Below are 72,089 nucleotides of genomic sequence, written 5' to 3' on the forward strand. Positions count from 1 at the left end.
TTGAGTAGAGTCGTGTGTCTTTGGCGTGATTTGAAGTCGACTTCTGATGTGGGATTTAGTTCATTTTTCAAAGAAGATTTGCTGACGAATCGAAACCCCTTGACCAAATGATACGACAAAGTAAAGGCCCTAAATACAGGCTGCCAGTTAAATGCAGCAATGACACGGCTAAAGTGTGTCATTGCAGGACAAAAGAGCAGGAATTGTCTGCTGTTGCATCTTCACTCATGAGACAGGTAATAGGGGAGCTCCGTGGTGCTGAAAAGGACAGCGCCCCTGGCCATTTGCCAAGGCCTATTTCCCGTTGGAGGGATTTTTGACATGCTATAGGCACAGTTCAGTACACCCCTCACCCCTATCCTGTAATTGGTCCCAGAATCATCCACTTGATTCCCGACCACCAACCGATTGTCGGGGTGCATTGGTGTAAAATGTGGTCGTCGAGATCAGGTTCTATGGCATCTGTACCTTTTTTTGGAGCTACCTACACCAGTAGGGGAGCTTACAGATAAAGAGTGCACTAGGCTAGAGAGAAAAGTAGCATTCCGTTTTTCATTTTCTCTCTTTTGATACTTGAGAAACATAGATTCACATGACGTCCAAATCTGCAAGAGACAAAAGCAGCAGAAAATCAGCAGGTGAAGAAAAGGGTTAAGTGAATATGATTTAAGAGCAGTCAAATGAAGTAATAGTGACATAGATTGTAAGAAATGAAATGTACCATGTGAACATTGCATTGTGGCTTTAGAAGAGCATGTATTTGTAGATGAATGACAGATTAGGTTTGGTGACAAAGTAACTGTATAATTTGAGGTACTCTACATGAGCATGTGTTTGCCTATTTGATGATCTGTTGTAGTTAATGTTTGATTTTGAGCACATACTTGTTGTGACAATTGCATCAGGTTGAGGGAGAAATGGTCTGTGTGGCCATTGTGAGTGGCACTTCTGATCCAGCAGGTGGTGTTAAGATCCCTCCCTATGTGGCTTTGAATGATGAGCCAGTGTTGGCAAAATGACTTGTGGTCCAGCGGGTGGCGGTGAAATGCCTCCCTATCTATATGACTTGCCCTATTCCTTTGACATTGTTCACTTGATTGGAGATGATTCCGGTCTTCTTCATGAGCACTCCTGCATGTCTTCCTTCCTGTCTTGCCATGTGGGTTCCACGGAGGTGTGTGTTTTTGTTAGATATCACTGGGCACATTCCTAACGTGGAGGTGGTTTGCATAGCTCATGTCATGTGGATATATAAAGTATTGTATTGTAAGGTATGTTAGTCTACGGACGGTCTGACATTGCTCGTCCATATATTGATGTATTCCAATTGCATTTGGGTGTATTGTGTGGAATGTTGGAACATGGTTAGATATTACTTGTTAGACTTGACTGTGCTGTTGGAGCTAGTAACACAAGCATTTCCGACATCTGCTAAACAGGTGTATGTATATCTCTCTAGTCACCCCCAAAACCAATTCTTTCTTTGGCCGCCTCTCCTTCCAGTTCTCTGCTGCCAATGACTGGAACGAACTACAAAAATCTCTGAAACTGGAAACACTTATCTCCCTCACTAGCTTTAAGCACCAACTGTCAGAGCAGCTCACAGATTACTGCACCTGTACATAGCCCACCTATAATTTAGGCCAAACAACTACCTCTTTCCCTACTGTATTTAATGAATTTATTTATTTTGCTCCTTTGCACCCCATTATTTTTATTTCTACTTTGCACATTTCTTCCATTGCAAATGTACCATTCCGGTGTTTTACTTGCTATATTGTATTTACTTTGCCACCATGGCCTTTTTTTGCCTTTACCTCCCTTATCTCACCTCATTTGCTCACATCGTATATAGACTTGTTTATACTGTATTATTGACTGTATGTTTGTTTTACTCCATGTGTAAGTCTGTGTCGTTGTATGTGTCGAAGTGCTTTGCTTTATCTTGGCCAGGTCGCAATTGTAAATGAGAACTTGTTCTCAACTTGCCTACCTGGTTAAATAAAGGTGAAATAAAAAAAAGAATAAACAAATAAATGTGTCTATTTGATTAGGATTAGGACTTTTCCTCTATGTGTCGCACTTCCATTTCCACTTTATGTCCCCGTTAGGGAGCTGTCATTTATGCTGCAGGCTAATTACTACCAATGTCATTGTGGTCCAAGTTCAACTCCTAGCCTATAGGGTGTGGTAACAGGCCCTCTGTTATTTGTTGTTGTACTCTGCATGTGAAGTATCTGCACTGCAGCCTATAGAGGAACTAAGCCCTTGATAATAGGGGAACGTAAGCTGTTGAACACAAACTCCCAGTCCTATGATGTTGCTCTGTGAAGGAGGTTAGCTTTTCAGCATTCAATTCCTGGCAGCCTTCTTCTCCCTGGTTGATTTGTGAATGTGAGTGATTCGAGAATGTTTGGCTTGGGTATCCAAGGTGTTTGAGATTGTTGAGGACCAGTGTTCCGAGGGGCTGACTGTGACATCATAAAGCGGAATGTAGTTAGCGTGCTGTTTGAGGGATTCCAATTCAGTCCGTTGCGGCCTTCCAGGCAGTGCAGTTGTGCTTCAAGTGTGCTCTCTGTGTGATGACTTGTTGTGCCTACACGGAGTACAGCTACGAACGGACGTGGCATTTGGGGTAAGCCTAAGCCTTTTCGTAACCTTAACCTATTTCTTCTAACTTGCTATGACAAAGTGCTTTGATGACACTAGTTGCATCCCAGCTAGTTGAACGCTTGTCAGTCGTTCTCCTAAAAGGCAACCTCTGTTGCTCGATGTACTAAACCGAGGGCCGGCAGCCACTAAGTACATGTAAGAGACAATTGTGGCAACAATAAGTTGTAAGATGATACCTAGTCACATCTGAGATGTGAATCAACTGCACCGATTGGTCAATCGCCAGTATGTGCCCTTGGGCCTCATTTGTCCCCTTTGAAATGACCTGTTGAGATCATTCAATGCAACATCTGAGGCTCTCTGGCCTATAAAGGATCCACCTCATACCACTATTTCCGTAATATAAGGCTATGTTATTGTTTTTTGAAAAAAGTACCATACAATATTTGCACATCCCTATCACCTCTGTACGCATAGGAAAATGATCCCTTTATTGTGTGTGTGTTGGGTGGGTGTCTGAGGAATGTTTTACTGCATTTCAGCTTGCAGAGGTATCACCACCCGTCCCATGGCCACCTGGATCATGTCTAGGGAAGAAAAAGAAGAATGACGTTATTACATGGCCTTCAAGAGCTACATGACTGCTGAGGTGACATTACGGACCCCTTAGGATTTGTGGCATTCCTTGTGTATTTGTTTCCCGTTTGTGCCACTTCGTTTCTCCTTTGTACTTGTGACACTATTTGAGGTTTTTAACGCCTATCTCTATTAGGTGTGACTGGCAACTGCAGTGGGTTGAATCCTACTAGTTCAGTGTTTCCCAACTCCAGGCAGGGGTAGAGTAGGCATTTTTGTTGAAGCCCTGGAGAGGCACAGCTGATTGAAAGAGTTGAATCAGGCGCAACAACAACAACAACAACAAGAACAACACCAATCAATGTGAAGAGTGGGACATCACAGTTGGGCCTTGTGTTCAACATAGCTCAGTATTTGAGTGTGTTTCCCGCGCATGCAAGTAGCTTTGATTTCTTCTTCCTCCATAGTTCCCTAGAACGAACGCCCTCCCCTTTGCAGCAGAGGCCAGGCAAAAGCGCGCGCTTTCTGTGCCACTGGCTTCAATCAGGTCCACCAAACGCAGATAATAAGAGCACCGAGCACCGAAAATTACGTCATTAATTCACTTGAACTCAGCTAGTGAACACACGATGTCTGGAAGAGGTAAAGGCGGCAAGGGACTCGGAAAAGGAGGCGCCAAGCGTCACCGTAAGGTTCTCCGCGATAACATCCAGGGAATCACCAAGCCCGCCATTCGCCGTCTGGCTCGCCGTGGCGGCGTGAAGCGTATCTCCGGGCTGATCTACGAGGAGACCCGCGGTGTCCTGAAGGTGTTCCTTGAGAACGTGATCCGTGACGCCGTCACCTACACCGAGCACGCCAAGAGGAAGACCGTTACGGCCATGGACGTGGTCTACGCTCTGAAACGCCAGGGACGCACCCTGTACGGTTTCGGCGGTTAAACGCACTCTTCTCGGAACGTCAACATCCCGACTTGAACCCAAAGGCTCTTTTAAGAGCCACCCACATCCGCTTCAAAAGGGTCAAATCCATTATCGTAGGAAACCATGAGCCACTCTTGAGTGGACAGGGAGGGAGTATTCGTGACAGGAGGCTATGTTCAGTGCAGGCTTTGCGTACAGTCGTATTAAACCATGAGCCACTCTTGAGTGGACAGGGAGGGAGTATTCGTGACAGGAGGCTATGTTCAGTGCAGGCTTTGCGTACAGTCGTATTACTGAGGCACCACGGCTGGGAAATCCCCACCAAGTACCAAAAAGGGGGGCCTTATTTCTAGCCATTGTAGGACTTTTTTGGAAACACACCATTCCCCACCAGTGACAGAGCATAGGCTATGGTCTTTGTTAGGGAAGCAAGCCTCTGAGTGGAAGGCTCTTATGCGCGCTCAGCTCCACTGGGCAAATGGCAGGGGCGCCTATGAGAAAGCAGGGGTGTGTCCACGGCCGGCGAATTAGCTTAGCTTCGTCTTCATAAGAGGGAAAGGGCTCTCCACCCCCTCATTCGTTTGTGAGAAGCAGCGAGACATCAGCATCATGCCCGAGCCAGCAAAGTCCGCGCCCAAGAAGGGCTCCAAGAAAGCCGTCACCAAGACCGCAGGGAAAGGCGGCAAGAAACGCCGAAAGTCGAGGAAGGAGAGCTACGCCATTTACGTGTACAAAGTCCTGAAGCAGGTCCACCCCGATACCGGCATCTCCTCCAAGGCCATGGGAATCATGAACTCGTTCGTGAACGACATCTTCGAGCGTATCGCCGGAGAGTCGTCTCGCCTGGCCCACTACAACAAGCGTTCCACCATCACCTCCAGGGAGATCCAGACCGCAGTGCGCCTGCTGCTCCCCGGAGAGCTGGCCAAGCACGCAGTGTCCGAGGGCACCAAGGCCGTGACCAAGTACACCAGCTCCAAGTAAACAGCCCATTTGGAGTGCTGTAGTAACCCAAAGGCTCTTTTAAGAGCCACCCAACCTGTCAGTGAAAAAAGCAAATCCATATGTGTGTGTGTGGAGGACATGTCAAAAAGGGGGGAGAGGGAATAAATGATGCTGACATGAACAGGGTAGGAATGTGTGCATGGTAGTATAACACAGTGAGTGGGATTCCACTCGTGCTCCGATGACTGGAGCCTGTGTAACAGTATAACTTTAGGCCGAACCAGGGACCCTCTGCACACATCATCAACAACAGTCTCAGAGCAAGTGACGTCACCGATTGAAACTAGCCGTTTCACATCCCTTACACACACCTGTACAAGAGGGAGGAGGAGAGAGAAGAAGAGGCTCCAAATCTCTCTCTCTCTAGGCCTATATCAGGGCGGACAAGCACATGGGGCGCCAGCCTCCATAGCGCCGGCCGCACAGCCAGACACCAAGACCCACAGACACAAAGACCGGCACGAGTGAGTCACGCTGCGGAGTCAAGCGAGGAAGGACTGCGAGAAGGCCACAAGCCTATCTCTCTCTCTCTCTCTCTCTCTCTCTCTGACACGCTTTTGAAAGAGACACACAGACAGAGAGAGAGACTACCTAGCACAAGAAAACACACAGGCTCCAAATCCAACTAATAAACTCATACTAATAAAACATCACACACACACACACACACACAGTGCAAGTAAGCATGTCGTTGGACAGTGTATTATTTCGTTTGCCTCCTGGACACATGACGAATACAACGTGAAACTAGTCTCAGCCAGGCCTCACAAGTGCATGTGTTTTAAGGTCCCCAAAAGAGCTCTCCTTTAAAACACCAAGGAGCATATCAGGGGACGCCAAACCATTTGATTCCCTTGCCAGACATCTCGGCTCACTCCACAATCAATGGTGCTCGCAATCGGATGCACTTTTAGGCCATTTAGGAGACAAATAGCACAGGAAAAGCAGTGCGCACCGCTCCACCCGACAGTCGAACGGTGAGGTTTTGAGCGAGTCGCAGCAAAATGCACGGGGCTTCTGCAGCCCACATGACTTTATTCTGAACGGACACAAGTCTGCTCGCTGGGCCGTTCGCTTTTGGGCCAAAAACACGGCTCCGTCGGTGACTTTTGGCCCGATATTGGCGACCAGAAAACACAAGTGAAAGAGCATTTGGCCAGCCCGGAGAAGCCGAGCTGGGTGGCTTGAGTCTACATGGTTCTCATGTCGCGTTTAAGGCCAGCCCCCTGCACGGTGTGGAGCTTCAATAGCGCAGAGCAGCGTCTACAGCAAAGTACTCCTCCTCACAGACTACCGTAGTGTTGTAAGTGTGTGTGTTTACCGGACCGAACGACAGACATGGCAGAAGTCGCACCAGCACCCGCCGCCGCCGCGCCGGCCAAGGCACCCAAGAAGAAGGCAGCAGCCAAGCCCAAGAAAGCGGGACCCAGCGTAGGCGAGCTCATCGTCAAGGCGGTGTCCGCCTCCAAGGAGAGGAGCGGCGTGTCCCTGGCCGCGCTCAAGAAGTCTCTGGCGGCAGGCGGCTACGACGTGGAGAAGAACAACTCCCGTGTCAAGATCGCCGTCAAGAGCCTCGTCACCAAGGGCACCCTGGTCCAGACCAAGGGCACCGGTGCTTCCGGCTCCTTCAAGCTCAACAAGAAGGCCGTCGAGGCAAAGAAGCCCGCCAAGAAAGCCGCAGCCCCCAAAGCTAAGAAGGTGGCCGCCAAGAAGCCCGCCGCCGCCAAGAAGCCCAAGAAGGTAGCAGCCAAGAAGGCCGTGGCCGCAAAGAAGTCCCCCAAGAAGGCCAAGAAGCCCGCTACACCCAAAAAGGCCGCCAAGAGCCCAAAGAAGGTGAAGAAGCCCGCCGCAGCGGCCAAGAAAGCGGCCAAGAGCCCCAAGAAGGCTACCAAGGCAGCGAAGCCCAAAGCCGCCAAGCCCAAGGCGGCCAAGGCCAAGAAGGCAGCCCCCAAGAAGAAGTAAACCTATTACAAACAGTGTTCTTTCTACTCGACACATGTTGTTACCACAAAAGGCTCTTTTAAGAGCCACCCACCTCTTTCCATAAAAGCGCATGTCATTCCATTCCACCTACCTACCCGTGGTGCAAAAGAAATGAAATGAATGACTTTTACGCACCACATTTTCGAGTGGCTAAATGGCTTTACATTTGTCACTCAAGAGTGCAGCACCCTCACCAGTCAACATTGTTGTGATGTGTTAGAATTGGCATGTCACATTGATCCTGATAATAAGAAGCATACATACTATAGTGGGTTGGACAGCAGCCATTGGTATTATGAGCCACTCTCGAATTGATTGATACATGTTTCAGTGATTTGAGTAGTCACTTTGGCGCTCCCGCCAACGTGAAAAAGTCACAAAAGTCGGAGGGAAACAGAGTAGCCTAGCCCTCGTCACTCTGCTGCCTGCCTGCCTGCGGGTGGGTGGGGGCGGGCTTAGGGCTGACTGCCTGTCTGTCTGTCCCTCCCTCACTCCAATTGGATAAGGCCACACCGGTCCGGTGGCCAATCGATGGCTTTTGTGGCGAGGTATAAGTAAGGCTCTCGAGGTGGCCAGCGGCTCATTCAGACTTTCTGTGACATACTGAAGCTACCAATATGAGCGGAAGAGGCAAAACCGGAGGCAAGGCCAGGGCGAAGGCAAAGACACGTTCATCCCGTGCCGGGCTCCAGTTCCCCGTGGGCCGTGTGCACAGGCTGCTGCGTAAAGGCAACTACGCCGAGCGTGTGGGCGCTGGCGCACCAGTGTACCTGGCCGCAGTGCTCGAGTACCTGACTGCTGAGATCCTGGAGTTGGCCGGAAACGCTGCCCGTGACAACAAGAAGACTCGTATCATCCCCCGTCACCTGCAGCTGGCAGTCCGTAACGACGAGGAGCTGAACAAACTGCTTGGCGGCGTGACCATCGCTCAGGGTGGTGTTCTGCCCAACATCCAGGCAGTGCTGCTCCCCAAGAAGACTGAGAAGGCCGTCAAAGCCAAGTAAAATCGCTGGTGCGGCTGCAACTTGACTACTCAACCCCCAAAGGCTCTTTTAAGAGCCAACCACCTAGCTCAACAAAAGCGCGAAGTGTCCTTTCTATGCCTGGCCAACTATTTGGCGTGTTTGTTAGATACACACACACATATACACGGCACCGTATCAAGTGCCCACATGAGGCCTAAATGAAGGATAACAACTAGTAGGCTAGAATGAGAGCATTATTGCGCGTAAAGTGTAACGTTGCTCGCGGCCCTAACAAAAGACCCAAGCGCGCCTCGGCGAGGGTGGGGGTTGCATTTTGGGGCGGCACGGAGAGGCCGAGCCTCCCGTCCAATGGGCGGCGGAGGAGGCCTCCGCAACGGGCCAATCAGGGCGGTGCGGAGATGGTGACCAATGAGCAGACGCCGCTGCCGGCTTTATAAACTTCACATAGGCATTTTGAGGCTATACTCCGACTGTGAAAGAAGGAAGCTAGCTAGCGCCATGGCCAGAACCAAGCAAACCGCTCGCAAATCCACCGGTGGCAAAGCACCCAGGAAGCAGCTCGCCACCAAGGCTGCGCGCAAGAGCGCCCCGGCCACCGGCGGCGTGAAGAAGCCTCACCGTTACAGGCCCGGCACCGTGGCTCTTAGAGAGATCCGTCGTTACCAGAAGTCCACTGAGCTGCTGATCCGCAAACTGCCTTTCCAGCGCCTGGTGCGAGAAATTGCCCAGGACTTTAAGACCGACCTGCGCTTCCAGAGTTCCGCAGTGATGGCCCTGCAGGAGGCAAGCGAGGCTTACCTGGTCGGCCTGTTCGAGGACACCAACCTGTGCGCCATCCACGCCAAGAGGGTGACCATCATGCCCAAGGACATCCAGCTGGCCCGTCGTATTCGCGGAGAGCGCGCATAAACGATGACCTGATCTCCAAAATCCCCCAAAGGCTCTTTTAAGAGCCACCTCCATATTTCAGTCAAAAAGGCACAATTGTTCCATTTGTACACGCCCCTTTCCCACCGTGTATGTTCCCTGTTCTCGAGTCACTACAGACCGTGGTTCGATTCCAGGCTGTATCACCACCGGCCGTGATTGTAAATAAGAGTTGGTTCTTAACTGACTTGAGTCGTTTCAATAACGCTCTCTATATGTGATTAGATGTATGCCTAGAGTAGAAGAGGGGAAAAATACACTAGCAGTAATGAGTGATAGTAATGATATAGGGCAAAAAGTGTCAAAAATGGTCACTATGTAGCTAAGAACAACTGACTTTGAAAGTCCCATGTTGCAGTGCCGCTGATGAGAGGGGAAAAGTTTACCGTGGAGCACGGAGGCCATCTAGTGGTTAAACGCGGGTACTGTCAGCGTGTGAGCACGTCATAGTGGCTCCCTATTGGTATTTGATCTTCAGGCCAGCGTTTCCCAAACTCGGTCCTCGGGTCCCCAAGTGGGGCACGTTGTGTTTTTTCGATTCCAATTGCTCTTGGAATGAGTCTGTCTATTCCTTTGTGAAAATGGCCATTCAATGATTTCTGGGCCATGTGACATTCCTCGATGGCCCCAAAAATCCATGTTTTGATCCGATCATTACAACGTTAGCTGTGTGCACCCCATAATTCATGCGACTGACTAAGCTATTGAAAGTAAAATGATATATCTCTGTCCGGCGCAAGTGAAAGGTGGTCGAAAAAAATTGTTACCAACGTTGTGGTTGAAGGTACAGGAAATGTTGTAGGCCACCAAATTAGACGTGATATTATTAAGTCGCCCTTCTGTGCTTGTTTGTGTGCGTGCATAGGTAAGTTGTTTCGATATGGTGGAATAAATGGAGAAATGAAAGGAATGTATTTAGTGGGATGAATTCAGTGTGCGATTGAATATTCCAATGCCATACCCATTGATAGGCCTTTAGACTAGATCCGAGATCCCTTAAGAGAAAAGGTATCAGGACAGCAGGAATCAATAGATGTAATCGTCAAGGGCTTGCAAAACAGCTGTTACGAAGCTGCCGGGATGATTGCCCTATTAGTAGTTGACCAATTACAGAATAGCAATCACCAATGCAGGCAGGTACGTGGTGATTGCTGCATTGGCTTCGTAAATAGGCTTCATAGGAACTAAATGGCTCAGCACATGACACCTTCACAGTGCAGAATATTTGATACTATTGACTCCGGTTGAGTAGAGTCGTGTGTCTTTGGCGTGATTTGAAGTCGACTTCTGATGTGGGATTTAGTTCATTTTTCAAAGAAGATTTGCTGACGAATCGAAACCCCTTGACCAAATGATACGACAAAGTAAAGGCCCTAAATACAGGCTGCCAGTTAAATGCAGCAATGACACGGCTAAAGTGTGTCATTGCAGGACAAAAGAGCAGGAATTGTCTGCTGTTGCATCTTCACTCATGAGACAGGTAATAGGGGAGCTCCGTGGTGCTGAAAAGGACAGCGCCCCTGGCCATTTGCCAAGGCCTATTTCCCGTTGGAGGGATTTTTGACATGCTATAGGCACAGTTCAGTACACCCCTCACCCCTATCCTGTAATTGGTCCCAGAATCATCCACTTGATTCCCGACCACCAACCGATTGTCGGGGTGCATTGGTGTAAAATGTGGTCGTCGAGATCAGGTTCTATGGCATCTGTACCTTTTTTTGGAGCTACCTACACCAGTAGGGGAGCTTACAGATAAAGAGTGCACTAGGCTAGAGAGAAAAGTAGCATTCCGTTTTTCATTTTCTCTCTTTTGATACTTGAGAAACATAGATTCACATGACGTCCAAATCTGCAAGAGACAAAAGCAGCAGAAAATCAGCAGGTGAAGAAAAGGGTTAAGTGAATATGATTTAAGAGCAGTCAAATGAAGTAATAGTGACATAGATTGTAAGAAATGAAATGTACCATGTGAACATTGCATTGTGGCTTTAGAAGAGCATGTATTTGTAGATGAATGACAGATTAGGTTTGGTGACAAAGTAACTGTATAATTTGAGGTACTCTACATGAGCATGTGTTTGCCTATTTGATGATCTGTTGTAGTTAATGTTTGATTTTGAGCACATACTTGTTGTGACAATTGCATCAGGTTGAGGGAGAAATGGTCTGTGTGGCCATTGTGAGTGGCACTTCTGATCCAGCAGGTGGTGTTAAGATCCCTCCCTATGTGGCTTTGAATGATGAGCCAGTGTTGGCAAAATGACTTGTGGTCCAGCGGGTGGCGGTGAAATGCCTCCCTATCTATATGACTTGCCCTATTCCTTTGACATTGTTCACTTGATTGGAGATGATTCCGGTCTTCTTCATGAGCACTCCTGCATGTCTTCCTTCCTGTCTTGCCATGTGGGTTCCACGGAGGTGTGTGTTTTTGTTAGATATCACTGGGCACATTCCTAACGTGGAGGTGGTTTGCATAGCTCATGTCATGTGGATATATAAAGTATTGTATTGTAAGGTATGTTAGTCTACGGACGGTCTGACATTGCTCGTCCATATATTGATGTATTCCAATTGCATTTGGGTGTATTGTGTGGAATGTTGGAACATGGTTAGATATTACTTGTTAGACTTGACTGTGCTGTTGGAGCTAGTAACACAAGCATTTCCGACATCTGCTAAACAGGTGTATGTATATCTCTCTAGTCACCCCCAAAACCAATTCTTTCTTTGGCCGCCTCTCCTTCCAGTTCTCTGCTGCCAATGACTGGAACGAACTACAAAAATCTCTGAAACTGGAAACACTTATCTCCCTCACTAGCTTTAAGCACCAACTGTCAGAGCAGCTCACAGATTACTGCACCTGTACATAGCCCACCTATAATTTAGGCCAAACAACTACCTCTTTCCCTACTGTATTTAATGAATTTATTTATTTTGCTCCTTTGCACCCCATTATTTTTATTTCTACTTTGCACATTTCTTCCATTGCAAATGTACCATTCCGGTGTTTTACTTGCTATATTGTATTTACTTTGCCACCATGGCCTTTTTTTGCCTTTACCTCCCTTATCTCACCTCATTTGCTCACATCGTATATAGACTTGTTTATACTGTATTATTGACTGTATGTTTGTTTTACTCCATGTGTAAGTCTGTGTCGTTGTATGTGTCGAAGTGCTTTGCTTTATCTTGGCCAGGTCGCAATTGTAAATGAGAACTTGTTCTCAACTTGCCTACCTGGTTAAATAAAGGTGAAATAAAAAAAAGAATAAACAAATAAATGTGTCTATTTGATTAGGATTAGGACTTTTCCTCTATGTGTCGCACTTCCATTTCCACTTTATGTCCCCGTTAGGGAGCTGTCATTTATGCTGCAGGCTAATTACTACCAATGTCATTGTGGTCCAAGTTCAACTCCTAGCCTATAGGGTGTGGTAACAGGCCCTCTGTTATTTGTTGTTGTACTCTGCATGTGAAGTATCTGCACTGCAGCCTATAGAGGAACTAAGCCCTTGATAATAGGGGAACGTAAGCTGTTGAACACAAACTCCCAGTCCTATGATGTTGCTCTGTGAAGGAGGTTAGCTTTTCAGCATTCAATTCCTGGCAGCCTTCTTCTCCCTGGTTGATTTGTGAATGTGAGTGATTCGAGAATGTTTGGCTTGGGTATCCAAGGTGTTTGAGATTGTTGAGGACCAGTGTTCCGAGGGGCTGACTGTGACATCATAAAGCGGAATGTAGTTAGCGTGCTGTTTGAGGGATTCCAATTCAGTCCGTTGCGGCCTTCCAGGCAGTGCAGTTGTGCTTCAAGTGTGCTCTCTGTGTGATGACTTGTTGTGCCTACACGGAGTACAGCTACGAACGGACGTGGCATTTGGGGTAAGCCTAAGCCTTTTCGTAACCTTAACCTATTTCTTCTAACTTGCTATGACAAAGTGCTTTGATGACACTAGTTGCATCCCAGCTAGTTGAACGCTTGTCAGTCGTTCTCCTAAAAGGCAACCTCTGTTGCTCGATGTACTAAACCGAGGGCCGGCAGCCACTAAGTACATGTAAGAGACAATTGTGGCAACAATAAGTTGTAAGATGATACCTAGTCACATCTGAGATGTGAATCAACTGCACCGATTGGTCAATCGCCAGTATGTGCCCTTGGGCCTCATTTGTCCCCTTTGAAATGACCTGTTGAGATCATTCAATGCAACATCTGAGGCTCTCTGGCCTATAAAGGATCCACCTCATACCACTATTTCCGTAATATAAGGCTATGTTATTGTTTTTTGAAAAAAGTACCATACAATATTTGCACATCCCTATCACCTCTGTACGCATAGGAAAATGATCCCTTTATTGTGTGTGTGTTGGGTGGGTGTCTGAGGAATGTTTTACTGCATTTCAGCTTGCAGAGGTATCACCACCCGTCCCATGGCCACCTGGATCATGTCTAGGGAAGAAAAAGAAGAATGACGTTATTACATGGCCTTCAAGAGCTACATGACTGCTGAGGTGACATTACGGACCCCTTAGGATTTGTGGCATTCCTTGTGTATTTGTTTCCCGTTTGTGCCACTTCGTTTCTCCTTTGTACTTGTGACACTATTTGAGGTTTTTAACGCCTATCTCTATTAGGTGTGACTGGCAACTGCAGTGGGTTGAATCCTACTAGTTCAGTGTTTCCCAACTCCAGGCAGGGGTAGAGTAGGCATTTTTGTTGAAGCCCTGGAGAGGCACAGCTGATTGAAAGAGTTGAATCAGGCGCAACAACAACAACAACAACAAGAACAACACCAATCAATGTGAAGAGTGGGACATCACAGTTGGGCCTTGTGTTCAACATAGCTCAGTATTTGAGTGTGTTTCCCGCGCATGCAAGTAGCTTTGATTTCTTCTTCCTCCATAGTTCCCTAGAACGAACGCCCTCCCCTTTGCAGCAGAGGCCAGGCAAAAGCGCGCGCTTTCTGTGCCACTGGCTTCAATCAGGTCCACCAAACGCAGATAATAAGAGCACCGAGCACCGAAAATTACGTCATTAATTCACTTGAACTCAGCTAGTGAACACACGATGTCTGGAAGAGGTAAAGGCGGCAAGGGACTCGGAAAAGGAGGCGCCAAGCGTCACCGTAAGGTTCTCCGCGATAACATCCAGGGAATCACCAAGCCCGCCATTCGCCGTCTGGCTCGCCGTGGCGGCGTGAAGCGTATCTCCGGGCTGATCTACGAGGAGACCCGCGGTGTCCTGAAGGTGTTCCTTGAGAACGTGATCCGTGACGCCGTCACCTACACCGAGCACGCCAAGAGGAAGACCGTTACGGCCATGGACGTGGTCTACGCTCTGAAACGCCAGGGACGCACCCTGTACGGTTTCGGCGGTTAAACGCACTCTTCTCGGAACGTCAACATCCCGACTTGAACCCAAAGGCTCTTTTAAGAGCCACCCACATCCGCTTCAAAAGGGTCAAATCCATTATCGTAGGAAACCATGAGCCACTCTTGAGTGGACAGGGAGGGAGTATTCGTGACAGGAGGCTATGTTCAGTGCAGGCTTTGCGTACAGTCGTATTAAACCATGAGCCACTCTTGAGTGGACAGGGAGGGAGTATTCGTGACAGGAGGCTATGTTCAGTGCAGGCTTTGCGTACAGTCGTATTACTGAGGCACCACGGCTGGGAAATCCCCACCAAGTACCAAAAAGGGGGGCCTTATTTCTAGCCATTGTAGGACTTTTTTGGAAACACACCATTCCCCACCAGTGACAGAGCATAGGCTATGGTCTTTGTTAGGGAAGCAAGCCTCTGAGTGGAAGGCTCTTATGCGCGCTCAGCTCCACTGGGCAAATGGCAGGGGCGCCTATGAGAAAGCAGGGGTGTGTCCACGGCCGGCGAATTAGCTTAGCTTCGTCTTCATAAGAGGGAAAGGGCTCTCCACCCCCTCATTCGTTTGTGAGAAGCAGCGAGACATCAGCATCATGCCCGAGCCAGCAAAGTCCGCGCCCAAGAAGGGCTCCAAGAAAGCCGTCACCAAGACCGCAGGGAAAGGCGGCAAGAAACGCCGAAAGTCGAGGAAGGAGAGCTACGCCATTTACGTGTACAAAGTCCTGAAGCAGGTCCACCCCGATACCGGCATCTCCTCCAAGGCCATGGGAATCATGAACTCGTTCGTGAACGACATCTTCGAGCGTATCGCCGGAGAGTCGTCTCGCCTGGCCCACTACAACAAGCGTTCCACCATCACCTCCAGGGAGATCCAGACCGCAGTGCGCCTGCTGCTCCCCGGAGAGCTGGCCAAGCACGCAGTGTCCGAGGGCACCAAGGCCGTGACCAAGTACACCAGCTCCAAGTAAACAGCCCATTTGGAGTGCTGTAGTAACCCAAAGGCTCTTTTAAGAGCCACCCAACCTGTCAGTGAAAAAAGCAAATCCATATGTGTGTGTGTGGAGGACATGTCAAAAAGGGGGGAGAGGGAATAAATGATGCTGACATGAACAGGGTAGGAATGTGTGCATGGTAGTATAACACAGTGAGTGGGATTCCACTCGTGCTCCGATGACTGGAGCCTGTGTAACAGTATAACTTTAGGCCGAACCAGGGACCCTCTGCACACATCATCAACAACAGTCTCAGAGCAAGTGACGTCACCGATTGAAACTAGCCGTTTCACATCCCTTACACACACCTGTACAAGAGGGAGGAGGAGAGAGAAGAAGAGGCTCCAAATCTCTCTCTCTCTAGGCCTATATCAGGGCGGACAAGCACATGGGGCGCCAGCCTCCATAGCGCCGGCCGCACAGCCAGACACCAAGACCCAAAGCCACAAAGACCGGCACGAGTGAGTCACGCTGCGGAGTCAAGCGAGGAAGGACTGCGATCTCTCTCTCTCTCTCTCTCTCTCTGCCTGCTCAGAGACAAGGTGAGCTCAACTACTTTGGCCCTTCACGTCAAAGTACGTGCCGCTTTTCTAACTCCTCTATGCCTGTGACTTAACACCACTACAGGTGGAACCACTTCTGAGCAACACCGTCCACCAAAGACACCTCTACTAGACTGTATAGGCTTCTTTGCAGTGGTTTTATGTCTTTTCCTTTTTCAACACGTATGTCTCCCATGGATTAGTTCACCATTTCACTAACTCCTACCCTGTAACTCACCTCTGGAGCACCAACCCGTTTCACCTGCATTTGCTCATTATCCCTCTCTAATCATGGAATCGTTTAGGTGTGACACAACAGGTGGGTGTAATTAATTATCAGGTAGAGCTAATCGTTCTGTTGCCTCCCAATCTCTTGGGTTAACCATTTCTTACCCCTGACATATTTTCTCTTACTATTAACTTTTTGGTTTTGGGGGCATTAAAACCTAGCTTTTTTGCTATTTACACACTGAATGTTTAACTTTTCACCCATGTCCTAGCGCTTTTGCCAATGCCTGGTTAACATCTAACCCTAGATGCTGTTGTAAGTAGTACTGTCTGATTATACTACATAAAATGGCTACATCTCCCTTTGTCTGTTTGAGAATACCTTGATGCTTTGTAAAGTATTTTATTGACTCTATACTACTACTACTAAGCTACAGATCAATGCCACCAAATATTATTGAGACATCAATACCCTATTTATTTTACCTTTTCAATAATAGTTACAGCAAGAGTAGGGAGATCCCCAGGATGGAAGAGTTTACTACTCTTAGCCTGATCTGCCTTCAATCACTTGAGATAATTTCCCATGACAAATAACCACCGTATCTATACCAACTTAAATTACTTCTCACCGTCCCCATAAAACTCTCATAGAAGATTTCCCATCCTATCCTACCTGGGGAACCGAACAAATGCTTAGTAAATAGTAGGCTAACACTCCTTTACTTTCCTTTCACATTTGATGGAATACTTTTCTGTTTACACACCATCACATATACACCTTTTCTAAGCATGATTAACCTACCATTTCACATTCATTACCTCCACATGGTGAACACCTGCCAGCCTGAAACAGTTGCCTCTATTGGTTGAAAGTCTATTTCCCAATGACTCATGAGAGTAGTATTTTGGAGCTGCACATTAGTTACATATTTTCTTCAAATGTATCTGTGACATTTTAAATCATTGTCAAGTTCCAGGAACAAAACCATCATTCATGTAGGACACCACCTGAAAACCTCAATATGGCATTAATACAAACCTGAGCTGATTGAAGACAATACCAATTAGTGGGGTGAGGGGACATTTTACCCTGTCTGTGTAAATGCAGCTCTAGAGCGCAAATGCTTGAAAGCTCAGTTAAGATTTAGCCTTTACTTTTACAGTCCAGTCTGTGAAGACCTGATAGCATCCTTTTTCACCCAACTATTTACCATTTCTAATCTATTCACACAACTACACACATTGGTGTGAACACCTGCAAGTAATTTGCCTGAAAGACCTGGACGTAACTTCACATGTGCACTTCTTCATAAAATGGCTTCTCGACAACCAGCACACTTCACTGGGTAACTTTATCCCAGTATGGTAAGTTATAGGCTTTTGAAATAGCATGAGCCCAATGTGACCTTTCATGTATTTATCATTCTTATTTACTCACTACTTCATATAAGCTTGACATGGCTTGTATTCAAGTAGCCTGAACTATAACTTGTGCCTATAATGGCCTTTAAAACACAGTTGCCTAATTTATGATAGGTCATAATACTGACCATGCCAACAAGGCACTTTAACAGTCTTCAAACTGCCTAACAATTGATATGTGGCTACAAGAGGATCACAGTAGGCTTTGGTGTAGCAAGTGGAGTGTTACCCAAAAATCAGTCACATGCATGTGACTACATGAAGGATAAATTACACGTTAATGCAGTCAATATCAATCATATTGTAGTTGCAAAAGTATATTACATAAACAAATGTATACTTCAAATTAGCTTCCTCACCACTCTTGCGAAACAGTATATTACCGTTTCTTTTCTGGCTTGCTCAGGCACAATCTTTGAAACTATAGGCTATTTCTTTTTTCATCTCTACACACTAACAACCAAAACATTATACATCTCTTGCTAAAACAATCCATTCTTGCTAAACTCTTCAACCTCTTCACAAAAAAGTGTTTTTGCATCCATACAGTAAACACAAACCATCATTTGAATCAGCACACAAAGCACCACCTACGCACTGATCATATAAATTTACAAACACAGGTTTTTCCTGTGTGCAGGGCATAGCAGTTTGAAAGGAAGTTTTCTAATACATGTTGCAAACCGAAATAAACACAGGTATCAAAATGTGTAAATTATGGATGTGTATTCCAAACATAACACACTCAATACCAATAATTTCCCCAGTGTTCTAACAATCCTAAAACAACAACCGCAATAGGAAAAAAAACAAAACATTTGTGCTATCAAACAAATAAGTTACATATCTTTTCATACATCTCGCCACCTTTGTCAGTCCGACAAGAAGACTTCATCACGTCACATGCGATGTCTGGAGCGATGCATTGTGGAAAATATCACCTGAAGTGTCGTATCCAGCCCTGGCATTACACCTAATCGATATCTACACAAGCCTCCTCTATTGCCTGTAGAAGGGGCATGCGCTGGTGGGGCTGGCAATCGTACACCTTCCAACGCCATACAGAAAATATTTCTTCATTACCCATTGTAAGGGTTTAGGATTCCATGATGGTGAAGAATGCCATTTTAACTAATAGCCACACACATTATGTTGCCACCATGTTATCACGGGACATTGATGATGACATGGTGTCAGATTATGTTTTTGCCACCGCACCTTGTTTTTCTAACCTGCCTTGTCAACATATTCAACATATTGGCTCATGATGCACTGCATCTTGCTTCTAGCTCCATGACTCTCTGAAAGAGACCAGGCAAAACTATGTAGCACAGTAGACAGGGATCATTCAATATAATGTAGCACCGTACACTTCCAGATCCAGTACCAATGATAGGATAGTATAGCTTCATATCTCCGTTTTTTTACACAGTCAGAGTTTCTTTCGTAATGGACTCTGTACAGCTGCTTCATCTTAATTCAATTGCGTTTCAGTAGACGAGACAGTGCAGAGAGACTCGCTCTGTTAACATAATTACTGTTAAGGCTGCAAAAGCACAGAGTACTCTCATCATCAGTGAGAGTTTGGGTGAGCTGATGCTGTAACCCAAAATTATTTTCTGTCAACTATTTGACCTGTATCAAATACACTGACAGTCAAGCTGAAGATGACACGAGTAAAGAGAAACCAACACATACATGTACACAGAAGGCCCATAGTCCAGAGCTCACAAACTACACTCTGGACCTCAAACCAAGTTCAACTGCATTTGTTCATTGTTCCCCTCTAATCAGGGACTTATTTTGACTTGGGACACCGGGTGGGTGGAATTCATTATCCGTAGAACAGAAAACCTGCAGCCTCCAAACCTCGTAGGGTAATATTTGAATACCCCTGGTCTATAGGCTATGCGAGCACAACGCAACAGCAGGTGGACTTACGGTGCTCGGAAACCTACAATGGGAACACATCCTGAGACTACAACTCAATCTATCAGTTTGATGCCTCTATCTTAAGCTATCTTGTTGAGAGTAGAGAGGTGATTAGCTCTAAAAGGCTGTGTGGAGGGCCTTTATTTTATGGCTGACTACTATGTGTGGACTGACCATTTATGACCTGTGGGTATACAATCCTATGAGGACAAAGTCTATGAAAAGCTATTGGCAAAGGACCTTTCGCTTAGTTACTACAATATTTCCTTTGAAAATATCATTTTTAATGGATTAAAAACATTGGAATTTAATATTTTATTACATTATTGGCAAGTTCAACATGTCAATGTTGCATGCCATGTATTATCTAACCCAGTAAGCAAACCAAGCTACTGTGCTGTATCCTCTTGCTTCTATATTGCTTTGGCTCCACTGATGTGGCGCTGCTGACTCACTGTCTTCAGTCGGTTAGTTCAACTCTCCCCTAAAACACTCCTAACACTTATGTCCTCTGATAGCATGCAATCCCTACACTACCCTCTCACTACTAAGCTTCATGGCTGACAGTTTCTATAGTGTTTTGCTGCGTAGACTTGTCATATGTTAGATTAGATGAATGTATTACTGAATTAGCATTATAATGTAAATTAACACCATATCATTTCCTGTGTTTTTGCCTGCTTCATTGGTTCTGTTTGAAATGATTATTTATCTGTTCTCTACTCAGCTTGAGTCTGTCTTACTAACCCACTCTGAATGTTTGGCAAAGAAAATACTAGCTTTCCTACTGTAAACATTTGAAACAGGGCTGGGGTCAATTTCAATTGAAGGCATTTCAAAAATTTCCATTTCAAAGACATTGAAAAACTTTGGGAATAAATAGCTTCTACTTCTCGGTTTATTTAAGTCATTGAAATAGATAACATTTTATTTATTTTGAGGATTTATTATTTACAACCCAGCCTTGTACTGTATGTCATGTAACTCCTCAGCGTCCCTCACTTTCCTCAGATCATGGCTGACTTTGACATGGTTCTGAAATGCTGGGGGGAAGTAGAGGCTGACTACAACACACACACACAAAGGATTGGTTCGAACCCAGTCAGTGGATAACATTGGACTGTACTTAGCTCTGGGCCAGGGCGTTACATTTTGCCTAGACTGCAGACTGTTCTGTTGAACGTAAAGAGCAGTAAAAATAAATGTTTGGTCATTCCCGTGGTATACGGTCTGATATACCACTGCTGTCAGCCAATCAGCATTAAGGGCTAGTACCACCCAGTTTATAATCAACTTTATATCACTTCATCTCTGTTGGAATATTTGTTTTGGAATACACAAAGCATAAACACATTAGAGGGTGTTAATGTGGAGTTACAATTAACATTTTAGCATGTACTGTGAGCATGAGCTGACCAACTGGCAAGTGTCTTCACTGACATTATCAACCTCTCCCTGTCCGAGTCTGTAATGGCGGAACAACTCAACAACATTCAGTTAAATTGCAGAGAGCCAAATTCAAATTAGTTTACTATAAATATTTAACATTCATGAAAATACAAGTGTAATACATCAAAATAAAGCTTAACTTGTTGTTATTCCAGCCGCCATGTCACATTTCAAAAAGGCATTACGGCGAAAGCAAATCATGCGATTATCTGAGGACAGCGCCCCACATACCAACACATGAAAAACATATTTCAACCAGGCAGGTGCGACAAGAAAGTCAGTCCCAGTCCCAGTTACATCACAAATGGTCATTTTGTTCGATAATAAAAATCAGTTTAGCTGGCATGCATCAGTCAATATTCCATCCAGTTTCCTCCCTCAAAATGCATACCAAATGAATCCCAAACATTACTAATAAACCTTTAAAAAAACAAGTCAAACAACGTTTATCATCAAACTTTAGGTATCCTAATATGCAAATAAATGATACCGGTGTCGTGTCTTTACTATCATTAACTGAAGACTTTTAGTTTTTATTAAATATTCTCTGTAATTAGTATTACACCATTAAACTGATTAATCATGTAACTAATTAACTAGGAAGTCGGGGCACCAAGGAAAATATTCTGATTACAAAGTTATAATTTTCCTAATATAACTTTTCAGATATTTTCATATCTGATCAATAGTCTTCTGAATTAATGATTTATTTATTTTACCTCACATTAGTCTCATTCCAAACGTCGTCAATCGTTGGTTATCTGCACAAACCCAGTCTTCACTATGAGTCAGCCATACATCCATTTTCTTAAATTATTTATTAACTAACTAAACAATCACAGAAGTGCACACACAAACAAAGTAAATATGGTTGCAAGAAATGATAGGAGAATGTGCCCTAGTGGGCTAAACCGGCATGGCGGCTTGTTAAACAAAAGGGGAGTGGGGGTCAGCTGAGATAAGACAACACACAGTTGATAATTATAACCATTGAAATGCTAATCCTTTGCACATGAACGCTCACTTATTTGGGAACAATTGCAATCAATATATATATTTACGCTCAGTGTGTCATTGGGATCTCTGCTGAAAAGTTTGTTTCTTTTGTAGAATTGTCCATCTCTCTCTCTGGTTAGAATAGATAGTTCAGAGTGACATTCATTCATGTCGTTATGGATAGATGTTTAGGCGGTTGTCGTTCTTTGCGTTCAATGATACCGAATTCCTAGCTGCAGACTAGTAATTACTATCAAAGACTTGTTCTTATTCTGTCGGTATCGATAGACTAAGAGTTTAACCATGTGGTATGGTTCAAAGATTCAGCAGTCTGGTCTGCAACCTTTGTCCTCTCGTAATTGAGGGAAACATGGTCTGTTGAGAAATTCTCAAAGTTGGGGTTTTATTCGGGGGCTGCAAAAAAGGGCCTGTCCCAGGATGCCCGGCCCTAACTGGGCTCATTGGTGGTCCTCTGATTTAGTTAACCTCAAAAGGGAATTGGAGTTTCCTTCATTAAACAGTCCAAAATCACATTGCACAATTTTACAAACAGTATCATCCTCACTCATTCATCTTATACAACAATTAGATGTAAACCTCATATCTGAGCCTATTATATAAACAGCGTTATGGTAATGTGGCCGCACCGTCTTCCATGAGCCCCCCAAAATTACACCAAACGGACCAGTTTGTAGCTGGATTCTTCACCGATATTTCATACCTTCTCCAGAACATAAATGTGATTCGGACCTGAAGTTCTGTGAGGTGGAAGAAATTCCTTTGTTCTCTATGAAAATTCACTATGTCTCTATACTGTGGCCATGAGGAGATAATCTCCTCCCGGAATTTACGACCTCTCTGACCACAGCAGCCTAGTTGTAGGAGACAGAGAGAGGGGGATGGTACTCGCTGTACCCAAAGAGGGCAACTTCATGACACCGAAAATAAATAAGAAAGAACGCTCTTTCCTCCACTCGCTTGGAAACACTACAGCCAAAATGGGAGTCACCTACAAAAACTACAATTTCTGGGTAATTTAAAAAAAAAACAGCCTGAAACTCTTTCTAAAGACTGTTGACATCTAGTGGAAGCCATAGGAACTGCAATTTTTGAGAACTTGGCCTTATAATTATAGTACTAGCCATTGAAAACAGTGGTAAGGTGAAATTGTTTTTTTGAGGGGATGGTTTGTCCTCGGGGTGTTGCCTGCCACATCAGTTATGTTATACTCACAGACATAATTTTAACAGTTTTAGAAACTTTGGAATGTTTTCTATCTAAATCTACCAATTATATGCCTATCCTAGCTTCTGGGCCTGAGTGACAGGCAGTTTATTTTGGGCATGCTTTTGGGCACACCCCCTATCCCAAAGAAGTTTTAAGCAGACCACCAAAGTGCCTGTGCCCAAGAACACTAAGCTAACTTTCCTAAATGACTACTGACTTGTAGCACTCATGTCTGTAGCCATAAAGTGCTTTGAAAGGCTGGTCATGGCTCACATCAACACCATCATCCCAGAAACCCTAGACCCACTCCAATTTGCATACCGCCCCAACAGATCCACAGACGATGCAGTCTCTATTGCACTCCACACTGCCCTTTCCCACATGGACAAAAGGAACACCAATGTGAGAATGCTGTTAATTGACTACAGCTCAGCGTTCAACACCATAGTGCCTTCAAAGCTCATCACTATGCTAAGGACTCGGGGACTTAACACCTCCCTCTGCAACTGGATCCTGGACCTCCTGACAGGCCACCTCCAGGTGGTAAGGGTAGGTAACAACACACCCGCCACGCTGATCCTCAACATGGGCCCCTCGGGTGCGTGCTCAGCCCTCTCCTGTACTCCCTGTTCACTCATGACTGCACTGCCAGGCACGACTCCAACACCATCATTAAATTTGCCTATGACACAACAGTGGTAGGCCTGATCACCGACAACAACGACACAGCCTATAGGGAGGAGGTCAGAGACCTGGCCGTGTGGTGCAAGGACAACAACCTCTCCATCAACGTGATGAAGACAAAGGAGATGATTGTGGACTACAGTAAAAAGAGGACCGAGCACGCCGCCATTCTCATCGACGGGGCTGCAGTGGAGCAGGTTGAGCGCTCAAGTTCCTTGGTATCCACATCACCAACAAACTAACATGGTCGAAGCACACCGTGACAGTCGTGAATGGGGCATGACAAAACCTATTCCCCCTCAGTAGACTGAAAAGATTTGGCATGGGTCCTCAGATCCTCAAAAGGTTCTACAGCTGCACCATCGAGAGCCTTTATACCAGGCAGTGTCAGAGAAAGGCCCTACAAATTGTCAAAAACTTCAGCCACCCTAATCATAAACTGTTCTCTCTGCTACCACACGGCAAGCAGTACCGGCGCGCCAAGTCTAGGACCAAGAGGCTTCTAAGCAGCTTCTTCCCCCAAGCCAAAAAACTCATGAACATCTTGTCAAATGGCTACCCAGACTATTTGCACAAAAAACACAGCCCAAGAAGAAATGCATTATTCGGACTAGTCCGTGTCTTCTACTACAACTTTCGCTTGTTTTGTTCCGTTCTTTGATTTCACTATGTTACATTCATTATCACACACTTCACTTGCCACACTTTCGGATTCAAACACCGTTGCCGTTTCCTCCTCAAAGTCGTAAATTGTGACTGGATGAATGTGTGGTCAAAATGTATATTGTTGCTCAAATGTTTTACAGATCGTATCATAAAAGTAGCCATAAAACATACGTGGATTTTGAGACACAACATACTAGGCAGATTTTTTGTGGTCGCTTGTCCCAGAAAACCCCTAACTAGTCGCTAATGTTTATGTTTAAGATTAGATATCAGATGTAAGATTACAGCTCGTGTTCACTAGCACGCGGTAAATTGCTGTGTGCCGCTTACGCCGCCCGGGGTGGCTTGCTATTTTATTTATTTTACCTTAATTTAATCAGGTAGGCCAGTTGAGAACAAGTTCTCATTTACAACTGTGACCTGGCTAAGATAAAGCAAGGCAGTGCGACAAAAACAACAGAGTTACACATGGGAAAAACAAACGTACAGTCAATAACACAATAGAAAAATCTGTATACAGTGTGTGCAAATATAGTAAGGAGGTAAGGCTATAAATAGGCCAATAGTGGCAAAGTAATTATAATTTAGCAATTTATACTGGAGTAATATATGTACAGATGAGGATGGGCAAGTAGAAGTACCGGTGTGCAAAAGAGCAGAAAAACCAAAACAAATATGGGGATGAGGTAGGTAGTAAGTTATCCAGGCTATCCGGGCTAAAGCGTCTGGTGTCTGAGCTAAAGGTAAAGACCGCTAGCAGTGGCTAACAATAACTAAATCGCAAGTAGCTAATTAGCTGGCTAGCTGTTGATGTAGATTCCAATTATAAGGTCTAAAAAAATAGAAGATCCGTGAGGCGGGTTGCAGGAAGGAATATTTCATTTGAACATGGATTTTTTTTTTTTTAATATAATGAAATGTATACTTAAAAAATGATAGACAATATTTGTAGGTTAAAGCTGGAATCCTTAGTGGTGAAACTACCATTTCCATTTGCGATATTACAACCACAAAGAAGTTCTTGCAAAATCAATATATATACACTGCTCAAAAAATAAAGGGAACACTTCAACAACACAATGTAACTCCAAGTCAATTACACTTCTGTGAAATCAAACTGTCCACTTAGGAAGCAACACTGATTGACCATAAATGTCACATGCTGTTGTGCAAATGGAATAGGCAACAGGTGGAAATTATAGGCAATTAGCAAGACACCCCCAATAAAGGAGTGGTTCTGCAGGTGGGGACCACAGACCACTTCTCAGTTCCTATGCTTCCTGGCTGATGTTCTGGTCACTTTTGAATGCTGGCGGTGCTTTCACTCTAGTGGTAGCATGAGACGGATTCTACAACCCACACAAGTGGCTCAGGTAGTGCAGCTCATCCAGGATGGCACATCAATGCGAGCTGTGGCAAGGAGGTTTGCTGTGTCTGTCAGCGTAGTGTCCAGAGCATGGAGGCGCTACCAGGAGACAGGCCAGTACATCAGGAGATGTGGGGGAGGCCGTAGGAGGGCAACAACCCAGCAGCAGGACCGCTACCTCCGCCTTTGTGCAAGGAGGAGCAGGAGGAGCACTGCCAGAGCCCTGCAAAATGACCTCCAGCAGGCCACAAATGTGCATGTGTCTGCTCAAACGGTCAGAAACAGACTCCAGCAGGGTGGTATGAGGGCCCGACGTCCACAGGTGGGGGTTGTGCTTACCCATGGTAGCCTCCATGTGCTCACCAGAGGTAGCCTGACTGCCATTAGGTACCGAGATGAGATCCTCAGACCCCTTGCGAGACCATATGCTGGTGCGGTTGGCCCTGGGTTCCTCCTAATGCAAGACAATGCTAGACCTCATGTGGTTGGAGTGTGTCAGCAGTTCCTGCAAGAGGAAGGCATTGATGCTATGGACTGGCCCGCCCGTTCCCTAGACCTGAATCCAATTGAGCACATCTGGGACATCATGTCTTGCTCCATCCACCAACGCCACGTTGCACCACAGACTGTCCAGGAGTTGGCGGATGCTTTAGTCCAGGTCTGGGAGGAGATCCCTCAGGAGACCATCCGCCACCTCATCAGGAGCATGCCCAGGCATTGTAGGGAGGTCATACAGGCACGTGGAGGCCACACACACCACAGAGCCTCATTTTGACTTGTTTTAAGGACATTACATCAAAGTTGGATCAGCCTGTAGTGCGGTTTTCCACTTTAATTTTGAGTGTGACTAAAAATCCAGACCTCCATGGGTTGATCAATTTGATTTCCATTGATAATTTGTGTGATTTTGTTGTCAGCACATTCAACTATGAAAAGAAAAAAGTATTTAATAAGAATATTTCATTAATTCAGATCTAGGATGTGTTATTTTTAGTGTTCCCTTTATTTTTTTGAGCAGTGTATTTAGTCAGCCACCAATTGTGCAAGTTCTCCCACTTAAAAAGATGAGAGAGGTCTGTAATTTTCATCATTGGTATACTTCAACTACGACAGACAAAATGAGAAAAGAAATCCAGAAAATCACATTGTAGGATTTTTTATGAATTTATTTGCAAATTATGGTGGAAAATAAGTATTTGGTCAATAACAACATAAGTTTATCTCAATACTTTGTTATATACCCTGTGTTTGCAATGACAGAGGTCAAACGTTTACTGTAAGTCTTCGCAAGGTTTTCACACACTGTTGCTGGTATTTTGGCCCATTTCTCCATGCAGATCTCCTCTAGAGCAGTGATGTTTTGGGGCAACACGGACTTTCAACTCCCTCCAAAGATTTTCTATGGGGTTGAGATCTGGAGACTGGCTAGGCCACTCCAGGACCTTGAAATGCTTCTTACTAAGCCACTCCTTCGTTGACCGGGCCGTGTGTTTGGGATCATTGTCATGCTGAAAGACCCAGCCACGTTTCATCTTCAATGTCGTTGCTGATGGAAGGAGGTTTTCACTCAAAATCTCACAATCTCTCAATACATGGCCCCATTCATTCTTTCCTTTACACGGATCAGTCGTCCTGGTCCCTTTGTAGAAAAACAGCCCCAAAGCATAATGTTTCCACCCCCATGCTTCACAGTAGGTATGGTGTTCTTTGGATGCAACTCAGCATTCTTTGTCCTCCAAACATGACGAGTTGAGTTTTTACCAAAAAGTTATATTTTGGTTTCATCTGACCATATGACATTCTCCCAATCTTCTTCTGGATCATCCAAATGCTCTCTAGCAAACTTCAGATGGGCCTGGACATGTACTGGCTTAAGCAGGGGGACACGTCTGGCACTGCAGGATTTGAGTCCCTGGCGGCGTAGTGTGTTACTGATGGTAGGCTTTGTTACTTTGGTCCCAGCTCTCTGCAGGTCATTCACTAGGTCCCCCCGTGTGGTTCTGGGATATTTGCTCGCCGTTCTTGTGATCATTTTGACCCCACGGGGTAAGATCTTGCGTGGAGCCCCAGATCGAGGGAGATTATCAGTGGTCTTGTATGTCTTCCATTTCCTAATAATTGCTCCCACAGTTGATTTCTTCAAACCAAGCTGCTTACCTATTGCAGATTCAGTCTTCCCAGCCTGGTGCAGGTCTACAATTTTGTTTCTGGTGTCCTTTGACAGCTCTTTGGTCTTGGCCATAGTGGAGTTTGGAGTGTGACTGTTTGAGGCTGTGGACAGGTGTCTTTTATACTGATAACAAGTTCAAACAGGTGCCATTAATACAGGTAATGAGTGGAGGGCAGAGGAGCCTCTTAAAGAAGAAGTTACAGGTCTGTGAGAGCCATAAATCTTGCTTGTTTGTAGGTGACCAAAGACTTATTTTCCACCATAATTTGCAAATAAATTCATTAAAAATCCTAAAATGTGTTGAAATAGTTGAAGTGCCATATCAGTCAAAACATGCATTGCTGATGTTAGTTTTGAAGAATTGTCTTTGATTTGATCAAAAGCATTGATCAAGGCCAAAACTGGGTCTGCAAAACTTTCATTGCTCTCAACCATGTCTTACCACTCCTGGCACAGGCACTGAAACTCTGATAGGAAGTTTGCGTGCTTTGAAGCTGAAAAAAGCTGACTTTATCCAAGTTGACTACTGAGTCTTCTCACATATGGCTACAATAATTCACTAAATCATTTGCGCACGTTACCCATCATGAAAAACATTCAGTGACCAGTTTATTAGGTACACCCATCTAGTACCTGGATTCAGAACAGCCGGAATTCTTTGAGGCATGGATTCTACAAGGTGTGAAATTCAAACACTGCTCAAATGGTATTAAGGGACCTAACTAGTGCCAGGAAAACATTCCCTTCATCATTACACCATTGCCACCAACCTGTACCATTGACACCAGGCCATGGACTCATGATGCGTATGCTAAATCCTGACAGCCATCAGGATGACACAACAAGAATCGGGATTTGTTGGACCAGGCAATGTTTTTACACTCCTCAGGCCAGTGGTGGTGACCACGTGCCCTCTGGAGCAGCTTCTTGTTTTTAGCTGATACAAGTGGAACCCGGTGTGGTTGTCTGCTGCAATAGCCCATACATTTGTCAAGGACTGACAAGTTATGCGTTCCCGAGATGTCACTCTGTGCCGTTATTTGTCTGTTTTGGCCCGCCAGTTAGCTTGCACGATTCTTGCCATTCTCCTTCGACCTCTCTCATCAATAAGTTGTTTTCATCCACAGGACTACCACTGACCGGATGTCGCACCATTCTCTGTAAACCCTAGAGATTATCATGTGAGAAAAGCCCAGAGATACTGGAACTGGCGTGCCTGGCACCGCCGATCATACCACACTCAACATCGCTTAAGTCACTCGTTTTGCCCATTCTAATGTTCAATCGAACAGTAACTAAATGCCTCTATACCTGCTTTACATAGCAAGCCACGGTCACGGAACTCACTGTCTGCAGGAGCTAAATATTTTCTTGAACGGGGTAGTATACCTAATAACTGACCACTGTGTGTATATTGAGTCAAATATTAGACAGTAGCGTACACATATCATTAAAATACTGAACAATAATAAAAACCCAACAAATAACAATTTCAAATATGTTACTGTCACGACTTCTCCCGAAGTCGGTTCCTCTCCTTGTTCGGGCAGTGTTCGGAGGTAGACGTCACCGGTCTTCTAGCCATCGCCAATCCATTTTTCATTTTCCATTTGTTTTGTCTTGTTTTCCCACACACCTGGTTTTCATTCCCTCATTATGTGTTGTGTATTTAACCCTCTGTTCCCCCCATGTCTTTGTGTGGTATTGTTTGTTGTAAGTGCTTGTGCACATTGTTGTCTGGTGGGCGATGGGATTTGTACCCATTCTTTATTATTCTGGATGCCGGTGGTTATATATATATATATATATATAACTGCTCCGGTTATTACCCAGTTCTGCTCTCCTACGTCTGACTTCGCTGCCACCAGTGACGCACCCCTTACAGTTACAAATCATATAAGAAAATCAGTCAAATTAAATATATTCAAAATACCCAAATCTATGGATTTCACATGACTGGGAACACAGATATCCATCTGTTGGTCACAGATACTTTAAAACATCCCAGGCATGCTCAATGAGTGACATGTCTGGTGATGTCACGATCGTCTGAAGGAATGGACCAAGGCGCAGCATACTTAGAGTTCCACATGTTTAATAAATATGCAACTCACCAAAAACAAACAGAAGAAAATGCAACGTGATGTTCTGGGCTGGGCTGCTCACAGGCAGCTACACAAAAACAAGATCCCACAAACAACAGGTGGGAAAAGGCTTCCCAAATATGATCCCCAATCAGAGACAACTATAGACAGCTGCCTCTGATTGGGAACCATACCAGGCCAGCAAAGAAATAGAAAACATAGATTGCCCACCCTAGTCACACCCTGACCTAACCAAATAGAGAATGAAAAGGATCTCTACGGTCAGGGGGTGACAGGTGAGTATGTAGGCAATGGAAGAACTGGGACATTTTCAGCTTCCAGGAATTGTGTATAGATCATACAATTTTGTCAGCTGGTGAATGTCAAGCAAGTAACTGCCAGTCTCACGGTAAATTACCTTTTAATTAGGATAAATACACATACATAATTAGCATAAATACGTTTTAGAATCTCCTGGCTTCCACGCATAGCCTACAAGCCACTGATGCAGACCAATGGAACCTCTACATTTCCAAAAGACTAATAAATCAATGTAATGTAGCCTACCCCATCACAACAAATCCATTATCTATTTTAGATAGGTCTAAAGAAAGATGACATGAAGAAATTGTAGTCTATTTCAGAAGAACAGAATAGCATACTCTGAGTTGTTCTTATGTTAGGCCCTGCCTGATACAGCTATGCCATATGGCTGTGGACTACACTCATTTATTTAGCAGACAAGATTTGCTTAGAATTCCGTGGCATATATATATTTTATTATATTATGAAGAATACAATTGAACATAGCTCAATAAAATTGAAAGGATATTTTCTCCAAACGATTTCAAAGGAAGTGCGTACATGCGGCTATTCTGTGTAGAGGGGTTAACAAATAAACTGTTCCTCCTATTTGCTTAATTTAGTTATTTATGCTACTTTAGTTGTGATACAAACGTTGGGCTATTGTTGTTTTTGAATACCCATACTAACATACTTAATGAGACTACATACTATATACTATTAGTTAATTTTAGAATACTGTAAATGAACGGTATACTTTCAGTTGAGTATACTAGTACTTTGCATGTCCACCAGAAGTTGATGCTGTTGCTATGCGACTTCTTGCTAGCTTGTTAGCATAACAAATGAATAGCTAGACATCTTGCGACTTCATTAACAATGTATATTAAGAATGCACAATGACTATAGCACTTAGCTAAGCTAGAATGACGTGAATAATCAAGTCAATAGGTTGCATTCGTAGATTCACTCTGGCTATCTACTCCGATTTTAGAGCACTCTCATCTGATTGTGCAAGAGCGTAGAATAACCGATGAATTTACGAACGCTCAACACCCGTTGAATATGGTCGGTGTCAGTAAACATAAAAAATCCTTGCCTTTTGTGGCCAAAGTGGCAGCTTGGGCTGAATATAATAGGCTAATTATAATTCCCTTCTCCCGGCTGCCATGCTCCGGAGCACCTCTCACTCAGCATGGCTCTCTCAGATGTAGCAAATGCCCTTCAAGTGATAGGGTCCTTCTCACAGGCATTTCAGCTACGAAGTAGGCTACAAGTGAATGAAGACAGACATCGGGGACGTAACTGTGCACATATTTAAGATGTTAGAACTGTCCCACATTTAGGCTACTTTTCGTCTGCCAGCAAGATGAGTAGGCCAAACGAACAGCAAAAGCACTAGCCTATGTCAGTCTACTATCCCCCATAGTACAAAGGTTAACCTATTCCATTGGTCAACTTGTCCTTCTGTGCAAAAAAATAAATATTCCAAACATACTCTGGGACATTTGTGGGATGCAATTGATCCCAAATTAATACAACCACTTGCATCAAAAACCTTTTAAAAGCAATGAGCCTGATCATTTAGCTTAAAATGTTGATGAACTATTTGGCAATTGTTTTCCCATTATAAGCACAGCAATCAAATCTAATTTTATTTGTAACATGCGCCGAATACAAAAGGTGTAGTAGACCATACAGTGAAATGCTTACTTAATGTACAAGCCCTTAACCAACAATGCGAAACGAAAAATATATAGAAATATCACAAATAATTAAGTTACAGCAATAAAATAACAGATAGTGAGGCTATATACAGTGGGTTCCGGTACAGAGTCAATGTGTGGGGGCACCGCTTAGTCGAGGTAATTTAGGTAATATGTACATGTAGGTAGAGGTAAAATGACTATGCATGGATAATAAACAGAGAGTTGCAGCAGTGTAAAAAATGGGGGGGGGGCAATGCAAATAGTCCAGGTAGCCATTTGATTATCTGAGTCTTATGGCTTGGGTAGAAGCTGTTAAGAAGCCTTTTTGACCGAGACTTGGCGCTCCGATACCGCTTGCCGCGTGGTAGCAGAGAGAACAGTCTATGACTAGGGTGGCTGGAGTCCTTGGCAATTTTTTGGCCCTTCCTCTGACACCGCCTGGTATTGAAGTCCTGGATGGCAGGCACCTTGGCCCCAGTGACGTACTGGGCCGTAAGCACTACCCTCTGTAGCCATTTAAAGGGATATCAACCAGATTCCTTTTCCTATCGCTTCCTCAAGATGTCAACTGTCTTTAGATATAGTTTCCGGCTTTTATTTTGAAAAATGAGCGAGAAAGACAACATCGCGTCATTGTATGGCCGGGTGCCAGCAGTATTTTGCTTGGCGCAACAGAGTTTGGGCAGCCATTACCTTTCCCTCTCCTACTGAGAAAGACAGTTGCGGTTGATATATTATCGATTATATATTTTAAAAACAACATGGGGGTTGATTATAAAAACGTTTGACATGTTTCTGTGGACATTATGGATACTATTTCAAATTTGTCTGCATTGTCGTGACCGCTCTTTCCTGTGGATTTCTGAACATAACGCGCCAAACAAACGGAGGTATTTTGGATATAAAAATAATATTTATGGAACAAAGGAACATTTATTGAGTAACTGGGAGTCTCGTGAGTGAAAACATCCGAAGATCATCAAAGGTAAACGATTCATTTGATTGCTTTTTGATTTTCGTGACCAAGCTACTTGATGCTAGGTGTACATAATGTTTTGTCGAGCAATCAATAAACTTACAAACGCTTGGATTGCTTTCGCTGTAAAGCATATTTTCAAAATCTGACACGACTGGTGGATTAACAAAAGGCTAAGCTGTGTTTTGCTATATTGCACTTGTGATTTCATGAAAATAAATATTTTTTGTAATATTATTTGAATGTGGCGCTATGCAATTCAGCGGTTGTTGATGACAATTATCCCGCTAAAGGGATGGGTAAGCATCAAGAACAATATAGTTCAAGAAATGGTGCTAAGAAAATATTTACTAAATAAACTAAAGTAAAAAATTAAAAGTAACACAATGAAATTACATCACAATAATGAGGCTATATCAAATAAAACTTTATTTGTAACGTGCTCCGATTATACAACAAGTGTAGACTTAACTGTGGAATGCCTACTTACATGCCCTAACAAGAAGAGTTAAGAAAATATTTGCCAAGTAGACTAAAATAAAATGTAATAATTAAAAGTAACACAATAATAATAACAATAGCGAGGCTATATACAAGGGGGCACTGGTACCGAGTCAGTGTGTGGAGGTACAGGTTAGTTGAGTGTGGGGGAGGGGGGGGGGGTCTTTCATGTGGCACCGCCTATTAGATAGGTCCTGGATGGCAGGAAGCTTGGCCCCAGTGATTTACTGGGCCGTTCGCACTACCCTCTGTAGCGCATTACGGTCAGATGACGAGCAGTTGCCATACCATGCAGTGATACAACCGGTCAGGATGCTCTCGATGATGCAACTGTAGAACTTTTTGAGGATATGGGGACCCATGCCAAATCTTTTCAGTCTCCTGAGGGGGAAAAGGTTTTGTCGTGCCCTCTTCACGACTGTCTTGGTATGTTTGGACCATGATAGTTTGTTGGTAATGTGGACAACAAGGAACATGAAACTCTCGAGCTGCTCCACTACAGCCCCATCAATGTTAATGGGGGCCTGTTCGGCCCGCCTTTTCCTGTAGTCCACGAACAGCTCCTTTGTCATGCTCACATTGAGGGAGAGGTTGTTGTCCTGGCACCACATTGCCAGTTATCGGACCCCCTCCCTATAGGCCGTCTCATCGCTGTCGGTGACCACTGTTGTGTCGTCAGCAAACTTGATGGTGTTGGAGTCGTGTTTGGCAACGCTGTTGTGTGTGTAAAGGGAATACAGACGTGTTGTTGCCTACTCTTACCACCTGGGGGCGGCCCGTCAGGAAGTCCAGGATCCAGTTGCAGAGGGAAGTGTTTAGTCCCAGAGTCCTTAGCTTAAGTGATGAGCTTCGTGGGCACTATGGTGTTGAAAGCTGAGCTGTAGTCAATGAACAGAATTCTCACATAGATGTTCCTTTTGTCCAGGAGAGAAAGGACAGTGTGGAGTGCGATTGAGATTGTGTCACCTGTGGATCTGTTGGGGTGGTATGCGAATTGGAGTGGGTTGGGCTGCCCAACCCTCTTCCTGGAGATCTACTAGGTTTTCAGTCCAACCCTAGTTTAGCATATCTGATTAAGCTAGTTAAGGTCTTGTTGAGCAGCTACTTAGTATAAGCAGCTACTTAGTATATGTTAATTCAAATTAGGGTAGGACTGAAGCCACAGGATGGTAGATCTCCTGGAAGAGTGTTGGGCAGCCCTGGTCTAGAGTGTCCGAGAGGATGCTGTTGATGTGAGCCATGACCAGCCTTTCAAAGCACTTTATGTCTACCAACTTGAGTGCCACGGGGCAGTAATCATTTAGGCAGGTTACCTTCACTTCCTTGGGCACAGGGACTATGGTGGTCTACTTGAAAGACTTGGTCAGGGAGAGGTTGAAAATGTCAGTGAAGACCCTTGACAGTCGGTACACGCATGCTTTGAGTATACGCCCCGGTAATCCGTCTGGCCCAGCGGCTTTGTGAATGTTGACCTGTTTAAAGGTTTTGTTCGGCTACCGAGAGCATTATCACACAGTCAATAAGAACAGCTGGTGCTCTCGTGCATGCTTTGGTGTTGCTTGCCTCGACGCGAGCATAAAAGGCATTTACCTCGTCTGTAGGCTCACAGGGTGTACCGGTACCGAGTACAGGTGGTACCGGTATACAGGGTTTACCGGTACTGAGTCAGTGTGCGGGGGTACAGGTTTGTCAAGGTAGTATGTACATGTAGGTTGGGGTAAGGTGATTATGCATAGATAATAAACAGTGAGTAGCAGAAGTGTAAAATCAAAGGGGGGGGGGGGGGTCAATGTTAATAGTCCGGGTAGCCATTTGATTAATTGCTCATCAGTCTTATAGCTTGGGGGTAGAAGCTTCACCTGGAATGCTTTTCCAACAGTCCAACTCACCCCAAATCATCTCAATTGGTTTAGTGGTGGTTGTGGAGGACAGGTCATCTGATGCAGCACTCCATCGCTCTCATTATTGGTAAAATAGCCCTTACACAGCCTGGCGGTGTGTTGGGTCATTATCCTGTTGAAAAACAAATTATAGTCCCACTAAGCACAAACCAGATGTGATGGCGTATTGCTGCAGAAGGCTGTGGTAGCCATGCTGGTTAAGTGTGCCTTGAATTCTAAATAATTCATTGACAATGTCACCCGCAAAGCACCCCTACACCATCACACCTCCTCCTCCATACTTCACGGTGGGAACTACACATGCAGAGATAATCCGTTCACCTACTCTGCATCTCACAAAGACATGGCCGTTGGAACCATTAATCTAAAATTTGGACTCATCAGACCAAAGGACAGATTTCCACCGGTCTAATGTCCATTGCTCGTGTTCCAAGTCTCTTCTTATTGGTGTCCTTTTAGTAGTGGTTTCTTTTCAGCAATTCGACCATGAAGGCCTGATTCACGCAGTCTCCTCTGAACAGTTGATGTTGATGTGTCTGTTACTTGAACTCTGAAGCATTTATTTGGGTTTAATTTCTGAGGCTGGTAACTCGAATGAACTCATCCTCTACAGCAGAGGTTATTCTGGGTCTCCATTCCTGTGGCGGTCCTTATGAGAGCCAGTTTCATCAGCGCTTATATGGTTTTTGCGACTGCACTTGAAGAAACTTTCAAAATTCCTGAAATTTCCCAGATTGACTGACCTTCATGTCTTGAGGTAATGATGGACTGTTGTTTCTCTTTGCTTGTTTGAGCTGTTCTTGCCATAATAAGGAATTGGTATTTTACCAAATAGGGCTACCACCCCTTCCTTGTCACAACAATTGATTGGCTCAAACACATTAAGAAGGAAAGAAATTCCACAAATGAACTTAACAAAGCACACTTGTTCATTGAAATAGATTCCAGGTGACTAGCTCATGAAACTGGTTGAGAGAATGCCGAGTGTGTAAAGCTGTCATCAGGGCAAAGGATGGCTACTTTGAAGAATCTCATATATAAAATGTAGTTTGATTTGTTTAACACTTTTTTAGTTACTACATGATTCCATATGTGCTGTTTCACAGTTTGTCTTCACTATTATTCTACAATGTAGAAAATAGTAAAAATAAAGAAAATCCCTTGAATGATTAGGTGTCCAAACTCTTATAGACCAATTACAAAGAGTTATAAACCCCTCTACCAATAACAGCTAGTTTTCAGGTTACATATCCCTCTCATTAGGCCCCTCCTGTCTAGTGGATTGATCCACACAACAGTCGTGTTCCTCTGCTCAGACGTTGCGGAAGCATGCCATATATTACAAATGCCTGGATAGGTATTTTACCACATCATATGTTATAGCAATCTGGTACCCGATGGCACAGATGATGATGTGGCATGCAACCATTGGTTGATGCATGCAACATCTGAACAGCTGAACACAACCTGTGGTAATAGACTGCTTAGGTGCCCTCCCCCACATTACTCAGACCCCACCCAGACAGTCTTGGGCAAAATTCTTGCTTGAGAAATATATTTTTTTATTTGTATTTTTTTATGGAAAACTGTTACAGTAAATACATTCATTGTTACCCAGAAATGATTTGAAATTGAGATAAAAATGGCTGCACTGAGCCTTTAATAGGATAATGAGTTTTAAAATGAAATGTTTGAACCACATGATACATAGTACAGTGCCTTGCGAAAGTATTCGGCCCCCTTGAACTTTGCGACCTTTTGCCACATTTCAGGCTTCAAACATAAAGATATAAAACTGTATTTTTTTGTGAAGAATCAACAACAAGTGGGACAAATCATGAAGTGGAACGATATTTATTGGATATCTCAAACTTTTTTAACAAATCAAAAACTGAAAAATTGGGCGTGCAAAATTATTCAGCCCCCTTAAGTTAATACTTTGTAGCGCCACCTTTTGCTGCGATTACAGCTGTAAGTCGCTTGGGGTATGTCTCTATCAGTTTTGCACATCGAGAGACTGACATTTTTTCTCATTCCTCCTTGCAAAACAGCTCGAGCTCAGTGAGGTTGGATGGAGAGCATTTGTGAACAGCAGTTTTCAGTTCTTTCCACAGATTCTCGATTGGATTCAGGTCTGGACTTTGACTTGGCCATTCTAACACCTGGATATGTTTATTTTTGAACCATTCCATTGTAGATTTTGCTTTATGTTTTGGATCATTGTCTTGTTTGGAAGACAAATCTCCGTCCCAGTCTCAGGTCTTTTGCAGACTCCATCAGGTTTTCTTCCAGAATGGTCCTGTATTTGGCTCCATCCATCTTCCCATCAATTTTAACCATCTTCCCTGTCCCTGCTGAAGAAAAGCAGGCCCAAACCATGATGCTGCCACCACCATGTTTGACAGTGGGGATGGTGTGTTCAGCTGTGTTGCTTTTACGCCAAACATAACGTTTTGCATTGTTGCCAAAAAGTTACAATTTTGGTTTCATCTGACCAGAGCACCTTCTTCCACATGTTTGGTGTGTCTCCCAGGTGGCTTGTGGCAAACTTTATACAACACTTTTTATGGATATCTTTAAGAAATGGCTTTCTTCTTGCCACTCTTCCATAAAGGCCAGATTTGTGCAATATATGACTGATTGTTGTCCTATGGACAGAGTCTCCCACCTCAGCTGTAGATCTCTGCAGTTCATCCAGAGTGATCACGGGCCTCTTGGCTGCATCTCTGATCAGTCTTCTCCTTGTATGAGCTGAAAGTTTAGAGGGACGGCCAGGTCTTGGTAGATTTGCAGTGGTCTGATACTCCTTCCATTTCAATATTATCGCTTGCACAGTGCTCCTTGGGATGTGTAAAGCTTGGGAAATCTTTTTGTATCCAAATCCGGCTTTAAACTTCTTCACAACAGTATCTCGGACCTGTCTGGTGTGTTCCTTGTTCTTCATGATGCTCTCTGCGCTTTTAACGGACCTCTGAGACTATCACAGTGGAGGTGCATTTATACGGAGACTTGATTACACACAGGTGGATTGTATTTATCATCATTAGTCATTTAGGTCAACATTGGATCATTCAGAGATCCTCACTGAACTTCTGGAGAGAGTTTGCTGCACTGAAAATAAAGGGGCTGAATAATTTTGCACGCCCAATTTTTCAGTTTTTGATTTGTTAAAAAAGTTTGAAATATCCAATAAATGTTGTTCCACTTCATGATTGTGTCCCACTTGTTGTTGATTCACAAAAAAATACAGTTTTATATCTTTATGTTTGAAGCCTGAAATGTGGCAAAAGGTCGCAAAGTTCAAGGGGGCCGAATACTTTCGCAAGGCACTGTATTTGGAATTATGAAATATGTCAAATTTGTTTAATTAATGTATTGTGATGTGTAGAATCAGGGGTGCAAATTCCACTGGAGAGGGGGGAAGAATTCAAATACACAAACAAATGATATCCCAGTACTTCATAAATATATATATTTTTAAGTATAAATAAGTATCTAAGAGACTGTCGGGGACCCCCCACATTCTGAAAATGCATTTTTGCCCAACCCCCCAGTTTTATCATTGGAATGTGATACAAAATGAGGCAATGGTGTGCTTTAGGCCCATGCGGACACCTACGAGCGGTCGAGTAGGCTGTTGAGTGTTTATGCGTCTGGATTAAAAAATATATTTTCCCCCTACGTCTAAAACCAAAGTTGGCCCCTGCGTAGAATGAATGACACATTTTCATTTGAACTATTGTATTCCTCTTATTCCAATACAGATGTCAATTAAACATCCTGTTGACACTTTCAATTGACATTGAAGTCTTGCGTTGGAATTATAGAGCAATTTATCTCAATTCTAGAATAAATAAAAGTTTGGAAGGTAGAGTGAGCTTTCCTAAAAATAGGCAAATGATCCTGAGATGTGTAAAATAAATACTTCAAAGTAATGTGGAATAAATCCAGCCAATCAGTATTACACATCCCCTGGAGTTGACAAGGGTTGCGTCTTTTGTGTCTGTATTATGAGTGTTGGACTTCATAATTAAACACATATTTGTAGGTTAATGCTGGAATCCTTAATGGTGAAACTGCCATTTCCATTTGCGATATTACAACCACAAAGAAGTTCCTGCAAAAACAATAGATATACACTGCTCAAAAAATAAAGGGAACACTTCAACAACACAATGTAACTCCAAGTCAATTACACTTCTGTGAAATCAAACTGTCCACTTAGGAAGCAACACTGATTGACAATAAATTTCACATGCTGTTGTGCAAATGGAATAGACAACAGGTGGAAATTATAGGCAATTAGCAAGACACCCCAGTGACCACAGCCCACTTCTCAGTTCCTATGCTTCCTGGCTGATGTTTTGGTCACTTTTGAATGCTGACGGTGCTTTCACTCTAGTGGTAGCATGAGACGGATTCTACAACCCACACAAGTGGCTCATGTAGTGCAGTTCACCCAGGATGGCACATCAATGAGAGCTGTGGCAAGAAGGTTTGCTGTGTCTGTCAGCGTAGTGTCCAGAGCATGGAGGCGTTACCAGGAGACAGGCCAGTACATCAGGAGACGTGGAGGAGGCCGTAGAAGGGCAACAACCCAGCAGCAGGACCGCTACCTCCGCCTTTGTGCAAGGAGGAGCACTGCCAGAGCCCTGCAAAATTACCTCCAGCAGGCCACAAATGTGCATGTGTCTGCTCAAACGGTCAGAAACATACTCCATGAGGGTGGTATGGGGGCCCGACGTCAACAGTTGGGGGTTGTGCTTACAGCCCAACACCGTGCAGGACGTTTGGCATTTGCCAGAGAACACCAAGATTGGCAAATTCGCCACTGGCGCCCTGTGCTCTTCACAGATGAAAGCAGGTTCACACTGAGCACATGTGACAGACGTGACAGAGTCTGGAGACGCCATGGAGAACGTTCTGCTGCCTGCAACATCCTCCACCATGACCGGTTTGGCGGTGGGTCAGTCATGGTGTGGGGTGGCATTTCTTTGGGGGGCCGGATAGCCCTCAATGTGCTCGCCAGAGGTAGCCTGACTGCCATTAGGTACTGAGATGAGATCCTCAGACCCCTTGTGAGACCATATGCTGGTGCGGTTGGCCCTGGGTTCCTCCTAATGCAAGACAATGCTAGACCTCATGTGGCTGGAGTGTGTCAGCAGTTCCTGCAAGAGGAAGGAATTGATGCTATGGACTGGCCCGCCCGTTCCCCAGACCTAAATCCAATTGAGCACATCTGGGACATCATGTCTCGCTCCATCCACCAACGCCACGTTGCACCACAGACTGTCCAGGAGTTGGCGGATGCTTTAGTCCAGGTCTGGGAGGAGATCCCTCAGGAGACCATCCCGCGACCTCATCAGGAGCATGCCCAGGCGTTGTAGGGAGGTCATACAGGCACGTGGAGGCCACACACACTACTGAGCCTCATTTTGACTTGTTTTAAGGACATTACATCAAAGTTGTATCAGCTTGTAGTGTGGTTTTCCACTTTAATTTTGAGTGTGACTCCAAATCCAGACCTCCATGGGTTGATAAATTTGATTTCCATTGATAATTTGTGTGACTTTGTTGTCAGCACATTCAACTACGTAAAGAAAAAAGTATTTAATAAGAATGTCATTCATTCAGATCTAGGATGTGTTATTTTAGTGTTCTCTTTATTTTTTTGAGCAGTGTATATTTTTTTCCGAACATCATTGCACACGTGATAGAACAGAAAATATGTACTGCATGTTACACAATGCTCCTCACCTCGGTGGGGCGGACAGTGGCTGTTTTCCCCTACTGCGGATTCCATCTTAGGATGCAGATTCCAAGTGACTGCACTTACTGTAGATAAGTAAGCTAATAATGTTAGTCATCTGCTATTGTAGGCAACTAACTAACCAACATGTTCACTGCAAAATATTTTTCCTGTGAAATGCCTGAAAATATTCTGTCCATGTTCATCTGAAATATGTTGTGGTTTTATATCAAACTTTACAACTCAATTGCACCAATAGTATAACAATTATCTGTGGTAACTTTGACTTTCAGATGCTGGTTGTGTTCCGAAACCCAAAAGATACAGTCGTATCATACTACCACTTCATGAACACAAACCCTGTTTTGCCTAATGCCAAATCCTGGGATTCATTTTTCACGGACTTCATGGAGGGTGAAGGTGAGATGTTTTATTTATTTTATTTGACCTTTATTTAACTAGGCAAGTCAGATAAGAACAAATTGTTATTTTCAATGACGGCCTAGGAACAGAGGGTTAACATTCTTGTTCAGGGGCAGAACGACAGATTTTTACCTTGTCAGCTCGGGGATTCGATCATACCACTAGATTACCTGCCGATTTAAAGAACAACTCAACACATTCGTATTGTTTGAAAGAAATGCAGTGTCATGTTGGATAGGCTGGATGTAATGAATAGCACAACTAGAAAATTACATTTCTTAAATAAAATGTCTATGCTTTCTAGCTGGTCTTAAATTATTTATGGTTGTGAAATAAGTTTTAATAGTGGTAGTGACTGGTAGTAGTAGTAGCTGTAGTAATGGCAGTGACTGGTTATGGTTTAATAAATTGGTAGAGGGAAAGATTGCCAGCCAAATAAATCAAATAATAATAACTAGAAAAGTACATTTCCTGAAGAAAATATGGTGTGGTGCTAGATTGTGTCACGCTCTGAACTTTAATATCTCTGTTTCTTTATATTTTGGTTAGGTCAAGGTGTGACGAGGGTGGGTATGCTAGTTTTTGTATTGTCTAGGGGTTTTGTAGGTCTAGGTATTTATATGTCTATGGTGGCCTGATATGGTTCCCAATCAGAGGCAGCTGTTTATCGTTGTCTCTGATTGGGGATTATATTTAGGTGGCCATTTTCCCTTTTGTGTTTGTGGGTTCTTATGCTATGTTTAGTTGCCTGTCTGCACTATTCGTATTAGCTTCACGTTTCGTTCGTTTTGTTGTTTTGTTAGTTTGAATAATAATAGAAGAATGTACACATACAACGCTTCACTTTGGTCTCCTTCATATGACGAACGTGACAGATTGTTATAAGTTATGGCTGCGATCCCTGTACAGGGACCAAAATCAGCGGAAATTTCAGAGCGCCAACTGTAGTACTCAATAAAACTCAAACTTTCATTAAAACACACATGCAGGGTACTCAATTAAAGCTACACTCGTTGTGAATCTAGCCAATATGTCAGATTTGTAAAATGCTTTTCGGCGAAAGCATGAGAAGCTATTATCCGATAGCATGCACCCCCCTGAAATACCTGAACGAGACGCAAACAAAATAATTAGCGTAGCCGGCGCTACACAAAACACAGAAATAAAATATAAAACATTCATTACCTTTGACGAGCTTCTTTGTTGGCACTCCTATATGTCCCATAAACATCACAATTGGGTCTTTTTCCCGATTAAATCCGTCAAATTATACCCAAAATGTCGATTTATGAAGCCCGTCTGATCCAGGAAAAAGCGCCTTTCCAAAACGCAACGTCATTGTTTAAAATTACTAAAAGTTGCCTATAAACTTTTACAAATCACTTCAAACTACTTTTGTAAACCAACTTTAGGTATTAATAAACGTTAATAATCGATAAAATTGATCAAGGGGCGATCTGTATTCGATAGCAGCAAGTCTTGAAATCATCGTCCATATTTTCCCTTTCATAACTTCCTTCGGTGGACCCCAAGACAGGAAGTGCCTATTCGTCATCACACCAAGGATAAACTACTAATAAAATGCCAGTACTGGCGACATCGTGTGGAAGCTGTAGGCATTATAAACGGGTCTCTATCTATTTTCCCGTTGCCGTAGACAATACATAGACTGGCGGATGAAATGTTTTTTGGTGTTTTTTGTGAACATTTTTCCTCTGGATTTTTACTCCTAAACACGTTCTGTTAAAGCCACAGACATGATTTAACCAGTTTTAGAGACTGGTGTCAGTGTTTTCTATCCACACATACTAATCATATGCATATACTATATTCCTGCCATGAGTAGCAGGACGTTGAAATGTTGCGCGATTTTTAACAAAAAAATGCGAAAATTCGCAGCATCTTAAACAGGTTTTAAAATGTTTAGAAAATTGTAATATTGTTTTAATGTTTGTAGCTGAAATGGTTAGAGTGGTAGCTTTTAAAATGTCTACTACTGTGGTCTTATTTTTGGCGTTGAATCCATTAATTAAGTGTTATGCTAATTTATGGTAATTACCACTGTTTATACACTTTATTAAGAATGTGAAGATAGCCTGAACATGAGAACGTTGCTCAATGGGTGACATGTTTGGTGAGTATGCAGGCCATGGAAAAAACGGGACATTTTCAGCTGCCAGGAATTGTGTATAGATGCTTGGGACATGGGGCTGTGCATTATCATGCTGAAACATAAGGTGATGGTTGCGGATGAATGGCACAACAATGGTTCTCAAGATCTCACAGTATCTCTGTGCATTCAAATTGCCATCGATAAAATGCAATTCGTTGTCCATAGCTTATGCCTGCTCATACCATATCCCCACCGCCACCATGGGGCACTCTGTTCACAACGTTGACATCAGCAAACTGCTCATCCACACGACGCCATACACTTGGTCTGTGGTTGTGGCGTGTTGGACGTACTGCAAAATTCTTTAAAATGACAGCTTTTCATTAGCCGCCTCAAATTAATATTACATTCTCTAGCAACAGCTCTGGTTGACATTCCTGCAGTCAGCACGCCAATTGCACACGGCCTCAAAACTTGACATCTGTGGCATTGTATTGTGTTTGACAAAACTGCACATTTTAGTGTGGCCTTTTGTTGTCCCCAGCACAAGATGCACCTGTGTAATGATCATGCTGTTTAATCAGCTGCTTGATATGCCACACCTGTCAGGTGGATGGATTCTTTTGGTAAAGGCGAAATGCTCACAAACCGGGATGTTAACACATGAAACATAGGACCAACACTTTACATTTTTGTTCAGTGTAGTTAAAGTATGACTGCTATAAAAAGCATTTCTCAAGCAATCCGAGTTGGGGCAGTCTAGACACATGGTTAGTTTTTTGTTAATTGCGTAAATTGTTTAGCTCTAAAGCTGACTAAAATCAAATAACAGTATGAGCAAGTAAGAAATCTAGAATTGTGCTTTGCTTTGCAAGCACACCTAATAAGAGTATGTAAGAGTTCTAAAGTGGTCTGGCTTTCAACAAGCACATTAATAACATTGAGTGCTGAGACATATACTACAAAACTAGCTATATCTATTTGGGATTTTCTAAAGCTAGCTAGCTTCAGTTAGCTTCACATTCCAACTTAAGCTCAATGAAGCCATTTTTATAACAATATCAAATCACTTGAGTAACAATTAGTGGAACTGACAGCGTTTCAGCAAAATTAAATCTTGTTCATATACACCCCCAGGAAGAGTGATGCATTTTTGTTTTTACGTTTTCTGACAAGTGAGCATTTTCATACATCCATAGAATGTTTGGAAAATATTTCTCACAAATTTAGCTAGGACTGGGTCTGAGTGGCTAGGAGAAAACTGAAAACTAGCTGTTGGCAGACAGGTTTCAAAAAGTAGTTATAGGAAATTATTTTTGAAATACTTTGAAATAGAAATAATTAGATTTACCACAAAAATACTAATATCTAAATACACATGTATTTGAACCCAGAGTGTGGCTGAAGGACAATCAGCACAATGTTTACAGACATTTCTGTTTTTAAACCTTTGAGCTGCTCTGTGTAAATGTTTTTTTTTTAGCTGGCTACATCTGGCACATTTACAGAAGTCTTCACTGATGTCAGATCCCTGTCAGATGAATGCAATTAATGAAAATGAAATTCTTTCCACAGTATCGCACTAACAAATGGATAATCACACTATAGTTATGGTACAATACAGCGCACTACAAAAACATTATGTACATGACTGCTGAATGGATTATGCTATTTTTATTTATTTTTTACAGTGGCTTGGGGCTCTTACTTCAACCATGCCCTCGCCTGGGAGAAACTAATGGACAATCCTAACATATTGATGGCCACTTATGAGCAAATGAAGGAGGTAAAACCCATAGTATGTATAGTGTTGCAAAAATAGTGAATATTGATGCACTATTGAAGGGAATGTTTTTCAGATTAATGGACTCTACGGTGAGTTGTGTGTGATGGTTCTGGATCCTAGTGGCCAATTTAGGGCTTGGACAGGAAACGGAGAGGAGAGCGGGTATGAGGTGATGTTCAGAGAGGAGGCAACGGTCTGGTCAATAAAGTTCCCCACGGCACCGGAATCCACTAGCATTGTAGAAACAGTACATGAGGGACAGCCAGCTAGTGTGATCAACACTGAAAAGGGTTTGGAAGAAAATTATGAAGATTGGATACTCACACCTTCCCCAGGAGGTGGAAAATCATGTGACTGTCCCTCTGCTCTTGTGGATCCCGAGTTGGAACATAACGGACACTGCTGAAATTGGGGGCCTCCTTGACCACAATAAGGACAGAGCCCCAGCAGTTTCCTTCTGTGTCGCTCAGCCGCGGGGAGGCATGTGACCTTCACCTCCATCGGTTCAGGCTCTGCTACAGAGTCATCACTGAGGGAGGGAGAGAAGCGATGAGGGTACCAACGCTCCCGAAGTAGGTTAGCCAGATGGATGGCCATCGTGATGAGTGCGACCAAGGAGAGGCTGTCATCTCTACATGCCAGTTCTTCTGGACCTCCTCACGCAGTCCTCTTCTGAATAGCGTATGGAGTGCAGGCTCATTCCATCTGCTGAATGCTGCTACTGTCCGGAAGGTGAGCGCTTACTCGGCAGTCTGATCATCCTTCCGTAGTTGAAATAGGCCCTCACTCCCCTCTCTGTCCTCCAGTGGATGGTCAACGATACCTCTGAACAGAGCCATGAACCCCTCATATGAAGCCAGCGACTCCTCTCCTCTCTCCCAGACTGCCATAGCCCACACCCGCCCAGTCAGCAGAGAAATAACCGTAGCAACCTTGGACCTCTCAGTGGTGGGAATTCCCATCTGGTGTGCAAAATAGAGGGAGCACTGGAGTAGGTAGCCACTGCATTTAGATGGGGTTCCGTCATATTTATCCGGGAGAAACAAACTGGCATCGCTGACCTGGGCAGACTGCTGAACGGACTGGTGTGCTGGCTCAATACAAAACAAGAGTAGCATCAGGACATGAAACACATAACTAATACTGCCTGGGAAATGGAACTAAGGGAGTGACAGATATAGAGGAGGTAATAAGTGAAGTGATGGAGTCCAGGTATGATGAGGTGTGATGAGGTGCAGGTACGCGGTGCCAGGTGGTGCGTAATGATGGTAATCAGAGCCAGTGATGAGTAAACCGGCCATGTCGAGCGCCGGAGAGGGGGAGCGGATGTAGACGTGAAAATATTAGGCCTAACTTTTGAAATGTACCAGTAAACTAACAGATTTTTTTGAGTTTTCATAACATGTTAAAGATATAAATAATACAATGAAATGTTTTTAATATAAAATAATTGATTCACAAAGCTGTATAACATAATCCTAAATATAACCAATCAATTTACTGAATACCGTTGTTTACCATGAGGGTTTCAGCATGGAATATCCTTTATATTTTCTTTTACTATGCCAATATATCTTTGCTGTAAATGTTTTTGGGCCGAACCAGTCGGCAGTTCTGAGAAGTCAATAGTTGGAAGAGTTCCAGAAATAATTGGAAATTACATTTTTTTCAGTAATTAGGCTCTCTTGAACCACATGGTCTAACTACTAGACACAGATAAAAAAATATATACATATATATATATATATATATATATATATATATATATATATATATATATATATATATATATATATATATATATATTAAGACATATTTTTGTATTATGTTAATTAAATTGACTCACGGGTGCATCAATCGACACTAAGGATTTTAATTACCAACATTTCCGATGTGGTAAATTACTGGGAGTTTTACAATCCTAATTATGTCTGAGTAATGTACATTTATATGTCATTAATATTCACTTTTATCATTGTCTTACATCATATTGATGTCCTCCTGGCTTTTTTGAGAGTTGTGGAATGCACAAAGTTGGATGCACAAGTTTAAACTCCTCTGTTTATTCTTCAGAATCTAGGTCAGGGGGTGCAGCAGATATCCAAGTTCTTTGATTTCTCATTGACTGAAGAGCAAGTCCAGACAATTGCAGGGCAGAGCACCTTCAATGCTATGAAGGAAAGTAAGTTCCAAGAACACCCATGGAAAACATGGCAATGTGTTTTTCCGAAAAGGTAAGTTCATAATAATTCAAATAAATTGTATTCACTTTACTTTATTCCTCTCATTATTGTCCCCCACGATGAAATCGGGTAGGGGATTGTGGAATGGTCTCGGTCCGTAATTTACTGAAATCATTTACTGAATCACACCAGTGAAGAGGTGAAGTCAGGGATAACTTGGGCCAAAATCTGTCTTTCCAGCAGTTTGTGTTTTTGTATGGAGGTCAATGAGAATGTCAAATCGCTACGCCATTTCCTGGTTGCTAAAATTCTAATAGTTTGCCTAATTTCAGTTTATGTGACAAAACAAGCCGTCATTGTGTAGAGAATCATTTTACCATCTGAACCGCTGTGAAATATCTTTTCCATAACCTAGCATATTGTATTTTCATATTTTTGAAGCTTGTGTAAAAAAAGAAAAAAGAAAAGAAAAGACGCAAAAACTAAATGTAAGAACTGGAAGTATAGAAATAGCGCAAATAGAAAAGATCTACCGCTTCTTAGACTTATTTTCAATGAGAATGACAGATCGATAACTCCCATTATGTGCATTGTGTTGGGTCGCCCGAAAAGTGACATATTGCAGCTTTATTGCCTAGAATGGTCCCACCTGATCTTGCCTCCTGACTGCATTCTAGACTGAGTACCAGTCTCTTTAGCTAAAATTCCACTCTTTGCCACTCCCTGTTATTGACAAAGAGATTGGCCTTTAGGCAATCTCAATGTTCAATATGTGCTGGATTTATGGCAGAGTTGCTCATTGGTTGTTGAAAATACCATTAATGTTTTCCATGACAGCATGTGGCGCCGCGAAAATAGAATTAGAATTTATAACAAAGACAAAAACAGAATTTATCTGTTAGCTAGGCAAGTTGTTGTACTTTGAGGCTTAAAATCAAATCATTATCAAAATTAGTAGTTGGAAATGCAGTATGCATTTACTTTAAGAATTTAGATGTGAGCTAGGAACTTTTGAAAGACTGGACAAACAAAAAACGGTTCCAACATTTACATAATCCTTGATTGGAGGATAGCTGTGAGGGTGATCAAATGCTCTGTTCATTACCGGATGCGTTCATAAATTCATAAATTAACTTTGGCTATCTACTCTGATTTCAGAGTGTGCCAGAGAGCAGATGAAATATGAATTTACGAAAGTGCAACACCCATTGAATTTGACAGGTATTAGTAAACTTCGGCAAAAAAGAAGTTTACTGATATTGCAGGCTATTCTATTTTGAAAACTCCATGTTCCATAGCCTCCCATTGCTCCATTTAAAGGGATATCAACCAGATTCCTTTTCCTATCGCTTCCTCAAGGTGCCAACAGTCTTCAGACATAGTTTCAGGCTTTTATTTTGAAGAATGAGCGTGAACGACCACATTGTGTAAGTGGATAGGTGGGGGCTCTCAGAGAGAATTGTGCGCAAAAGAGAAAGGCGGCCATTGTTACTCCCGGTCCTAGTGAAAAGCCAACTGTCCCGGTTGATATATAATCGAACAGATATTTGAAAAACACCCTGAGGATTGATTATAAAAAATGTCTGACATGTTTCTGTGGACATTATGGATATAATTTGGAATTTTTGTCTGCGTTGTCGTGACCGCTCTTTCCGGTGGATTCCTGGGCATAACGCACCAAACTAACGGAGGTATTTGGATATAAAAAATATCTTTATGGAACAAAAGGAACATTTGTTGTCTAACTGGGAGTCTTGTGGGTGACAACTTCCGAAGATCGTCAAAGGTAAATTATTAATTTGATTGCTTTTCTGATTTTCGTGACCAAGTTACCTGATGCTAAGTGTACTTATTGTTTTGTCGAGCGATCGATAAACTAACACAAACGCTTGTATTGCTTTCGCTGTAAAGCATCATTTCAAAATCTGAGATGACAGGTGGATTAACAAAAGGCTAAGCTGTGTTTTGCAATATTGCACTTGTGATTTCATGAATATGAATATTTTCTAGTAATATTATTTGACTGTGGCGCTATGCTATTCAGCGTTGCTGATGACAATTTTCCCGGATCCGGTATGGGTGGTTCAGAGAGGTTAACACACATAATTGTAGAATTCGTAGGCGATCGAATAAACCCCCACTTCCTTCTATTCTGCTAGCAAACGTGCAATCTTTGGAGAATAAAATCGATGACCTACGCGGAAGATTCAACTACCAACAGGACATTCAAAACTGTATATCTTGTGCTTCACGGAGTCGTGGCTAAACGATGACACTATTAAAATACAGCTGGCTGGTTATATGCTGTCCCGGCAGGATAAAACAGCGGCATCTGGTAAGACAAGGGGCGGCAGAGTATGTATTTTTGTAAATAACAGCTGGTGCACGATATCTTAGGAAGTCTCAAGCTATTGCTCGCCTGAGGTAGAGTATCTCACGATAAGCTGTAGACAACACTATCTACCTAGAGAGTTTTCATCTGTATTGTTTTGTAGCTGTTTACATACCACCACAGATGGAGCCTGGGACTATGATAGCATTGAATGAGTTTTATTCTTCCATAAGCAAACAAGAAAACGCTCACCCAGAGGCGGCGTTCCTAGTAGCCGGGGACTTTAATGCAGGGAAACTTAAATCCAGCAGGACTTGTAAACCATTACAGACTACAAAGGGAAGCACTGCCGAGAGCTGCCCAGTGACACGAGCCCACCAGACGAGCTAAACTACTTCTATGCTATCTTCGAGGCAAATAACACTGAACCATGCATGAGAGCACCAGCTGTTCCGGAAGACTGTGTGATCACGCTCCGATCATGCTCCGCAGCCAATGTGAATAAGACATTTAAACAGGTCAACATTCACAAGGCCGCAGGGCCAGACGGATTACCAGGATGTGTACTGCGAGCATGCGTTGACCAACTGGCAAGTGTCTTCACTGACATTTTCAACCTCTCCCTGTCCGAGTCTGTAATACCAACATGTTTTAAGGAGACCACCATAGTGCCTGTGTCCAAGAACACTAAAGTAACCTGCCTAAATGACCACCGAACCGTAGCACTCAAATCTGTAGCCAAGAAGTGCTTTGAAAGGCTGGTCATGGCTCACGTCAACACCATTATCCCAGAAACCCTAGACCCACTCCAATTTGCATACCGCTCTAACAGATCATGCAATCTCGATTGCATTCCACACGGACCTTTTTTCTCCTAGACAAAAGGAAACCCTATGTGAGAATGCTGTTCATTGACTACAGCTCAGCATTCAACACCATGGTGCCCTCGAAGTTCATCACTAAGCTAAGGACGCTGGGACTAAACACCTCCCTCTGCAACTGGATCCTGGGCTTCCTGAAGGGCCGCCTCCCAGGTGGTAAGGGTAGGTAACAACACATCCGCCACGCTGATCCTCAACACAGGGGCCCCTCAGGCGTGCATGCTCAGTCCCCTCCTGTACTCCCTGTTCACCCACGACTGCATGGCCAGGCACAGCTCCAACAACATTATTTAGTTCACCGACAACAACGAGACAGCCTATAGGGAGGTGGTCAGAGACCTGGCCGTGTGGTGCCAGGACAACAACCTCTCCCTCAACATGATCAAGACAAAGGAGATGATTGTGGACTACAGGAAAAAGATTTGGCATGGGTCCTTGCCAATGATATATTGACCTATAAGTAACATTGGAAATTGCAAGGCAGGTAATTGATCTAAACTGATTATTGTAAGAATATAGGATTAAACATTCATACAAACGTTTAATCTTAAATGTAAACATGATTAAAATATAAATGTGACACATTACAATATAATTTGTCACTTGAAATACCTTGATTAAACTATAATTGAATTAAAACATAGATTACATTAACTCAATCATGATTGGCTTGATTTAGATACCAATTTTAGATGTGGACAGTTCAGAGATATTTTTTTTAAAATAAGAAATGACAGTACTGTTTTAGTACTTCATGGATTACATTAATTGGAAACGAGAAAATAAGTACACCAACATGAGCTTCCATTCATAAAATGTGTAGAGTAAATTGCTAATGTCGATTATCTGTGGTAAACAAGGAAATACTTTAATTCAGTTGTACGGAATGATTGTCAATTGTTAAGTCTTTGCTTAGTCTGCTCAAATAGGAGGTTTAGTTTATACCAAAGATAAAACCCACCAAATAGTCTTGAAAAATGTTGGCAGCATCCAGGACTAAAATGTAACACTTTTGTGAGCATTAATACGGTGGCCAAAAGTGGTTGCAATGGAGATCAGCAGTGTGGGTGATTTTAGCGCACATTAATGTCATGACCAAAAATCATCTTGTGTTGAGACAATGTTAGTTGCAATTGACCGGTTAACCTCTTGAATGATAATTTTAAAAAATAGATTTCCACCTAAATTGACATACCCAAAAGTATTCAAGTGTTGCAAATGTTTGGTATACTCAAGAGTACACTATAACTCAGTGAAGATCAAAGGGATCTCCAAATTAGATTTCCCTGAGACCGGGTCTGCTAGTTTGTAGGATTTCCACCTAAATACTCTTACCCAAAAGTAATTATTTTTTGATGAGATGGCCAAAAACAATTACTAGAGAGAGAATAAAGTAGACATCAGATTTTGACCCTATCTCCGGATGACGCGTATATGCCCAAATATGGTTATCCGGCCTGGACATCCTTGCGGGAAGATGTCACGTGGTTATGGCCAAATAAGTGCATCCTGTTCCTGTTGTAACGTGTTAGAGGGTGTGTTATTTTATATCTATATTGCATCTATTCCTTTGAAGTTGTCATGATGATTGATGTGTAGGGACATGGTTGAACTGGGGGGGATGTGTTTGAACATTTCAAAGAGGTTGGCCCCACAACCCACCTATTTTATTGCCCTTAGGGCTGCTGTCTATGAAGCAGGAATGTCCGGGGGAGCGGGGGGGGGGGGGGGTTGTATTTGCAGCAGACGCATTATAAATAAGACCCAGAACAACACATGTGGCCTCAGAACACTAAACAAGATTTTAAAAATAAACATGGATTTTGTGATCAGTGGCAAAGCAGTGATGACCGTAACAACGGAAGTAGGACCGCGACTGAAACATAGAGAAAGGGCCAAGTATAAAGCATCAATATATGATGCACCAAAAAAGCGGTTTCTAAGTGTGTATAGAACCCAAATACCGCCCACAACTGCACTGAAAGATCAAGTGATGATGTCTAATGGACAGCATTGGGGGTATCAGTTTGATTACCAGGCCTGTAGAGTAAAACTCTATACCGTAGCCGAAGGAGAAGAATATACAGACCAGACTTTAGGAGTGGACTACGGGCTTGAAGACTGGACGGTTATTCGCAAGGTTGAACTGAAAGTGATCACAAAGGGGTATAGCATGTTCATGGGCTAATAGACCCGTTGGGAAGGTACCCCTGACTCCTCAGGAAGAGTATTTCACAGGGTGAAAATACAAAGAAAGAATGGACTTCCATGTGGAAGTTCTATTGTTCTATATCAGCAACGAGGAAAGCCGCAACAAAAACATTCTTGATGGAGGCCTGACTGGGCATTTTAGGTTGCGCATGCTTATTCCTTATAAAGTTGGGATCTAATGGAATTGAAAATGTTAGTTGTTGGACGCTCTTTCTGTACAGAGCCAACAGCGGCAGAGCATTTTTCGGCTAAGGAAGTGCATAATAAATACGAATCTTGAGGATTATGATTCAAAGGAACCCCAAGAAGGTACATCCTCAGAAGGGTCAGCCCCTGAAGAAAACTAAGTACGCGGCTGCATTAACCACACATTGATACCCAAAGGACTGGTTCACCAATAAAAGGAGTGCCCATAAAGCCTGCATACAATGTTAGAGAGAATAAATACATTTTTTCTTTTGAGAAAACGTACAAATGTTATGCATCAAATTATTGAAAATAAAGTGAACAATGTATCGTTCTACACAACACACAATACCTGTGCTAATTTAGAGCGTGTGCTAAAAATGGAGCAAATCATGTACAACATATGGGCAAGAGTCTACAATGGACACAACTGGTATCCCGTCTTGTGGATGATTCTGAAGAACTAGAAACAACCTTGTCTAAGATTTTACTTCATTTGTTTGAAACACCGTTTAATTGTAACATGTATCATATTTGTTGTTTATATACTTATATAGCGGATGTGTGTTTTAAAAATTCAGCGAATACAAGCCTGTAAATCTAAACCAAATATACAAGGTGTTGCATGCCTGGATCGTTGAGAAAACAGGGACAAGTATCCTGCAACGAATCCTGAATTGTCTGTATACGTAATACTTGATGTTTGCAAAAATAAAAATTCAAAATGAAAATGAAATATTGTCGTTATTTGAAAGTGGCTCATTAATGTTATTGTACCTCAGAGAGGCAAGAAGGATGGCGGAGCAGATGTTGAAAAACATTTATTATACCCCCTCTAAACCTGGGTCTTATGGGGGTAAGAATCATTTACAGATAGCTATAGCCGGAGAAACAGGTAGCTGGTTAAGGGCTGCTCAAGCGAATGAGTGGTTAGCAGAGCAGGATGCTTATACTCTACATAAACCTGTACGAAAACAATTTCCAAGAAATATAGTTTTTTCTACTCATCCCTTGTCCATAATGCAGCCATGATCCTTCTTGGCGGTCTGTCAGCTGTAAACACAAAAATAGCTTTTAATATAGGCTGCACACTTTTTGTTTTTAATGTATAAATATTCTTATGGATTTTATTATTGGATTTACGTCGACAATAGTGTGATGGGGGCTGGCTGCACGCGTTTTGCTCCGCGGAATCGCCTTCTAACGAAGGCAGTTCCAAATCATTTATTCCCTGGAGCAACTGCGTAAAGGACAGTTACCCTACAAACGTTAGATAATATTAACATTAATATTAATATTAACACGGCCAGTTTTTCAGTTTTTGATTTGTTAAAAAAGTTTGAAATATCCAATAAATGTCGTTCCACTTCATGATTGTGTCCCACTTGTTGTTGATTCACAAAAAAATAGTTTTATATCTTTATGTTTGAAGCCTGAAATGTGGCAAAAGGTCGCAAAGTTCAAGGGGGCCGAATACTTTCGCAAGGCTCTGTAGCTTCTCGTCAATCCAGATACCCAGATATTGTTAGCGGGAACACAATAAATGTGGGCACCATCTGAGGTACAAATGCATAAATTACCAGAGCTTTTTGGAAATTATTTATTATGCTTAGTTTTACCTGCAGGTACCAATTTCAGTTTAACAAGGGCTTTCTGCAAAGCAAAAAGGCAGATTGTAGCTCCAAGACAGCCTTGTCAACAGAATGCACAACCGAATAATCTGCATACAAGTGGAAGTTACAATTACCTACAGACCAACCAATGTTGTTTGTATTTATAGAAAAGTCAGGGCCAAAATCAACCCCTTTGGACACCCTTAGTAATATCAAGGAAACATTTCAATTGGTGAAGAGGAGACTGAAACCACCCAAAACAAACAACAACTGAAAAGGGTTGTAGTAAAGGCTGTTTAAAACATTTAAAATGAATATACAAGGATATTGGTGATGTCAGTTGTTGATGTTTTCACAGGTCCAATAAAGTTGATCTTCGCCTTTGATTTGTCCCCCTGCCTTTCTGCCTAGGTGAAGTTGGAGATTGGAAGAACCATCTAAGTGAAGCCCAAAGTAAACAGATGGACGAGAAGTTTGAGAAGCACCTGGCTCACACTAAACTGGGGGCTAAGTTAAAATATGATATTTACTGCAAGTAGGGAGTTGAAATTTCCAGATCCAATGCAGAAGGAGCATATTCAGAAGATTGAAATAGAAAAATGTTGCTCATGTCTACAGTAGGCCTAAACCTTCTGTAATAATACTCAAAGATACATTTATAACGCAGAGAACTAGAGATCAATGCAACTAGTTGTTTTTCAGTTCAGCATCTGTTTAGAATCTGTGTAGGGGTTCCAGTTTGGACTCATAGCTACACGTGGCAAGTTCTCATTGGTCCAAACTATCTACACATTAATAAAGCCTGAAACGGGATCCTTTGTATTCGGCCAATTTTACTGCAACAAATTCTAATTGGTTATTAACCACAGGCTAGGTTTTGGTATAAACTACATCTTGTCTCTTTGTTCAATGAAGAAACAACAAGAACAGGGAAGAATTAACATCAACCATCCACTTTCCAGCATAACAACTATGATTTGTTATTTTTGAATTAATATATTTTTCTCCCCCTTATTTGTTTTGAGGGCTGTGTTGTCGAAAAATAACATAAACAGAATAACCAACCAAATGTTCCAGCGGTATTTGCAAATCAAATCAAATCAAATGTATTTATATAGCCCTTCGTACATCAGCTGATATCTCAAAGTGCTGTACAGAAACCCAGCCTAAAACCCCAAACAGCAAGCAATGCAGGTGTAGAAGCACGGTGGCTAGGAAAAACTCCCTAGAAAGGCCAAAACCTAGGAAGAAACCTAGAGAGGAACCAGGCTATGTGGGGTGGCCAGTCCTCTTCTGGCTGTGCCGGGTGGAGATTATAACAGAACATGGTCAAGATGTTCAAATGTTCATAAATGACCAGCATGGTCGAATAATAATAAGGCAGAACAGTTGAAACTGGAGCAGCAGCACAGTCAGGTGGACTGGGGACAGCAAGGAGTCATCATGTCAGGTATTCCTGAGGCATGGTCCTAGGGCAGTTCTAGGCAATTTGCAGTGTTTTTCTTCTGTTTTGACCAGAATATGAATAGTAAATTGATATGAATTTCATAATAAGTTAGTTCGTTTTGGAATAAATCATAACTTAATTTTGTTGGGTGTTACAGAAACTATGTCTGTCTCCATAAATGTTGATTTAGCTTGTTTGACTTCAGACTGTAATAACCCAATGGAACTGTAGCTATGCAATGGATGAAAGAAGGGACTAGCTTCATAGACTGTTGCTTTATTCTTATCCAGAGAATCGTGTTAATGCAACTGCACTAAGAACATGTATGGGCTGCATCCCAACACTCTTAACCATTTTTTAAAATTGTATTTCACCTTTATTTAACCAGGTAGGCCAGTTGAGAGCAGGTTTTTGTTTACAACTGTGACCTGGCCAACATAAAGCAAAGCAAACACAAACAACAACACAGAGTTACAAAGGAATAAACAAACGTACAGTCAATAACACAATAGAAAAAGTTGATATACAGTGTGTGCAAATGGCGTAAGGATGTGTAAGGCAATAAATAGGCCATAGTAGCGAAGTAATTACAAGTTAGCAAATTAACACTGGCTTGATAGATGTGCCAATGATGATGTGCAAGTAGAAATACTGGTGTGCAAAATAACAAAAAAAGTAAATAAAAACAATATGGGAATGAGGTAGGTAGTTGGATGGGCTATTTACAGATGGGATGAGTACAGCTGCAGCGATCGGTAAGCTGCTCAGATAGCTGATGCTTAAAGTTTGTGAGGGGGATATAAGTCTCCAACTTCAGCGATTTTTGCAATTCGTTCCAGTCATTGGCAGCAGAGAACTGGAAGGAAAGATGCCCAAAGAGGTGTTGGCTTTGGGGATGACCAGTGAGATATACCTGCTGGAGCACGTGCTACGGGTGGGTGTTGTTATGGTGACCAGTGAGCTGAGATAAGGCGGAGCTTTACCTAGCAAAGACTTGTAGATGACCTGGAGCCAGTGGGTCTGGCGACGAATATGTAGCGAGGGCCAGCTGATGACAGCATACAGGTCGTAGTGGTGGGTGGTATATGGGGCTTTGATGACAAAACGGATGGCACTGTGATTAGCAATGCTGTAGACTGATGCTGAAACTGATTCTGAAGTCAAATAAACTTAATAAATAAACTCAACTACCATGGTTTTCCATGCAATAAATACAAAATATGGGAAGTAGCCCAAAAACTGATCATAGCGCAAATGTTATAACATTTGTGTGTGTGTTGCTCAAAATTATTATGGGGTTGGTTATTGTGACGTGTGCTCCCTCTCCGGCCTCTAGGTCACCAGGTTGCTTATTATTGCGCAAAGCGTCACACGCATCAGCGCCCAATGACACTCACCTGGACTCCATCACCTCCTTGATTATCTGCCCTATTTATGTCACTCCCTTTGGTTCCTTCCCCAGTCATTATTGTTTCTGTTTCAGTTTCATGTCTATGCGTTGTTTGTGTTTCTTGTTTCGTATTATGTTTCGTTTATTTATTACATTTTTCACTCCCTGAACTTGCTTCCCAAATCCCAGCAGAATAACGCCTCATCAAAGGGAAACATCAGGGGGTGTTTTTTTGTTGTTATGTTGAAGGTAATGTCGGGTCTGGGTGTCAGTACCACAGCTACCAGAAAGGCCTCAGCCGGTTTTGTCAGACTCTCGTGCCTCAGCTGGCTTGACATGGTTCCCATGCCTCTACGGGTTCGACGGGTTCCCATGCCTCGGCGGGTTTGACGGGATTCCCTGCCTCAGCTGGCTCGACAGGTTTCCATACCTTAGCGGGATCGATAGGCTCACATGCCTCAGCTGGGTGAACAGGTTCCCGTGCCTCGACCGAAGCAACCGGGGAGGTCTCAGCCAGCTCATCAGGCTTTCACACCTCAGCCGGTTTGTCAGGTTCCTGCGCCTCTGCGGAGATGACCAGTTCGCTCCTGATCCCCGGGATTGTCCCTTTGGTTGGTGTCCTGCTGCTGGACCAACGTGCCAGGGAGGGGGGTACTGTCACGTATGTTCTCTCTCCGGCGCTCTGGGTTGCCATGCTCCCATGCCTCAGCCGGATTGACAGGTTCCCACACCTCACCAGAGGTGACCGGTCTGCTCCTGATCCCGGGATCGTCATTTTGGTCGGCGTCGTGAGGGGGGACTGTCACGTGTGCTCCCTCTCTGGCCTCTAGGTCACTAGGCTGCTGATTATTGCACACAGTGTTATGCACATCAACACTTAATGACACTCACCTGGACTCCATCACCTCCTTGATCATCTGCCCTATTTATGTCACTCCCTTTGATTCCTTCCCCAAGCATTATTGTTTCTGTTTCAGTTTCATGTCTGTGCGTTGTTTGTGTTTCTTGTTTCGTATTATGTTTCGTTCATTTATTAAATTATTCACTCCCTGAACTTGCTTCCCGACTCCCAGCACACACGTTACAATTATGGTGCATTCAGTGTGTAGTGTCGTGGTTTCGATGTATATTCTCTTTTTTGACTGAGTTTGCCCCACCAATATTTCCATTCAAAAAAATATGGTATAGATATATTAATTAGTTCACGTCATAGAAAAACCTATAAATGTTTTGCAACAAAAGAAAGTAGTTTTTTCTTATTGGACAAGTTGACATAGTACTTCCCCCCCAATTTTCGCCCGTGTGCCTCTGTGTCTAGTGAATACAACCCTGTCCCTGAGATTACACGTGGTAACCCACACACTCGCTGCAACAAGTAGATTCACTTGCCAGTCACAGTCAATTGTCAGTCACTAGCTACAGACTGCTACAGAGCCTAATTGTACCGATATAGACAATTTTGACTTTGTGGCTTTGGTAACTACTGACAACACTCCTTTCCTGCCTGCCTGGTTGCCTGCCTCACGAGAGAGTGAACACAAATGTTCCTGGAAAACAAGGTGTGTGTTAATAAAATCAGTTTAGCTGTAGCTGATAGCTATAGGTTGGTCTTCCTCTAAAACCAACAAAACTACTAACGTTATCTTCAGTTAACATTAGCTAGCTAGATTGATGAGCCGGCAGCTAACAATAATAATTTAGACTCACTGAATATATGTGTTTGGCACAGAAAGATTAAACGATCTGCTGCTGCTACCCAAGGCCAAGAGATACAGAAGTTCCTGAAAAGGTTAGTCAACCAGTTTGTTGGTCCAGTAATGTTGTAATTTATTTTATTTCCACTGCTGGTGATTATTCACAAATGTTTCTGGTAACAAAAAAAAAACTACAAATTCAACAATAGAAGCGCAATAGAGAACAAAAGAGGAAAGGCTCACCCCCCACTTGTGCCAGATCACGAGGATACCTGGACCTATTGAGATGTGCCTTTCGTTAAGTAAATCAGGTGTTAAATGAGGTGAAAAGAACACTGGGGTAAGACTTAAAATAATGAATAATTACAGAAGAACACTAGGTCAGATTATGAAAGAATAGGTTTTATGAAACATTAAAAAAAAACATTGTTACAAAGTCTACTGTGTACAGTGTAAAATACTTTTCTACATTGAAACATGTCTGTCTTTAAAAAATGTCACATGCTTAACATTGTTTGTTTATAAAGTGAAATTCATATTTAAAGACATTGTAACCATTCTTTGCATAACGCTCAGCCCTGCTATTGTAGTTCGCTACGCTACAGAGTATGTTGTCCATTGAAGTTGAAATGAAAAAGAACAAAGTTTGTGGTAGTTTAAAAGGGTTTGATCCACCTTAGGCCAGGAGTGTTTCCAATTCACATGACCCGAAAAGAAAACCCCCCAGTCTTATAGTCATAGCACTGATGAAAAAGGAAGCTATGTATAATAATAATAATAATATTTTGTCATAGCCTATCAATAGGACCGAGAGTTTTACCTGACCAGGTCATGAGATCAGGAAAAACTCCAGGCCCCAGAAAAGACGCGTCAAAATTTGGACCCACCCCTTTTGAACCTGTGATGCCACCTTTGGCAACCACTCTAATCCTAATCAGTCAACACAAATCTGCTAAACTTTCTTTGAGCATTTTCCACATACAAATCGCTTGCAATATTTACAAAACAGAATAATAATCCAATCTTTAATTGATTTGTCCCTGTAGGGAAACTTGTTTTGGTGCTAAGTATAACCTTTTTGAAGACCCATAAGAGGAGTATTTGATTTGCGCAGCAAACCCAGAGCTTCAATCACAAGAAAGATGCAAATGTGGCCAATCTTTGCGAATAAAAATAAATAAAAATTAACAGAAAATAAAAGTTGCACACCCTCAAAACCCCTGCCTGCCCTGTTTGTTATTATGGACGGATGGATGCAGATTGGGTCGTAAGTGGCAGTCCCTCACAGTCCAGACCCGACATGGTGGTAGAGTGTTGGTCTGTGATCCATTTCAAACTTTCAATGCATAAATCATGAATCAAAATGGTGTCTATTGCAAGAAAATATTGTAATTTCACATAACTATACCACAAGGTTGTGAAAACTCTACCTGCTTAATCCACGATGAGAAAACTAACTGGAACTAGCAACCTAGCCAAGTTACTAGTTAGTTAGCTATTTGTTAGCTAGGCTACCAGTTAGCTTTTTCCCCTTATCAAGCCTAGCTAGCTAGCCCTACTGGCTACTGACCAAATTAGCTAACATTTTTGATTGTAGGTACTAAGATTAGGGATGTTAATTTGCATATTTTAGTGAAATTAAATTGACCTGTGTGTATTTGTATTTTTTTTCTCAGGTAACAACAACACATTTTGATATTCTCTTCACTTTTATCTCTGTCTGTCAACAATCCCTGATGGAAAACCTACAGATTAAGTATTTTTGGTGGCTGGGTCAGACGCCCGCAGCGTGAAAAGACAGGGGGTTTGCCTGCGAGGACTGCGGGTTCCCGCACAGGCGTGTCACCTGACTGTCTAAGGGGAGTATTGATGGGCGAGGGAGCGGCCAACTTCTGATCCCATGGCTCTTCACCCAGTGCCTCAGGCCCCATGTGACTTTCTGGTGTTCCGTCTTTTGTCATGCGACCCCTTTGACCATCAGGGTTCTGAGTAGGTGTTGGCTCAGCAATCCGAAGGTCAACCCTGTTACGACGGTACAGTGATCCATTCACTTCGACAAAGTAGGAGCGTGGTGCCACTTTCTGTACACAGGATCCGAGCCGGGCTGCTATCCATGCCTTCTGTCGGGGTATTGCGCCACTGCAGGATTGCTTTCCAGGCATCTTTGCCCTCTCGCAGAGCTATTTTGCAGAGGTTCTTTGCGATTTTTACTGCGGACTCCGCCTTCCCATTAGCTTTTGGGTGTCATGAATTCCCATCCTGCAGCACATTTTCGGAACTCAACTCCGGAGAATTGGGGTCCATTGTATGAAATTATCCTTTCTGGCTGGCCATAGCGGGCAAACTGAGCCTTGCAGCGTTTGATCGTTGTCTCTGCTGAGAGGTCGGGGAGGAGGTCAATCTCCCAAAAGTCTGAGTAATGATCGACTACCAGCAGAAAGTCTTTGCCACTGTGCTGGAAGAGATCTAGACTTACTATCTGCCAGGGGCGCATCGGTAGCTCGTGGGACATCATCGTCTCTCTCTGTTTCTCAATGGCATATTCATTGCAGATTGTGCATTTACTGACATAGTCTTTGAATTCACTCTGCATTCCTGGCCAATACAGTGTGTCACGTGCTTGTCTGTAACATGCCTCACCTCCTATGTGACTTGAGTGCACGAGTGCCAACATCTCAGGGCGCAGAGACCGGGGAATAACGACTCCCTGACACTTGAATATTACTCAGTTTTGAACACTGGCCAATATTCTCTGAAGGCTAAAGCAGTTTCTTCCTTGCAGTCGGGCCAGCCCATCAGAATCGCAGACCTCAATGCCTGGAGTTGTGCATGGAGCGTGTGTGAGTGCCTGATGCAGCTTGAGCGTGTCACTCACATACATCTCTAGCCCTGGCTTATACACCACCTTGAGGTTGTAGTTTTGTAGGGCCAGTAGCATGCTCTGCAGTCGTTTTGTGGCATTCAGAAGAGGCTTGCTGAATATAGCAATAAGGGGCTTTTGATGTACAGGTAGTGGTGGAAGCGTTGGCATGCAAACACAATGCTGAGGCACTCCTTCTCTATCTGGGCATAGTTCTGCTCTGTTGGGGTGAGTGCCCTAGAGGCGAATGCCACAGGCTGGCCCTCCTGCATGAGGCAACAGCCAAGTCCATACTGGCTTGAGTCACTCTGAATCGTGACAGGTTTTGACACATTGTGGTATGGCAGTACAGGTGTCTGGATGAGCAGTTGTTTTATTTCCCTCACCGCTGCGTCATGTTTTGGGAGCCAATGCCAGATAGTGTCCTTGTCATTGAGCCTCCTTAGTGGCTCACACACTTCAGAGAGCCGCGGTAGGAATTTGGCCATGTAGGTGACGAATCAGATGAAGTGCTGCACTCCCTTCACGTCAGATGGGTGGGGCATTTCCAAGACAGCCTTCACTTTTTCAGGATCCGCCTTCAATCTGGTGGAGGACAAGATGTGCCCATGAAAGCAGACCTCTGGCACTTTAAACTGAAGCTTTTTTATGCTTATCCTTAGTTTGACCTGTCTGCATCTGACCATCAGGGCCAACAGCTTGGTGTCATGGTCACATTCTGCCTCCTCATCACTGTCCCCACAGCCCACTACGAGAATGTCAGTAATGGCTGTTGACTAGCCTCAACTATTTCAAACTCAAGGGTGTGCTTTTGGCCACGTAAAACACACTCTGTCACAAACAGGCCTAAAGAGGTCATGAACTGGCCTGAATACAGTTTCAGATTGGTGCTACTCTATGTGAGTTTGTCTCTGGGCGCGAGCCTCCTTTTGTCTTTAAGGCTCATAACGTTGCATGTGCCCCCTGAATCTAGCAGGCATTGCTGTGGTTTATTATGAAGTAGCAGAGTGACAAACCACTTTTGTCCTTTTCCCCTCACTGCCCATATGCACTCGCTAGCATATACATCCTCTGTGCTGTCGTTCCCTTCATCTGTGTTTGTTTCCATGGAGTGCACTTTACCCTCCTTTCTCTTGCTTTTCATGCAGACCCTTGCGAAGTGATTAGCTGTACCACAGGATTTGCATATTTTTCCATAAGCTGGGCAGTGTTCTTTTCCTCGTCCATCAGAAATACCACAATATCGGCATGTATTGGGGTTGTCTAATGCAGAGTTGGCTGTAGTATTAGCATTCGCTGTGGCAAAGGGGAATTTCTTTACTGGCTGCCTGACTGTATCATTGACATTGTCCATATGTTGCCTTTCTAGCTCCATGGACCTTATCCGTATATCAGTAAGCTCTGCTGCATGGCATGTCTCCACTGACAAGACCAGCGTCAGGTCACGTTCTCTCTGCAAACGTCTGCGGGTGCCCTCATCAGTTATGCCAAGCACAATCTTATCTCTGATCAGTTAATCTCTTAAAGCACCCTAGTCACATGTAGCTGCCTTTTCCCTTAACCTAGTGACAAAGCTGTCAATGGACTCCCCGTCACCCTGTTTGCAACAACCGAAAACATAACGCTCGTAGATGACGTTCTTTGCTGGCTTAAAGTAATGTTCAAGAGCATCAAGAATAGCTGCAGCGTTACCTTGCTGAGCTGCTGTTAGGTTCAGGTTGTGTTTGTATACGTGTCGGCATTCAGTTCCCATTATAGTCCTCAAGGTGGCAGCCACTACCTCATCGTCCTTTTCCAGAAGTCCCGTTGCTAGCGCATAGTCCTCCCATTCACCTCTAAACGTATCCCAGTTCGTGCTCCAATCCCCGCTGAGCTTCATAATGGCGGGACGGGGAATTTTCGCTGCCATGTCTAACCGGTGCTAACAACACGGAAGCTAGCAAACTAGCAAACTCACTCTAGCTAATGCCAATTCCGGCGAAATTTTTATCAAATAAGCATTTGTTTGGTAAACCAGAACAGGTGACTCAAATTTGCGGAAAGCATGGTTAGTTATCCGACATGTTTCAATGTTAAAAGACGAGACAGAGGCATTGATTCGAGTAACCAGTCTTGTTCAGTACATCACAATACATCCGGGTATCTCAAGCACACCGCTGCTAGTACCAGCTAACAGGGACTCGTCCATCTCGGCAAATGAACGGCCTGTCCTCTGGGGGTTGTCGTTCTCCACACTGGCTGATGGACATTGCTGCATTGATACATTTCAGCAGTGATTTTCTTTGGCTTAGAGATTGTGCCTGTTTTCTAATTTCTCAAATTTGACATATTAGCTTCATTTTTTGTCTCTTAGACATGGTAGCACATTTTGTTGCAAATCTCTATAGTTTACTTTTAGCTGAGATATTTTTCACTTGTAACTAGCTAACATTAACAGGCTAGGTTAAGCTACTGCATTAATCACTGAACGTCGTCGTCACAGACAAACAGAAAAAACTATACAATAATTGAATTGTCAGAATCATTTTTATTAATGTGAATCCCATAGAAACACACACATCACCAAAACTACCAATGATAGAGGGAGTGAACTTCTAGAGAAAGTCAGCAATGGCTATGAGCTGGTGGCTGGGGCGCCTCCGGCTGGTATAGTAGCTGGGTCAATGGGCGCCGAAATGCACACCCCCACCCAAAGAAATTTAGAAAAAAATATGAAAATATATATATATATATACATTTACAAAATAACATGGGTAACTATTTACACAATTTCAATATTTGGAAGACCATCAGTCCTCTATCAAATCAAATGTATTTATATAGCCCTTCGTACATCAGCTAATATCTCAAAGTGCTGTACAGAAACCCATCCTAAAACCCCAAACAGCAAGCAATGAAGGTGTAGAAGCACGGTGGCTAGGAAAAACTCCCTAGAAAGGCCAAAACCTAGGAAGAAACCTAGAGAGGAACCAGGCTATGAGGTGTGGCCAGTCCTCTTCTGGCTGTGCCGTGTGGAGATTATAACAGAACATGTCCGAGATTTTCAAACGTTCATAGATGACCAGCGGGGTCAAATAATAATAATCACAGTAGTTGTAGAGGATGCAACAGGACAGCACCTCAAGAGTAAATATGAACAGGTTAGGGTTCCATAGCCGCAGGCAGAACAGTTGAAACTGGAACAGCAGCAAGGCCAGGTGGACTGGGGACAGCAAGAAGTCATCATGCCAGGTAGTCCTGGGGCACAGGTCCTCCTCCGAGAGAAAGAGAGAATTAGAGAGAGCATACTTAAATTCACACAGGACACTGGATAAGACAGAAGAAGTACTCCAGATATAACAAACTGACCCTAGACCCCCGACACATAAACTACTGCAGCATAAATACTGGAGGCTGAGACAGGAGGGGTCAGGAGACACTGTGGCCCCATCCGATGAGACCCCCGGACAGGGCCACACACGAAGGATATAACCCCACCCACTTTGCCAAAGCTCTACACAATAGTGTGCAGCTGATGCCAGGTGCCATAGCAGTCTCTATATATATAGAGAGAGAGAACAGGGAACATAAGGTTGAATATATTATTATAGACCTGCTAGATCTACTGTCTCTTTTATATTATGACATTTCAGCTAGATCTACTGTCTCTATTATATTATGACAGACCGGCTAGATCTACTGTCTTTATTATATTACAACAGACCAGCTGTATCTACTGTCTCCATTTCACTTTGGCCATTGTTGTGGGCCTGCCCTCCCCTCAACAGCCTCAAATAGGCTATTTCATGTGGGTTGGGGTGGGGCGGCAGACACACGCATCTCACATTTCATTACATTACATTTTTATATATTGCTTGTAAAATTTAAAAAAAATCACAAATAATATTTTAGATTATTAATTTCAAACAAGGGCATTAGCATGAGAAGAACTTACCAGTCCAAAACTTGTCCTCTCCATTCAAACAATATTCCTCCACTTGGGAATCACTAAATGAATCGTCCTACAACCATCTCTGTCTCACTTTTCCGATCAATTTCTTCTAAAATTGTATGTACATCTGTATATCTAGACTTAGACTTAGCTTTCCCTCACTTAGTCGCCATAATGATTGATATATAATCAGCTGAATCTGCGCGTTTACCAAACAATGCTGTGCGTAATATGCGTAGCTCCTTCCGGTAGAAAACTTCAATAGCGAATGACTCTAATTACGCTGGAGTTTACTACATGGACTACAAGACCAACACATAACCAATGCATATTGCCGTTTACCTCAGCTCATTGGCTATCTACCCAGCTAGATTTCAAGACGATCAGTGGTCATTGGGTTAAAATACAGTCAATCAACAAAACAGTGGTCATATCATTGGTGCACAGTGATGTCATTACTTGTTGTCTTCAAATCGGTTTCTTTGAGTCAATACGTCCCGCGAAATGGCCCATCACATTTGGTTGTGTTACAAACAAACCAGTTGATTGCAATGAAACCAAACATGACTGGAAAAGTCACGTTCTGTGTGGGTATTTACCCTGGAATGTGTCGTCGAAAAGGGAATGAGACGGAATTCACGACACAAGCGGTTCACAAAATGTTTTGTGTTAGGCTATAAAAACTGATTTTATTTTAATGCAGTTTGTGATTTTATTACTCCTGTGCTGGTTGAAATAGTTTTTTTATGGGGCTCTATCCTCAGATAATCGCATTGTATTCTTTAGCAGTAAATCATTTTTTAAACCTGACAACGCAGTTGGATTATCAAGATTCTAGGCTTTCGATACATGGGAGACACTGTATTTTCATGAATGTTTAATATAACTATTTATGTAGCGATCACCAAATGTTGTGGAATTTCAGCCCGCTAGCGGGTTCCGTGCGCAGAGAGGTTAATTTGCATAATTCTGTCAAATTAAATTGGCCTGTGTATATTTTTGTTAGCATTCAGAGCCTAATTTGAGAAGTGGAATAGCCTATCACCTGTCAGAGAGCGCAAGAGCAGCTTCTCAAAAAGCTGGTACTGGATCAAGCATGTGTTTTTGTTAGCCCAGTTAGGGCCGGCCCTGGACGAGACAAAAAAACCTGCCATCCCCCTCCCCGCTAAATTATGTACAGCAAGGGTTGGCAATCGGTTTGAACTTGGGCCAATTCTTTTCTCACCTAAAAGTCGGAGGAACAGATACAAGTGCCGTCATACCTAATCTAGCCTAGTGGGAGGGCTGGCCCTGAACCCAGTCATTGTGCAACAAATAACAATTGTAAATGCAATTGTGTTTAAAAATGGCACAATCCAAGTCATTTTAGAAACCCATCCTAGTTGTTGTGTATGGGATAGTTGATTGGTTAAGGTCATTGTCTCTCCGCTGACCCAGTCAATCAGTAAACAGAACAAAGTCATTCTAAGGTCCAATAAACCACCTTATTTTTCAGAAGAAGCGGGACTAACAATCATGTTAACAGATGTAAATCACGTTTGAATAGAGTATATAGCCGAAGGCTCTCCGCTCCCAGCGCCATTATTAGCAACAAGTACCCTAATAGTAACAAAATAAATGTTGTTATATATAAGAATTATTACATTTATGTATTAGATATGTAGGCTTATGTCTTATATATATATAAATAAAACAAATATTATTTAAAATTAGCCCTATATCTACTATACTTTTGTTATTTTCGCTGTTCATAATCACTTGGCAACATTGACTTGTCATTCATGCCATTAAAGCATATAAAATGAGAAGGAGAGACAGGATTAGAGGTAGCATATAGATAAGATTTATACTTTTCTCGGGAGGAATTTAAAAAAGCACACAGCAGGAAAAAAGGAGAGGTTAATGAGACGCAGAGCAGGGAGTCACTCACCACTACGCAGGTGCCTTACTAGAGAAGGAATCTTTAATGGAACCATGGAAAACCACAGGTGTCAATTTGGCAAATCATAAATCAAGTGGCCACCTCTACTGCGCTGTGTAGATTATAAATCTGAAGAGATGAGTTGGCAATGTAAGTAAAAGTTATGTGAAATTAAATCACTGAATGATCCATCCACCTTGCGTCTCATGACGAAGCTTAACACTTTGGAGAAGTCAATGGGTTCTCGAACGGGATTCTCAAGCGAGAGACCACAGTTGACATCCACTAGTTGCACATTTCATTCATCTACACGTTTTTAAATAATAATACAAATATAAAAAACACTGAAAGATGCTGTGACGCCAAATTGCTTAAAATAAATTGAACTAATCAATAAACAAGTAGGCTACTTTCAGACATCAAAGATTGTTGTTCTCTATAATATATAAGGGGGTTAGGGTATAGGCCTGCATGAGGGGATTTGATGGAGGAAGACATTTCAACAATAATGGGGAGATCTGGACTAGGATTAATATACTGTAGCAATTTTACGAAATAGGCTTGAATTACAAACTGACACAGCATAGCATGCATGCAGCCACCACTTCAAATGAATTAATTAAATAATACAAATAATTGAGGGTTGTTATCGACAAGTAAATTGAAGACTATCAGAAAAAGAGCCGTACGGCAATGATCAAACATTAATGCACGAGACTAGTGTTATATGGATCATAGAAAGCAAGTGAAACCTTAATCGAACCTAGCATGCGCTCACTGTCAAGGCTCAGAACTATTTTAATTTTAAGCCTTGTTAAATATCCAAGCTGTGTCCCAAAACTATCATTACTGAAGTTGCACTTGAAAACTCGTTATTTACCGACTGCCTCAGACCACTCGTGGAATATCTTAATTGCGTTGTTAGATGCGTTTTTTTCTGACAACTTCACAACCATTAAACTATGTAACTGTTTTCAAGTCACTATTGGCCTCATGGTGAAATCCCTGAGTGGTTTCCTTCCTTTCCGGCAACTGAGTTAGGAAGAACGCCTGTATATTTGTAGTGACTGGGTTTATTGATACACCATCTGAAGTGTAATTAATAACTTCACTTCAATATGCTCAAAGGGATATTCAATGCCTGCTTTTTTTTTTGCCCGTCTACCAATAGGTGCCCTTCTTTGTGAGGCATTGGAAAACCTCCCTGATCTTAGTGGTTGAATGTGTTTGAAATTCACTGCTCGACTGAGGGACCTTACAGATAATTCATTGTCTGTGTGGGGTACAGAGAGATGAGGTAGTCATTCAAAAATCATGTTAAACACTATTATTCCACACAGAGTGAGTCCATGCAATTTATTATGTGACTTCCTAAGCACAGATTGTTGAAAAAAAGCCTTTGAATACAAAAGCATTTTAACTGCCATGAATCGGAACGATAGTGCCACCGACGAAGAAGAACAGCCTTGGCGTAATATTATTTTCCTCACAATGTCGGGCTCCATGAACTTGTGAGTTCTCGGGTAAAACAGATGCCTGTCATTAAGAAGTTAGATTTTTTTTTAAATGACAAACCCTATCTACACATTTGGCAATGGGCTCGTCCACCAGCTGATTTCCTAGTATGCCACAATGCATCAGTTTTTCCTGTTACGACTAATCTAATGAGCTAACTCTCTTGGCTACTTGTGCTCGTGGGACAAAAATGATTGGCAGGAAAGTGGCCATGTGATTCATTTTCCCAGCATATTGGGCTGAAACAAAAAAATCCAGATTGTGACTTTAAATGAGAGCCCAAAACCTAACTTGACTTATTTATGCACAACTTTGACTTTAATTTAAATCATGTTTTGTTGACATCAATAAGAATTTGGTAAAACAAAGTGAGAAAGAGTGACAGTTGTTGAATGGAATGTTTTAGTGATTGCATGACATGCAGTAGAAGAGTCCCTAGCCGACCTGGTTAAATATTTAAAACAACTTCCAATGTTCGTGTTCAAGGTGCATTTGATTTAACTTGATGCTTGCAATTTTGGGACTATTCTATTTATTCCATACTAGGTAGATTAAATATAATGTAATGCAAATATTTCAGTCATTAGTCATTATTGAGGTTGTTGTCTTTTTTACCACTCCCATTGAACACAGATCACTTCAGATAAGTCCCTATTGGTCTTTGAACTTCAGCTGTTGAGACATCGCTCGCCGGTGAACATAGTTCTGACAGACGATTGCAAGTAAGTGTTTACACCTTTCCTTTAGTTTATTTACTTTTAGTCAAATGATTTGTATAATTTAGAGACATAATCTTTCCTCAGTTTGCCATATTTAGAAAGACCACACACTCACCAACACCTATCTTAGAATAACAGTACAACGTAAAGCACAACTAGACCGTTTAGCTTTTCTCACACCATGTGGACACATTTGTCAGTCCAGCAATGATCAATAATATGGACAATTAGCTCCATTCTGCATGTTTCAGCAACTTTTCCTCTACTGTAGTGTCTTATTGTTTGGTTATGTGTAATTATTGTCGCCTGTTATTGTGAGTGACAGTGGACAAGTAATTATACACAGCATACATTGTTGAATATCGTTTAACTGCAGCTGACATCTACATGGATTTATTGTATTAATGATTGCACATTAGTAGACTTTGACAGAGAGCTAAAGCAAGTATAAAAAATATTGCAACATGTTGTATACAACAAGATAAAGCTCTATCCTTCCTCCATGAATTACATTTTGACAACAATACTTAATAAAACATTTTAAAAAATAACTTTTATTTAACCAGGTAGGCCAGTTGAGAACAAGTTCTCATTTACAACTACAACTGTGACAAGATTAAGCAAAGCAGTGCGACAAAAACAACATAGAGTTACACATGGGATAAACAATCGTACAGTCAATAACACTTAACACTTAAGACTTGTCTGATCACTCTATAATGACACATATTGTTTTATGACACAATATTGATATAGCTGATGTTTGGGAAGTAAGAGCTTTTAATTAGCTTTTTTACATTTCATTCAAGGGAAGTACCATAAAAGTTTTCCTGTTTGCACGTTGAAGTCCTTCAGCTATTTCATCCAGGGCAAAAACTCATGGTCAATATCTTTATCAATCCAGTTAATGATTTCCACTCGGAATGCTCATGTGTACTAAATCAAATCAAATCCAATTTTACTTGTCACATACACATGGTTAGCAGATGTTAATGCGAGTGTAGCGAAATGCTTGTGCTTCTAGTTCCGACAATGCAGTAATAACCAACGAGTAATCTAACCTAACAATTCCACAACTACTACCTTATACACACACAAGTGTAAAGGGATAAAGAATATGTACATAAAGATATATGAATGAGTGATGGTACAGAACGGCATAGGCAAGATGCAGTAGATGGAATTGAGTACAGTAAATACATATGAGATGAGTAATTAATGTAGGGTATGTCAACAAAGTGGCATAGTTTAAAGTGGCTAGTGATACATGTATTACATAAAGATGCAGTAGATGGTATAGATTACAGTATATACATATACATATGAGATGAGTAATGTAGGGTATGTAAACATTATATTATGTGGCATTGTTTAAAGTGGCTAGTGATACATTTTTTACATCAATTTCCATTCTTAAAGTGGCTGGAGTTGAGTCACTATGTTGGCAGCAGCCACTCAATGTTAGTGGTGGCTGTTTAACAGTCTGATGGCCTTGAGATAGAAGCTGTTTTTCAGTCTCTCGGTCCCTGCTTTGACGCACCTGAACTGACCTCGCCTTCTGGATGATAGCGAGGTGAACAGGCAGTGGCTCGGGTGGTT

The 72,089-nt window shown here is 42.8% G+C and overlaps 1 protein-coding gene across 1 annotated transcript; it reads left to right on the forward strand.

Moving 5' to 3' along the window:
- Positions 1–15,683: 15,683 nt before the first annotated feature.
- On the forward strand, positions 15,684–56,082 carry LOC110493923 (sulfotransferase 6B1). The gene is given in 6 exon segments (XM_036949910.2): positions 15,684–15,919; positions 41,579–41,705; positions 45,513–45,607; positions 47,681–47,788; positions 47,790–47,841; positions 55,425–56,082. Coding segments are annotated over 5 exon segments (510 nt in total). The 5' UTR covers positions 15,684–15,919; the 3' UTR covers positions 55,553–56,082.
- Positions 56,083–72,089: the final 16,007 nt, after the last annotated feature.

The sequence above is a fragment of the Oncorhynchus mykiss genome, chromosome 17, assembly GCF_057628025.1.
Source record: "Oncorhynchus mykiss isolate SJ-2025 chromosome 17, ASM5762802v1, whole genome shotgun sequence".
In the NCBI taxonomy this organism is placed as follows: Eukaryota; Metazoa; Chordata; class Actinopteri; order Salmoniformes; family Salmonidae; genus Oncorhynchus; species Oncorhynchus mykiss.